We start from the raw sequence: 57056 nt of genomic DNA, 5'->3' as shown, positions 1-57056 counted from the left end.
GATAAAGTTGCTTACTTTTACCATTCTTGCAAGGCTGGATGTGTTTTTTGTCTCTATTCTTTTTTTTTTTTTTCTTTTTATAGTTGTGATGTTATTTTTTTTCTTTAAACCGATGTTTAATTTTTATATAATATGAATGTCATTCTCTACACACAAGTTTTGCATAAATAATAATTGTACTAACTGATTTATATATAAGTACGTTAATTAATGAGAATTGAAAGAAACAGAGAAAATTTCTTTTGACAAGATTATGTTTGAAAAAATGAGAACATGTTATCTAAATAATAAATTATCACTTTACTTATAGGTAATTTATCTATTTGGTATATATGTTTCAAAATCAATTAATGATAATTCTTATTTTCAAAATCTTTTATTTTGTTGTGATACAATTGTATGTACAAGATTTAAAATGTCATGTACTACATAATTTTCTAACTTCTTTTCATATGTTAATTACTTTATCAACCAAAATTAGTTTGAGTGGTAAGTGGTTTGATATTACTTAAATAAGATCTCATGTTTGAGTCTTTTTTATGTAAAAAACTATAATAATAGACTCACTAACTACATCCAAGTGCTTCACTCAATCAGATATGGATTAAAGCTGATGAAAAACAAAAAAAAAAATGTTAATTACTTCTTATACCTATATATGCTAATTTTTTATTTTAACATATTAAAACAAATATTTATCTATATATTATACTACTTTCCATAATTTGTATATATTTTATTTATATAAATTGATAAATAAATTTAAAAAATCTATTTTTATACTATTTTCTTAATTTTTTCATTATTAAACTTATAGTATAATTTTTGCAACGTAAGAGTATAAATACATATTATTAGAATATTCATTATTAAATAAGGTAAACTTAGAGAAGAGTATATTATTTTTAATTTTTCTTAAAAATATTTTTATTAAAATTAATAAATATATACAAGATTAATAAATTTATATTAAAAAAACTTGTGCATTACACAAAGTCTAAATTATAGTTATATTTATATTATGTTTTTATTATTTTTGAATCTTAAGACACAATAGTGATGATATTTAAACTTGTTAAATAATAAGGATATATATTATAAAACTTTTTATCATAAAATTGTTTATTAATAAAATATTAATCATTAATTTTAAATTTTATATAATAAATAAATAAATTTATTATCAAAAACAGTTAAACCAAACATATTTTTACTATTTTCTGTTTTTAAAAATAAAAAAAAATCAAACATATTTTTTAAATCTTAAAAATTTAAAAATGAGAACAGGAGATGGTTCCTAAAATCAAACAGGTGCTTAGAGTATAAAGATCTTTTATTTCATCTAGCATTTAGGAGGAATAAATTATAAGTTTCTTTTACAAATAAAGCATTTATATCCCTTCATTGTGACATTTATTTCAATACATTGCTAGCATTATTTAGCTTCCATATCTTTTCACATCCCTAGTAAATATTTTATTTTATAATAATACAAATATGTTACTTTATAATAATAACATTAACTTAATCAACACATAATAGTCATGGGAAATACTATGAACCTAGGTTTCATTCTCTAACTCATTAAGTTTCAATAAAAATGTCAACATCATTTCTTATAGTGGTAGGTAAAAAGTTCTCACTTTAATCTAGAAACCAATTCTAATATCAATTCCACGAGAATGTTGCAATTTCTAAACAAGCAACGATTTATCACTATATTTCTATTGAGGATTACTAGCTAACGAAGATACCTACTTTTCGGAAGAATTAGCTAATTGAGTTATTTCTTATGTCACCTTGTCTTGTATATATAAAAGTATTTATATTATTAAAACTTAGGACAAATTAACAGGCAAGAGATTAATATAAGTTTGATAAAAGTAATTGCTACCATTAAGAAAATCCAATGCAGTTCATGGATAGCTTACTTCAAGTAAATATTTCCTAATATATACTACACTATTATTAAAATGATGTAAAGTAATTGATATTAATGTACATGAAGTTTTTATTTTTCTTCTTTAATTCAATATCTAATCTAGCATAACTAAACTAGAATTTTGAGTGTGACTTACCCAATAAATTATGTGTCCTCGTTAACACAAGATCCACCTTTTTCTTTGTGAGTTGCCTTTTTCTTGTGAGTTGCAATATACAATTTACCTCGACTCACAACATGTTCAAGCTTAACTTTCTAATTAAATATACATATGTGACTCATAAGTTTAAGTGAATAATAAAAATAACAATGTATTAAGAGTTAACCTTAGAATAACGATGTTTGTTAGACAAAAGGTTAAATGTCATCAATATGTGGGATGCATGACTGCAAGTTAGAAAAAAACAAGTAAAATTAGTATTATTTAAATGGATAATTTTTTAATATAATTTTTAGAAATAAATCATAAACATATATATTATAATTTTAAAATTATTTTAGAGTGTATCGTCTTATAACTTTACATGTATATTTTACAATATTCACATATACAAAAGGACCTCTATGTCCATCCCCCAATAATCTTCAGTCATACAATTCTAACTTAGAAATGATAACTCTTTATTCTTATACATTATAAGATATCAACAAAATAAAAAAAATTAAATTAATTAAAAGTTAAAGTATAATATAAAAAAACAATAACGCAAACTATTTTTGAAATAGAGACTCCAATCAATGGTGATAGAAAAAAAATAGAATGTACTCGAGAGAGAGAAATGATAGAGAAAAACATAGAAATAAAAAAAAAGACATACTTTTGTTTATATTTTATGTATCATAAATGGTAAATTTGTTTGTAAATGCATCACATACGACTTTTAATGTTTATAAATTGTATCAAATATTTTATGCCTTAGATTCAAAGTACATACGGATAGATTTGTTTATAAATCTATAAGTAATTTAGTTATTTTAAAAAAATTGTTAATTTTCCGTCTATACATGTTATGCACCAAATGACAAGTGTTTAGTGTTCGTATTATAGAAAAATTTACCAAATATATATAAAACATCATAAGTTTAAGATATATTATATGTAAATCTGCCTTTTACATATTTTTAGTAGTGAATTGAATTAGGATTAGGAAGCACTTACTTAATTAAATAGAATTCAATAAATATTATGTGTTATTTATTAATTAATCATCTTAAATCAAATTATGAGGACAAATATAATTCAAATTTAATAATTAGTAGCTTATGATAGTTTTATTATTGAATTAAATTGAGAATCAATCTACTAGTTATTATTATTAATTTGTTTATTTTATTCTATACTTTTAATAATAATAATAATCAACCTTTAAATCTCTTTTAATTATTTTAATTTTTTTTTGTTTTTTATCCAGTTTAATTCAGATCTAACTCAAGTCACACACTTAGATTTGGTAGATAAGTTTATTATTAAAGATTTTTTACATACACAAAAATTTGAACATGAGAACTTAATTTAATTTTAATGTTGATATGATAGTTAATTTAATAACTCTAGAAACATGACTATTATATTTTCATAATTATTTTGACCGAAAGCAGCTTCAATCAGCCATCGGTCAGCATAATTTTTGTGCCAAACTTTTGAGTTCCGATTAGTAGAGAGTTTGGGCACTTAAAGCTGAATGTAAACGTGGACTCTCACAAGATAATCTCTATCACACGATATTATTCCAGAAAACCAATTAATGCCTATACAAAGAGAGGATACTAAAAGCTCGTGTACATTTAACTATTTAGTTTAAACCAGAATGTGTGAAGAAAAACGTTATTTTGCATTATGTAGTAGACACACACTGTGACACTCCCAGTCCAAAGCCCACCTTTGACCTCAACCTCTAAAGTGGAAAACTTCATCTTACTATTTTTTATTTTCACTTTATTTATTAATTTTTTTCATCATCTGTCCTTTTGAATAGCCAAATGTTGGTATGGCCCTTCGCTTCAATTATATAATCTTCGTTGTCATCCAAAGGTCGTTCGTTTACAAAATCTTTTTTTCGTGTGATATTTTGTTGGACGATACGTTTTTTTCTTTATGAAATGAGAATTATAAAAAGGACAGAGAATGGAATCCTGATTTATATGTTTAAAAATTGGCATAAATTAATGTAGAATGACGATTCTTTCATTCTTATATTTATAGCATGTTAAATTTGGTAAAATAACCTTTTCATGGATCGTTAATTATTAGGGTCCTGTTTATTAAACATTTATTTTATGCTGATTATTTGAAATAAATTAAAATGTTATTACAATCCTCATGAGTATCATAACACCTCTCCTTTTTTCTATGATTTTCATTTCCTTCAACCAAGTGGTGCAGGAATCAATGGTGTCGAACCGCAAATCTGCTCCACTTGTTTGTGGTAAAGACATCTTAGGAGAATCCTTTATATGTTCAGACATGTACATATGTTCAAAGATGAGATAGCATAACCTTTTTCATAAATGATTGAATTCACAAGCTTTCTTTATGTATTCTTTTATCCTTCTAACTAAAAATAACGACTGAATAAAAACAATATTAAGAGCGAATATTTCCACTTTTAAGTATTATTTCTTTTTTTTTATCAATATTTTTTTTTAATCACAGATATAAAGAATGATATATAAAAGATACACACATTGAGTGTGTTTAGTTAGACATTTCAGCTAGCTACAAATTTTACTTGTTTTTTTTCTTAATGTTACTCATGTTAGTATTTTTTATTTTTAATTACTTAGTTGAAAATCATTTTTTCATTTTTGTTTTTATTATTTTTAAACAATTCCTCATTTAGCTATTTAATTTCTAATTTTTTTTTTTACTTTTGTTCATTCAATTCTTCAACTGTACACTATTTTTAAATTATTTTAATATTATGTTTTTTACTTTAATTATTGAAACACTTATTTGCATCTTTAATAGATTTTTTTTTATCTTTATATCAATGAATATTAAATTATAAAGCAAAGATAATTTTTCATATAAATTTTATTTATACAAAAAGAAAAATGATGAAACAAAATTCTATTTAATTAAATCTAATTTATTTTTTATTGAGAAGAAAGAAAGTATGTCGCAAATAATAAAAAAAAAATAAACAAGCATCACAACATTCATTATCTTAAAAAATGTTAGTTTCATAATGTTAGTTTCAAATTTGTCTCAGTTTTATTACTTTTGTATTATTCTGTAAAAGTTAAATTGATTAAAAGAAAGTTACTTCATGAAAGAAGCTTGATTAATTTAATTTCAAACGTAATACAGTTTATCAATTTAAATATTTGATCGTTATCATCTTAATTTTTTTTTTAAACTCTCTCTTCCGCGCTCACTGCGGTAAAGTAGCGGTTCCAAGTTTCAAAGGTTGTTTTTAACCCTTTGTTTTTTGTTTTTTTTCTACAAATAGATATTGTTCACTATAAACAAATTACTTTTTTTTTACCTTTTGGTTAAACAATATTTTAATATTCTGTCTCAAATTTATTTTTATAAAAATACTCAAAAATAAAAAAATGAAACAGAAAATAAAATAAAGTAACCTGATAAGATGATTAATAGAATTATTATTATTATTATTATATGGATTAAACTAAACAAAAGCAAGTGACCTTATAAGATGACAAATTATTTAAATTACGTTTTGTCTTTTGTCTGGAAGGGAAGAGCGCCAAGACATGGCTTGGTGACGAGAAGTTAATGAAATTATTGTACTCTTTGTGGAACTATGACTTATCGATAATCTTAGCCAATCTGCAAACGGATAGTGTCCAAATTTTATCAACTTTTGCTCATAAATTTGAAAGTTGATCACTCTGTTTGTAAATCAGCGGAGATAATGAACATGTGGTGGTCTTAATTCATATTATTTCTGCTCCTTTTTATTTCATCAATTTTATTCATTTTAATATTTAAAGTTAAATTTAAACATATAATAATAATAATAATAATAATATATTTTTATTGATAGTAAATATATTTATCATCTTAAAAATATAAATTTTATAATATTTTTTGTTTAATAATTAAATTTTTTGATAATAAAAGGCAAAGATCTGAGAATTATTTATAAAATTATAATAAATAATTTTTTAATAATTTATTAGTTTTTATATTTTTAAATTCAAGATTAAAAGTTAATGTTAACATTTTTTTTTCTTTATTTAAAGTGACATAAAATATATAAATTTAGAAATTCAAGTATTTTATTAGAATTCCTCAGTAAAATTTTAAATTATGTTTTTAACATGTGTCTAAAAACTAAATAATAAGAATCTATATATTAAATTAAATATTTATTAAAATTATAAATTTAATACATTAATAAAATTAAATATTGAAACTTTCAATTAAAATTATTTATTTTTTATTTTATAGCTTTAGACATGCATTAATTTTATTTTAATATTTTATTAGCATATCTCTTTGATTGACTTTTAAACTATTCAACTAATATAAATATTTTATTTATTATACATAAATTTTTTGTGTTAAAAATACTAATAAAAATAATAATTAATGATATCCTAACTTTTATATAATAAATAAAAGTAAATTTCATATCCTTTATGAGGATTAACGTATTTTCATCGGTCTTAAATATAATAAAAAATATTAAATTATCATAGTAAGAAAGTTAATTAATCTTATTTAATATTTTTAATTTTATAAAAAATAACTGTATTTCTTATTTTTATTTTCAACATTATTTAGGACAAATTTGATATTTATGATAGTTTTTTTTATAACAAAATATGAAGTTGTCATATTATATTCTTATAGTTTAAATTTATAATTTAAGGAAGGTGATGAATTATAAAATATTAGGATATGGTAATTTCTTAATTAATATTATATGTACAAAGAAATAATTTTAATTTTAATATATACAAAAATATTTTTAATTTTAATATTTTTATTTTTTATAAAAGATAATTTTTTCATTTAAATATAATTTATATCTTATTTTATTATTTTTTATTTATATAAAATATTAACCAAGATGACATAATAATGTCATAATATACATTAAATCTAGAATAAGATAGTAATTTATCATTCCTTTATTATATTCTATCATTATTTAACTTTTTATCTTATCATTTTATATTCTATTAAGTTCATCAAATTGAATATTTAAGATAATTTAATATTTTTATTAACAGTAAATACATTACTTAATAGTTTAAGTTTCTTTGTTAAATGTCAAAATAAAAAAAAATTAAAAAGTCAATTAGCACAGAAGAGAACTAAATTTTAGTAACTAATTTTAAGATTTTTTTTTTAAAGTTACATAAATTATTAACTCATATCTCAATAGTAAAAAAAATTATTAAAAATAAAATTTGAATTAAATAAAATATTTTTTTGAAATATAAAATAATTAAAATTTATTTACAATTTTTTTTATTTACATTATAAGTATTTTTACAGGACACAATCCTATTCAAGTTGAATATGACTATTATGAGTAATAAACTTTTATTTTATTTTATACTATTAAATGAGGTTAAAAAAAAATCTAAAAGCAAGGAGAGACCTACACAACCCTTCTAGGTGAGCAAATGCTCAAAGCATCCAACCTTAAAAAAGGCCATACAAAAGAAAGAGCTCTATCAAAACAAGTAAATAGCAAATAATCTTCTACTCCAACTTTGTCTAACTTATCAACATTTTGGTTAGCCTCCAACCTTAGAAAAGGCCATACAAAAGAAAGAGCTCTATCAAAACAAGTAAACAGAAAATAATATTTTACTCCAACTTTGTCTAACTTATCAACATTTTGGTTAGTCTCCCTAAAGGAATGACTATCCTAATGAACTTGATGCTTTTCAACAATACTCTAACATCATTAATCAAGGAAAGAGGAGATCATTACAATCTTGAACAACCAATAACAAAGAAACAACTTCATTAGAATTACTCTCAATCCAAATTAGGTCAATATTTTTTTGCATAACTAGCTTGACTCGCAATAGATACTCTAAAATTCACCTACTAAAGGAGAACAAGGGTCCAGATTGCTTTGGAATACAGCAATAGAGTTGCCCCTGTCATCTTGGATCAAATCTCCACACTCAGTTGAAGGGTCTGAGAAGTTAAGTCGTCCACATTCAAGAGATTAGATACAACCTTTGATTCACTCCCTGCAATAAGATTGAAAGTATTTAAAATCATAAAGAATGTTATGTATTAAAGATCCAAGTTAGACAAAAGAAAATACCATAATTCCTATATTTCCACAAATACCAAATGACAATCTCAAATAACAAATTTCAGCAAGAAAATTTATTGAGGTCAGTTTTAGAAAGATTTTGATTTATCCAAACAAAGAACCCACTAAAAAAATAAGCCAAATTATTAGGTAGAATAAGTTGCTTCCATATTTGTTTATCATACTAGCAGTCCCTAAGGACATGAATGATAGTTTTTGGTGCATTCTCATACCTAGTACAAATAGGAGAAGTAGTGATACCTCTTCTACATCTTTCAACATTTGTTAGTAATATACCATGTGCAACTTTTCAAATGAACAAATTAATTCTAGGGGGACCTTCCCATTTCCAAATGAGTTTAAAAACATCATTACAAGTATCAGTAATATGATTAGTAACAGTAATTAAATTATAAGCAAATTTGATGAAAAAAATCTCATTATTTGTATAACTCCAAAAAAAAAGAGTCAAGACCACCCCTGAATTAATCATGGAGGTTTAATTTGAGCAATGGGAAGCATGACTCTAATCCTAAGCCAATCCCAATCATCCTAGGATGAAAATAAAATAACAAGATCATTCATATCATTCACAGGGATAGGTCCTAATGCATAACTAGATAAGGGTTGAAGAAGAGGAATCCACTTATCACCCCAAAATTTGATACACAAGTCATCACCTATGATTCAACCCAACCTTTTAGAGAAGATGTTCCAAATATACACTTAACTTTTTCAAAAATATGAAGAACTTTGAAAATTGCCTAAATAATGATTCTTTCCAAGGCTAAATTTGTATTTTTTTTACTAACAACTTGAGCCCCTAAGTCGTTTTTTAAAGGAAAAACTTTTTCCTAATCTTATCTATTATGAACCTAAAGTCTTGTTTAGAAGGCTTATGGTGACAAATGAGAATACCAAGGTATATTTCAAACTGATCATTATGTTTAATTCTCAAGTTATTACTAATCTCCTTAATTAATGGGGAATTAATATTTTTGGAGCAAAATAAAGACTTATTATTGTTAATTCTAAACCATAATGCAAGACATAACTCATTTAACACTAAGTTAATCACATGAACATGAGACATATCAACCTTGACCACTAAGATATCATAAGAAAAAAAATAAGTGAAAAATCTTAGGTCTTAAATTATTTAATGCAAAAGAAGACTATTCGTCACTCAAAATTTTGTTGTAAACTAAATGGGCTAACCTTTCAATGCATAAATAAAAATATAGAAAAAAATGAGATCCCTTGCATGAGTGATAAATCTTTCTTTTCAAATATTTAACCATTAAACAAAATTCAAAACTATATATTAAGCTAAAAAATTTATTTATATTTTGAAAAATCGTATCTTCATTTAAATTTATTTATCTTTAAAATTTATTAAATAAGAGCAGAATTACTACAATAATTTCTCACTGACCACACAAATTGGAGAATACAAATCAGACCCCGTTTCCCAATCGAGTAACAGCTCATGCTCTACGCTCAAGAAGGTAACTGCGTGCGGCAGTAGTTTTTTGTCAGAAGGGATTAAGACGTAAAATGAAAAACCCTCGTAACTTCAAAGAGATGAGAAAACTGTTCCACCGGTTAAGTAAATTAGAATCCCATACACAGCGGCACCAATGAATCTATGATATCAATGAAACTTATTTAGCTCTAAAACTGAAAATTCTTATTCTTCCACAATATTGCACTGCTGATAAATAATGCCTACCACAATTTGCATTTCTTTTTCCTGAAATTCACATGAAATTCTTATTTCAATTATTCCAATTTGGTTCATAATAACTAGCTTCAATGTCCCAAAGGTAGAGAGGTACCAATCACATCTAATTGACTATAAATATATTCCCCTTCCATTACATGCAAAATGATGTTAGAAATGAAATTTGGGAAGATCCTGAATGCTAAAATACCCTTATCTAGGAATTGATGCTCTCATACGGAAGTCGTGTATTTTAATCTCTACACAATCAACCAGTCACAACTTTTGACACAAGCCAATGAATGTGGTGTCACAACTATCCCTCTTGCAGAATAGGCTTCTATCAAGTTCTCTTTGCTACCCCTTTCAAGCAATCATCCAAACAAATTGACCACATGTCAAAAGGAGTGGTGTTGGCTGTATTTAACTGACAAGATTGTACACATTAAGTACAGCTTAGGTGACCAGAGTTCACCCAAACACTTCAAAAAACGATGCACTGAAAGAGCTTTTTCCATCATGGGAGAGCAAGGGGTCCTTCATCTTGAGGACACTGATCAAACACAGAGGTCCCAGTGGGTGCTTGATTCTCCCAACCCACCCCCTATTTGGAAGAAGCTATATAGTTCTCTCAAGGGAAACCTTTTGCCTCATGGGAACAAGTTCTGCTTTTCTTCATCTAAGAAGGACACTTTCCATGGACATGCTGTCTCATGCTTCCAGGGTTTGTTCCCAATACTTACTTGGTTGAGAGATTACAAGGCCTCCAAGTTCAAAGATGATCTCTTAGCTGGTTTAACTCTTGCAAGCCTTAGCATACCTCAGGTATCACTCACAAACTTTACTTCTAGTTTATGATGGAGAAATTGAAATGGAATGTTGCATTACATGACCCCCCCTTTTTTTTACCTTCGTTTTTTCTATCTTTTATTTAAATCTTGCAGAGCATTGGGTATGCTAATTTAGCAAAAGTTGATCCTGAATATGGCCTGTGTAAGTATAGTTACTCTACGCCGTTAATAATGTATCACACTAGAAACTGGTTTAGCACAGCATAGAAGAAAAAGAATAGAAGATTTTTATTTTTTATTTTTGGTATCAATATTTACTCTTTTGAATTTCACTATTGGTTTGGCTTCTTTTTTTTTTTTTTTTTTCCCTTTTGCATTTCAGATACCAGTGTTGTTCCTCCTCTTATTTATGCTATGATGGGAAGCTCAAGAGAAATTGCAATTGGACCTGTAGCTGTAGTGTCAATGTTGTTGTCCTCTCTGGTCCCTAAAGTGGAAGATCCTGTGGCTAATCCTCATGCCTATAGAAATCTTGTCTTCACTGTGACATTCTTCACTGGACTTTTTCAAACTGCATTCGGTGTTTTCAGGTGGTTTCCGCATTGGTTTGTGAAATTTCTTGTAAATTAGTAGTTTTCATTAACCTTCAAACCTTTCAGGTTGGGTTTTCTTGTGGATTTTCTTTCACATGCTGCACTAGTTGGGTTCATGGCCGGCGCAGCGATCGTTATTGGTCTTCAGCAACTCAAAGGGTTGTTGGGGATTAGTCACTTTACCACCAAAACAGATGTAATATCAGTGTTGGCATCTGTTTATAAGTCACTACATCATCAAATTACTTCTGAAGAAAAAGTGAGTTGGTTTTGCTATTTGATTTATGTTCGAATAAAGTTCATTTATTTTTGGAAAACATTACACAGTTTCTTATTCATAAATTTGATCCATTGAATTTATATTGGTCTTAGTGATAATTTAACCTTGTTCTTTGTTTATTAATTGACAGTGGAACCCTCTGAATTTTGTTCTGGGGTGTTCATTCCTGATTTTCCTTCTAATTACCCGTTTTATTGTAAGTGATGGAATTTCTGGTATTCATTTACCTTCTGCTATTTCAGTACCTCTTTGTTTAATTTGTCACATTTTATTATGAATCTCATTTCAGGGCAGAAGAAACAGAAAGTTTTTCTGGTTGCCTGCTATTTCTCCTCTTTTATCAGTTATACTTTCAACATTAATTGTGTATTTGTCAAGAGCTGATAACCATGGGGTTAATATAATAAAGCATGTCAAAGGAGGCTTGAATCCAAGTTCACTTCACCAGTTGCAATTGAATGGTCAACATGTTGGACAAGCAGCAAAAATTGGATTGGTTTGTGCAGTTATTGCACTCACTGTATGTTAATCCATATCCTGATTTTTCTCCAAATTATTGTTTCTTTTCCCAGTTCTAAGTCGTGAGACCCTAATATTAATCCAATCTTCTAATTCAGGAAGCAATAGCGGTTGGTAGATCTTTTGCTTCCATTAAGGGATACCATCTTGATGGGAACAAAGAAATGTTATCAATGGGAGTCATGAACATTGCAGGATCTTTAACTTCATGCTATGTGGCAACTGGTGATTTCTTTTGCTAATAAATTGTACAATTAATTTGTAATGTTTCTCTTATACATGGCTTCAGAAAACTAAAAACAGATGAAGAAATGCTTGAGATGTATCAAAGTTGTTTATAGTTTTTTGTTGAACACTTTGCAGGTTCTTTCTCAAGGACTGCAGTGAATTTCAGTGCAGGATGTCAAACAGCGGTGTCAAATATTGTGATGGCTATTACTGTGGTTTTGTCCCTGGAATTATTTACAAGGCTTTTATACTACACCCCTGTGGCTATCCTTGCTTCTATAATCCTCTCTGCTCTTCCTGGATTAATTGACATAAGTGAGGCTTGTTATATATGGAAGGTTGACAAATTAGACTTTCTTGCTTGTATTGGTGCTTTCGTTGGTGTGTTGTTCGCATCCGTAGAGATTGGTCTTCTTGTTGCAGTAAGCTATTCACCACTTCTAAACTTTTTTATGCCCGTTTGGTTTAAAGTTGAATAGAATTGATTTTGAACCATTGAATATGATCAAGATGTGTGCTCCAGTTAATCTGAATCACATACTTTCAATGAAAAGTATGTTTTTAATTCGAAAGTATGAGAATTGATTTTTTAATTGTAAAACAAACAAGGCCGAACTATTGCGCAAATTGAAATCACCTCTCTCCATTTCATGTCCTTTTCCCCACCCTCCAAATGAAAAATAGCATTCTCTTTTAGTTTATTTTTTGTTAAGATTTTAATTTTTTTATTGGAGAGATACAGAAGGAACTGAAAATGGGGCAAGTGATTTGTGTCCCTATTGCACACTAACTAGCATCCTAATAAGCAAAAAGTAACATAAAATTTCTTAACTTGTGAAAATGACAAGTGAGTTGAATAACTAGCATCCTTGTAAACAGGAAGTAACGTAAAATTCATTGACAACTTGCACATGACAATGGACCCAACTTGTTTTGAATTTGGTTGATTTATTGCTCCTTAAATGCCTTGCTTATTTTGCTTTCAAAGTAACTCTGGTGTGGTCAAATTTGGCTAGACATCCATGACTTGAATAATTAAATGTGGTACTTTATTTCTAAACAATTAATTATCATAGTATATTATGAACCCAAAAACTTCTCTTGATCCATACATACTGTTTGCTGGATTTTTTTGTAAAGAGAAGCCTTGTAATATAATCACAAGAAGAATTATGCATCCCGATTGTATCACTTTTAGAGGCTTCTAGTTATAGCCTATTTACTTGAACCATTGTTATCAATGTAAAGAACTAAAGACAAATTAATATATAGTAATTGACAGGTATACAACAAGTACTAGGATTTATGATTCAAAATTTCAAGTATTTTTTTGGATGTGCAGGTGATAATCTCGTTTGCAAAGATACTAATACAATCAATTCGACCTGGAATAGAAGTTCTAGGTAGAGTTCCAAGAACAGAAGCCTTTTGTGATGTTACTCAATATCCAATGGCCATAAGCACTCCAGGGATCATAGTTATTCGCATAAGTTCTGGCTCACTCTGCTTTGCAAATGCTAATTTTGTTAGAGAAAGGCAAGCAATTTACAAATCATTTAGAGGGGTTTAGCCCAAATTAAAACCATATGTGAATGTTTTTACTTGTTCCAGAATTCTCAAGTGGGTCACACAAGAAGAAGATGGCCTCAAAGAAACTACCAAGGGTCGAGTCCAAGCAGTAATCCTAGACATGACGAGTGAGTTGTTACATTTTGCATAAATTTTAAGAAAATGTTAATTTTGGCCCTTGAAGTTAAGGATAAGCAACTTATAAAAATGATATTTATTATTAGAAAATAAAAATACTGTTTATAAGTGCTTAAAGTCAGCCCATTGGGATGAAATTAGCAAAAGTGATAAATTTAATGCAATATTCATAAAATTTGATAATATGCAAATGATCCTTTGCAATTTTCTTTGATAGATCTGATGAATGTTGATACTTCCGGAATTCTAGCTCTGGAGGAACTTCACAAGAGGTTGCTTTCACGTGGGGTAGAAGTGAGGCCACCGTGAATTTTTGTTCTTTGGAATTAATGATGTTTGTTTTTATGTGTAGTTGCTTAAACCTATATACGCCCTAACACTAGCTGCAATGTAATTTTTTACAGCTAGCTATGGTCAACCCGAGGTGGCTAGTAATTCACAAGCTTAAGCTTGCACATTTTGTGGACAAAATTGGAAAAGAATGGGTTTTCCTCACAGTTGGAGAAGCCGTAGACGCATGTCTCTCTTCTAAAATTGCTAGAGACTGATTGATACCGTGTGTGTGTGTGTGTGTACTCACTCTAAACTTTATTGCATTGGGTATGGATTTGCATAAAAATTTGATGCATAATTGCATATATATTTAAGCGCATAAATTTGTGATATATCTTTGTATTACACAGGTTAAGCAATTATATCAAAAGGGAGGGATATCACAATTTTGGCAGGGAGAGATATTTATATGTATGCGCACTTAAATGTAATCCATGATTTTAAAATTTGAAATTAAAACAATGAAAATGATCTGAGATAATTTAGAGTGCATCTGATAGGTCATTTTACTAGCTTGTAACTTATTTGACTATTTTATAAGCTTGCAAAAATAAAAGTGTTTGATCAATGAGTTTGTTAGCTAGTTTATCGCATATTTCAAAAGTTCTTTCAACTGACTTTAAAATTATAGCATATAATTTATTATTGTATTTTTTCCCTTAATTTTTGCCCTTAATCTTTCAATAAAAATTCTCTTTTATCATTTTCTTTAATGTTACACTATTTATTTTAAGATAAAATATGTTTTTAATCCCTTAAAATATTTTTTTGTTTAGTTTTGATCTCATGAATTTTAAAACTTTTGAAAATGAACTATGTTATTAAGTTAATGAGATGATATATGTCGAGACATGTCATAATTTGTCATCGCAAAATTATTGTTAATCTGACATGTTTCAATGAATCTTCCGTTATCATAAAATAGTATAGAGTATAGAAATCACACACACACGATTGTTTCTTATATAATTTTTTAATATATATATATATATATATATATATATTAGTAATTAAAAGTAAAAACAAAATAAGAATTCATCTCATAAAAAGAAATAACTATTAAATTAAATATAGAATTTATTTAGATAATTAATACAAAATAAGACCAACTACATTAATTCATTTTGTACATACAAGGTTAAACGGGTGGAAATGAGTCCAATTTTTTGAGCTCACACATTTTCATCATTCTTCCTTACATTTTATTTTACACTCACTAATAAAAGTCGAACTTTTCTCTTTCTATGTGATATTTTCTATGGAATGTATGAAAACGTAAACTAAAAGTGATTGAAGAAATTTTTTTAAATTTTTATTGTTAAGTAGGAAAAGGAATTAAAACCCATATCGTGCAATATGACAACATTATAGAATATTCAAATAAATATTTTATTAACTCTTTAATCTCTAAAGTTAGTGTTAAAGTGAAAATTCCTGTTAATAATATATCTTTTATAAATCATACATTTAAACTACGCTTTTATGAAAGGTGAAAAAAAAAGGAATTATATTTAGATGGATTGAAATAAGAAAAAAAATTAATGAGTAAAAAATAATTAAATAATATTAAAAATAATTTAAACGGGTTTTTTATTAAAATATTTTTTAATAAAAAATATTTTTAATTTGTATATTATGTAATATTTAAAAAATATATTAAAAAAACTAAAATCCCACGTGACCCATTCTGATCGCTTTCCTTTCAAATTAAGATCATATGCAATAAAATTTTAATCAATCATTTTGATATCCAATGGTTAAAATAAATTAACTACAAATTAATAATCAAAATTTTATTGAAAAGAGATTGAAAAAAAATTCTACTATAAAAAGTTTAGATTTTTTTTCCTTCCCCCTCCCCCTTTGCTTTTCTTGTAACATTCCATTTTCCATTTGTGTGTAAGTATATGTAGGCTTTATGATATATACACTTAAACAACTAAATTTTTTTAAAATTCTTGTTCAAATCAGCTAAAAATATTTTTTATAAATCATTTTGAGCTACACATCAATGATAATATATTGAAGTATTTTATACAGATTATATTTTATATTTAAAGACTTTATGAATATTATAAATATTTATAAATTATCTTTTTGGTAGATGTGTAACATTGATTTAGTATACTCTATATATATTTTTTTAAAATTCTTGATGACGGGTGTCCAAAGCATAAAAGAATAAAATAAGTATTTTCTCTCTTCACTAAAGAGCACAATTTTAGTTTTGTAAGTTAAGCTTTTTTTCAACACTAAAATTACTTGCATTCTCTCATTCTTAGACAAATGCTAAAAAGAAAAACAAAAACTAACTTTTTCCCTCACTTTTTATGCAACAAGATGGAGAATAACACTTTCTCTTAATTTTAGCTAAGTGACATTACCCTAATTCTAATTTATCCCACTCTTTTAGTTTAGTCAAAGAGAACCCACTCACCACTCTTCTATTATCAGTTAAACAACCAATTACAAAATCTATTTTTCTTTTTTCTTTCGTTCTCGATCCAACATAGTAGAATTCAGTAAAGTAATAAAATTTCTAAGGCCACTATTTCTCCTAACTGTATCTCTAAATCTCAATTATGTGACTAATATGGCAGGTCACTCTTATTTCCTTACTTTCTCATTGCACCAAAATTTTTTCCTTATTTCCTTACTTCCTCAAATCCTCACCCTCTCTTCTCCTTTATTACACCGAAAATTGTTCCTTATTCTTGTCACTCACCTTACATGTTCATACTCCAAAGTTTAACACCCAATACTCAACATAAAAACAAAGAAATCACTTGTTATTCTCCTCCAACAACTTACTTTTCCTCTACTTAAGGCAGTCAAGATCTTGAACATTAATTTGGAAGAAGGAAAATTGAATCCAAAACTTATCCATTCCCTACTAAAATTGCATCCACAAGATAAAACAGTGAGTTCCATAAAATTTTGTAGAATGCTTGAAATTTTCCTACATGCACTTCTATTTCTAGTAATTTTGATCTCCCTTATTGATTGTATTTTTTACAAGTGATCACACTCTTGGATTGCTCTTGAACTTAGCTTTCTAGATTACTTTTCAAATCCAAAAACATAGTTTAAATCTCTAAGATATGCCTAAAACATGTAAGTGTTCTGAAATTCTATTTTCTATAGTAACAACAACCTAAATCATGTTTTTCTAACTTCTATGATGAATTCATATAACACGTAAATACCATTTCAGCATATCATCTTGCTTTTAACATATCATCTTGTGTTGTTTGAAGTTCATTTTATCCACCTTTTATCCAAACTACATAAGTATCAAAATTTTGAGTTTTGTAAGTATAAATAGTAGTTGTTTAGCATTTTTATAGTTATTACTTCTAGTGTAAGCTTCCCAACAATTTACAAGTGCAAATTAGATATGTGGCAACCATTTATGCTCATTTTTGTAAGTATTGTCGAATTCCATAAAATTTTTCTATGTAAAAATATGTTGCCTTGATCTTGCTTTTATACTCTCTTTTTTCATTTTAAAATTAGTAAATCTGTCTAAAACTGAATTTTAATGGACTCAATATCTTCATTTTTTTTTAAAAAGGAATGCATTGGCGCCTTATACACATCAATCAAAGTCTGAGCCATCAAGTACAACCCAAAACGAGAGTCTCACCCCATAAGGTAAGGGGAAAAATATATTTCAAGTAATAAGTAAGAAAAGAGATAAATGCAATAAGGTATCTCCTTAGCTCATGATCTAAAACACATATTAGGAGACATGTGCTATATATATTGATCATTCGCTATATTGAAAATATTATTTTATGACATTATGTTATAGTACGCGTAATAATATTAGCCATGGAGTGTAGCTGTCTAGGTAAGCGTGATCATAGTAGGACATCATGTAAGACATCGTAAGGAGTGTAGCGGTCAAGCCAAGTGCGACGGCTATACCTGAGTGCAAGAAGAGAATTGATAAAAGTGAGAATTTAATTGTTGTTGATATGGATAAAAGCCTAAGGCTTCAGTTTCATTTTATGATTACCTATATATTTCCTAATTTAATTTTATCTCATTGTTTTAAAGTAATAACCAATAATCTAATCAGTAGTTCCAACTATCTAATGATCACGCAATAGTGACATTCTTCTTATTTATATGTTATTCTAATGGCTATATTTGTTAAACTCAATTAATTGATTAGAAGTCTATGTGATAAATTAATTCTCTTAACTCTTAAACTCAAAATACCTCTTAGCTCTATTAACTTACTAATGGTAGTATCACTTATTAATTCATTAACTAGAATTTATCCTTAAGTGACCAATTCAATAATAATAATAATAATAATAATAATAATAATAATAATATCAATATCGTAAAATTAAACTAGGTTCAAAAGAGGTTATATCACAAGAATCTACCTCAACATCACGGTAAGAAATATTTAGTTACACATAGTTATAAAGATGAAAGTAAAGGTAATTAAACACAAAACAACTATAATAACAAAATAATATTTTCAAAAGCTTAAATATTTAGGATGCAAAATTGGTTCATTTTCTCAAACTTATATGCAAAGAAAATATAATCCTCACATAATTATTTGGTGATGTTAAAGACATAATTGACTAACTTGGTCTTCTAAGTACTTGATAGACTTCATGGTTTATAAATATTTTTTTTCCATATTAGTACACTATTTAATCTCATTTAAATGGTTTCATCCATCTAAATATCACATCTTACCACACAGCTAGACGTAAATTGTAACACCTTAAATTTAACTTCAAATATCTGATTTCACAAAATGGGAGAAAATAAAATTTCATTCAAAAATGATTCATCCCCATACATAGTTCATTAAAATATTCAAAATAAGGATGGGTTATAACTTGCATCACATCATTGCTACATGATTAATTCAATTACATCATAGTTTAAATAAATTTCTAATCCTATAGCAGTTTCATCCATCCCTTCATTGAGTCCAGTGCTGATCGTTTTGGTTACCTGAAAAATAAATATAAGGGTGAGTACTTTACCTATCTATCACACAAACAATCTAGAGACTCACCTTGCATACACATATGTACTCCTACATATCCTACTTAAAGATTAACAATTACAAGCAATACCTTCAAGCATTTCATTTCAATTCATAACTGATGCACCAAAACATTTCACACACGCGTGCACTTACTGCACATAGCCACGTTCACTGTGATCACAGTTTCACACCATGGATGGTCGCCGGTTACTCGCACATCACGATACCATGTGTGCAGTCATGGGTCGCTCTACAAAGTTAGTGGTCAGAGGTCTAGTAAGGAGGAAAGTGTGTGACATGTGGTGCACTCACGCTCATTGTTGGTGTCACCACCACTCTCTCTTCTCCAAGGTATTTCTATCATTCCCATCTTCCACACCTCCAGTGTATCGCTGAATCATTCATAGCATCATTACCACGACATTTAACATGCCTCATTCACACACATTTCAATTACACACAATACTCATATTTGCATACGGCACTCAGTCTCACATTCATTCACAATACACGGTACTCAAGCCCATACTCATTCACAATACATGACACACAGGTCCATATTCATTCACATCACACGGTACATAGGCTCATATTTATTTAGATTTATTAAATCATCAATCAATGGCATTTCATAATACCCAATCACCCACAATGGTTCAACTAACTCATCACACATCACTTTGCATTCAAACATACAATAATTCTCATTAAAACACACATTTCCTACCTTCTATCTCAGCCACATTACAATATTTAATAGAATAAATGGAAATCAAACACGAGGAGATAAGGTAGAGTTCTCCCTTACCTCAATTCGAAGACCCACAATGTGAATCAACACTAGAATCGTCCCCCATAGAGGTTCTGTCCTAAATACATGGAGAATTTCCATGAAAACTCAAAGAGAACCATGAAAACAAAGAATGAGGTTAAGAAACCAAAACTCTAACCATACAAACTTACCTCTAAACACCCCAAATGTAAATCCAACCTTCAATCTTGCTCTCAAACGGATTTAGAGGCAATTTAATCGATGAAATAGGACCTGAAATTTAGAGAATCGAAGACATTTTGAAGGGGGATATGAGAAATGAGATTCCCCAAACCTTAAACTTCTTTAAATCCCTTTATGGTCGCAACACTCTTGCTGCAGCAAGATTGCACTTAGAATTGCACCCCAAATTGTTTCTCTCGCTACAGCGAGAAGGCGACAATTTCTCGCCTTCCTCCCAAGCCATCTCGCTACAGCGAGACATCTCTTGCTGCAGCGAGAACACCTTGCACTAGACATTTAGCTAAAATTTTAGTCCAATTCCAATCATCTACAACAATTCTAGTTCCACCATAATCAGTACACATGCTCATACCAGCCTACATCATCGCATATATGTATATTCTCATTACAACACACACATACACACATATTATATATATATATATATATATATATATATATATATATATATATATATATATATCTAAGACAATATCAGGAGCAGAAGCTCTATTATAATAAATCTTTGAAGAATTTTTCCAGTTATTAACTAGATTAATGGCTAAAATGGAGTCTGTCTCAGAATATTATTCTGAATCAACTTTAGAAATGACATTGACGGTTTTAGCAAGGGATCTAGTCCTAGGTTTGGTGCTAGATTCTTCAAAAGTTTGGGGAGTATCTGAGACAGTAGTGAGCAGGCTAGTAATTTTACTAAGTAGCTCATTTTGATTATCGTCAATGGCTTTGGTTCTTTTTTGTCTAAGTACTAAGATTTTTTGTTTAGCTTTGGCACTAATTTTAAAAGACTTGAAAAGAGGTTTTTCCAATTGAGGTTGGGAAGAGGAAGAAGCTATTTCTTCTATCTTAGGTTTAACAGGATTCACAGAGATTTTTTCTCCTAAAACCTAGAGGTATATGTTAGTGTAATTAGCCTGTTCTATGAGGCCTTGGATATCATTGGGAGTGATAGACTCATCAGTATTTTTGGTTTTGAAAGGGGTAGCAATAACAGGGTTACCGCTTTTGTCTTTCAAGTTTGGTAACTGATAATGAGTTGTGGGTGGCAGTTCACTCTGAACAATTTGTCCATCTTTAATCTGCCAAGATATAACATATGCAGAGGAAGTACTAATGACATCCTCTTGCCAGGGATAATCAATATTGTTATGAATGATATAAGCATGATGTCAATCAAAGAATGAGATATTCTGTTTGACTTTCTCAAGAAATTGGTAAAATTCCTCTTGGATATCTGATCTATTTTTACTCTTGTAATTTTGGAAGAACCACTCTCTTTAAGGTTTCCATTCCTCAGAGTAGAAATCTTTCCTAAGGGTTTCTTTATCTATAATGAATTTGTGAGATAACATCATAAAACTCATTAAGGGAAGAGTAGGTTGGAGATTGGATACTCTTGTTTTATTCTTCTTTTTATGAGGTTTGGTAGACATTTCTAGGAATATTAGAAGAAGTATCTAAACCTTGTATGTTTATATTTGAAGGATCATGATGAACAGATCTATATATATATATCAAGTACACAATACATGAAAATCTCCATAGCCCTTATATTAATAATCAAATAATATTACAAAATTTAGGACGATACATAAATTACTATTCAAAGTAAAAATTTCATTCACAATCATCTTATATTATATAACAACATTCAATTTACTCTACCTAATTGATTGGCCATATCTAGTAGCACTCACCAATTCACTAGATTCAAATTGGTCCATTTGTGTGCCAAGAAAATCAAGTTATACTTTACCTCATTTCTCATCCATGAGTCTTATAAAAGCATAACTGATTTAAAGAAGTGCACAGATCCAGTTACAGTTATCCCAAAATAACTATTAAAGTCTAGATATCCACTGAAGCTAGAAATTAAATGACATATTAAAAAGTAGCATAGTATAATTCATTATAGTACTAACGTTTGCAAAGAACATAAAAGCCTAATTATTCCCACCATACTACTGGTAAAATCCTGCAGCAGTAGAGTATAAAGACTAAGAGTCATCCTCTAAAGGTCTTTTTCTAAGTCAGATGAGTTAACCTATCTAACAAGTTGAGGCTTGGTAAGTCTCTAAGGAGACAAAGTTAGTTCATAGATAGAGTAATCTTCTTAGGGGTGGTTACAAAATAGAGCCTTCGAGGTCTTTGTTTAACTACAACTTCAGACTTGGACATATGAGGGATAGATACATGGAAATTGACAATAGAAGAGGAAGGATTTGGTGGGAGTGGTCCACATCTATATGCTTCAACAGACACATGAGAGGTAAGGATAAGAAAAATTCTAAGGCTAACATGTTGGGGTACTAGTACAAAGTTCACTTCATATATGTGTAGAATCACTCAACCCTCATATATACTTTTATAGTCCAAATTGTGTTTAGTCCATAATCCTTCCTCATCTAGCTCATTTTTATTCCTAGAAGATGGACAAGGTAATGACATATGGTAAATCCATATTTTACTAGTATGTTAGTTCAATTTCTAGTATTTTTTCTAAAGTAAAGTTGATTGATAAACCAAAAAATCTCATAAAAATGCTAAAATGTTAAACTTCCTTTAAATAGTTAGTTATTTTAAATTTTATGCATTTTTTTGGTATAAATTACTGACTAGAATAAAATCTTATAGGAATTTCTAAGCTAAGAGTCATGAGGCTGAAATTTAAAAAAGAAAATACAAGAAAGTGGCAAATCTGGACTTAAAAGGTGAAGAATCCAAAGTTGTACACTAGGAGTGATCACTATTGGCACATAAAGTGACAACTATAAAGAGGATTCAGTAAAGTATAATGAAAGGGTCATGTAATTATATCCTTACTAAATGACCCTCTTTCCTTGTTCAATTATTTCTTTTTGATAAGTATTTTTTTTATAAAACTATTTGCTTGTAGAACCTCATTGTACTAACGTCTTTTAACAATTAAATTAGGAGTGAGGTGAAGGAAGAATACCTTTATTTTGTTGAACCAGTTCATGAGATTTTCCACTAAGTGTTTCTTTTATCTATACATGAATGCCCAATATAATAAAGTGATGCCCTCATCTCACTTTGTTTTTGCATGGCATGAATTAGAATGTCAAATTCATAGTACTGCATGTGTATTCCACCATCTCCTTCTCTCAGTCATGTCAATTAGCCAAACCATGCACCAGCACTATTATGTGTCAAAATAATAAACATAGTTACAGCTCAAAATCTTGGTGGAGAGAAGTGTAAATCTTGCCATAAATACTCCACCGATTTAAACATTGAACATGTCCTTCTCTTACCCCTATACCTGCCACCTAAACACCTTAATCTAGCTTTGATATGACCATTCCCTCAAACACTTACGACTGGGTAATCATAATTCAGCTACTCTTACATATACACACGTTGAGTGGCATTGGGAACCATAGTGAATTACTTGTAATCACATCAATATAAGACATTCTTGCACCTCTTTCTCGAGAACCATTCTCGTTTCAAGAAAGCCATTAGGAAAGGATCTAACTAAATATAATCTGCATGCAAAACAAGTAAGTAAAATGTGTGTGTAATGCCAAGGAAATAACTCTCTGTCCCTCACCTTTAGAGCTAATTAGTAAAAAAAAATAAAAAAATCTTAAGTCCTTTCTCCCTTCTCACACTTTTTCATCTCCCTATACCTTAATCTTCGCTCCATCACTTTGGAAAATTCCACTAAGGTTTGCACCGAGATGGACTGGGACCCTTCACGCTTAACAATTTTCCTTCCATCACAAGACTCTTATTAGCAAGTAAGGGAGAGTCCATGGTGTGTGTATTTGTGTTAAAGTTTCATGCATGTTGACTGAGAACTTGCTGCATGTTAGTTGAACTTCTATGATATATTTAGCGAATCCTTATATTGTGTGTGTGACCGGATTTTGTTGCATGCAATCCTTTCATTAAGGAGAAAGAGAAATGAAATAAAGATATACACATAATTAATACCAATTAACAATATGAACGGTCATAAAAATTTCAACTTGTATGAAAAAATCATGATATTGGGTGCTACACTAAATGGATTTGGGATAGACGAGTGAAGAGTGGAGAGATGAACGAGAGTGATGAGTGACTTAGTGGTGTACAAGTAGGTACTCTTTTTTTTTTTGCATGCATATGAAAGATTTACATTAAGTTCTATTAGTGACTGCGAGAACTTTCTTCATATTACTTTCGTAGTGTGTTCTGTATGAATATGTGTTTAACTTTGTACATAAAAAATTGCTAAATTGTGCATATTATTTAAGTTTTGATAAACTGAGGCTATTCTCCTAAATATATAGGAAGAATATCGCTTGATCGACTTTAATAATTATAAGATATTTCCCCGTACTATAACAAGGACAAGTATAGATAAATTAGAATAACAGGAGAACGTTCCTAACAATGTAAGAAAATGAGATTAAAATTTGAGCACATCCTCTAAAACTTACGTATAGGTAATTGCCATAAATTACCCCAATAGATAAATTAACTACATGGTAATAATTTCAGATACAGTAGGAATAATATAAGACTTGAGGAGGGAGAGGGAAGAATCGTGATAATAAATTTTGGTTTTAAAAAAAAAAATAATAATAATGGCATGATGGAATCCACGTGTGTGTGTGTATGTATGTATATATATATATATATACTTACTTACTTATTAACGAGACCCTAAGGAGTCCATTTAAGCACAACACGTGCGAAGAGGGTAAAATGTGAAATCTTAAGATATGGGAGATATAAAAACTGAGAAGGCTAAAAAGAATTAAGAGAGGAGTGAAAACATGACGAGTAATTTAACCATAAGTAATTATGACCCAATTGTTATTTGATCTAATAATGTACTAGGCATAATAGGAAAGGAGAGTGACTAAGACCCAAAGACTTTAGGAAGGGAAAGTATGCAGGCCCTAAATAAGAAATTCCCAACGTGGTACAACTATAAATCAATAAGCAAATAATTAGTAAGGGAACCATTAATCCGACTATATATACGATTAACAAGTACTCCCTAGTAAATTAAATACTCAAAGAGGATTAGACTCTAAGTTGATCCTTATTGAAGTTCATCTTAATGTATATTAGTGATGCTAATTAGGTAAGACTTAGGTAACAATAGATGAATTGGAAATGAAATAATCATGCATCATGCTCATGAAGGAAGAAATGTCCTAAGCTATAGTTGACACAGCTGTGGGACGCTTGTGTTAGGATCAATGATGAACCTTGGGGATGGTAAAGGGGGGATGACCCAATGGCGCAGAGTAGCTCACTGCGACTAGGTCACGTCGCCAGTAAACCCTTGCTAAGCCTGATGTGAACACCCGTTTCTAAGATTGCAGTAGGCCCATTCTTAAATGACACTCGCGAAGTGTAAGGTTGACAATTGTCATAAAATTTTGAATGTGTTGAATGTGATAGTAGGGATGGAGTCCTCCGATCGCCTTGAGATTTAAAGTGAATTGATTGGAAAATGGTACATGGGATCCCTATGCATTGCATGACAGCAAGAAATTATTATAAAAGAATAAGTAATCTCCATAATTGACTTGCATCATCTCATTTATAAACGCTAGTGACTCTGTTTTGTCTTATTTCACATGTAGCATTGATTCTTTGACATACTTACTTTTAATAAGATACTTCTTTTACATGTATTCTATGTATTCTGATTTGAAATTATGCACTCACCCTTTCTTTTCTCTTTTGTTTTCTTCTTCATGATGTGTGTTTGTTTGTTCGGTGCATTGTGTAAATTGTGTGCAGATGAGTTCTGATATGATAAAAGTGTTAGTGCTTCCGACCGAGGATAACTTGTGGATCTACAATGATACCAACCAGCAGATGATCTACCAAGGGCTCACCAGGATGACCCTTGGAGCAGTTACTGAGATGGGTTGGGAGACCCGTTGTATTACAGATATGCCCATCAAGATTGTTTTCCCTTTACCCTTATATGCTACCAGTATACCATTTCTTCTTATCCCACCTAGGGCTGCTCCTGCCCCCATGGACACTGATGTCCCTATTCCTCTACCTATCCCAAACAGTACCCCTGATTCTCATGTACCTCGACCCTTTTCCCCTCCTCCCATTAAGTCTGAGTGTGTAGACATTCAGGTGATTGAGTCATTTGTCAGACCCCACCCTCCTACTCCACTTGCCGACTGCCACCCATTGATGAGGTTGGACCCTCACACCATAGTCCCTCACCACCTCTGTCCTCTCCATACTCTCGCATACCCCCACCTACTCCTGGCTGGCTGAAAGATGTAGACGAGGACCTGCCTAATTTGCCTTCCGACCTGGATGCTACCCTCTCCACTTCGCTTGACTCTGATCACTCAGAGGAGTATACTCCTCTGGATTGACTTAGTGTTATGCATATTCATGTGTGTGTGCCCCTTTCTTTTTGCATGATGGGAATTTTGGGAGAATTGATATAAGGATTGGTAGTTACTTTTTGAATGCTTTGGATAATGTATAGTTATGTTCTCCCAAGGGTGTAACATGTGTCAAGATCTATTTTATTTTCCTTTAACCTCCAAATGAATTATGTTTGTGACAACGTATTGTGAATCAGTTAATTTCAAATTTCACTTAACGATTTAGTTTAGTCTTTAAATTATACTTAGATTGATTACATGAAAAATGGAATGAATATTACTGATAATGTACACTTAAAATATTTATACGAATAATTTTAAACGAATATTTGGTTATGCATGTTAACTCCTATATTTACGCAACTGTGTGTGACATTACGATCAAGTATCATGTCCTTAGATACACGTTTACTGTATTTGAAGCTTGTGACGTTTGGTTGTCATAACTAAAGGTGCTTATATCCAAAAGAAAAGTTGGTGATCACTTTGTGCACATATAGTGATCACATGCAAGTCTGATACCATGAAGAGTTGCGCGTAACTCCTTTCAGTGCCCAAAGTGAACACATGCACCTATTTAAGCTAGGCTTTATCACTTTTTGCATATAAAGTGAACACTACAAAGAGGTATGACATGAAGAGAGTTACGTGTGATCACTCTCTACACTTATAGTGAACAGTGCAAGCCAATTTCTAAAAAAATACTTGTGAGTGATTACTTTCTTCATTGATAGTGAATACTTTAACCTAGAGAACCCACAAAAGTTTTTTGCGTGGTTATTTTCTGCAGAAATAGGAACCGCCCCAAAAAGGCAGGAAAACTATAAATATGAACTCAGTTCAGAGATTTAGATTTTTTGTTATTTTTTTATTTTCATTTCATTTTCACTTCTTAGAAGAGTTAAAGAGAGATTGAGGACGACTTCCAAGTTTCAATTATTGAGGAATCAAATTAGGAATTGGATTTGAAAATGAACTTCTGTTGCTTTTCTTCCTCTCTTTCTTTCTATTTTTTTTATCTGTAATGTTGTTCTAAACTTCTTTGCTAAAGATCTATGGATCCGAATTTGAGATGTTAACTTGATTTGGATCTAATCCTTGAGTTTTTTGTTAGATTGAGCAATTAGTTCTCGTTTTACTGCACTTGTGTAATGGTAATTTAATTAGTTAAACTTAGAGAACTTTTATCAATGGAAATTGAACTAGTTTCTTATATCTGAGTTAATTGCCAAGATTAATGGTATTTTAGGCATAAGTGTTAATAATCTTGTAATCCTATGATTTCTAACTCTTAATACAATATTTAATTGAATTACGCCTAAGAAATTAGGGTGATTAAGTTGAACATTAGGATCACTGAGTCAAGGGATTAATCTTTGGTTAAAATTAAGTGAAATTAATTATCAACTTTCCAGAACACTTAGAAGTTCAGAGCCTATTTAAATTGTCATTGAGAATTTAGTGAAATTTTTTCTTAACTACATTCCATTAATACTTTTCTAATACAAAATTTGTAGTTCTGTTTTACTTCAAGTCTATATTTTCTGCACTTGCTATTTTTAATTTTTCACATAATGCAAACCTTCCAATCAATTATATGACTTAACTAGATGTTAATTTTTGAATTGATAATTGAAAAAACCAATCCCTAAAGACAATATTTGAGACTCAAAAGTGATTCTATATTTTAAAACTTGCTACAACCACACTAGTATACTTGCTAGTTGACTCTTTTTGAGTTGTATCTTGTAAAGTAACATCTTAAGAATTTGTAAAAACTTTGAATTTCAAACAACATATATAGTACCACAATCACAAAAAGAGGGGGAATATGATATGTTTTCAAATAACACAATTCAGGAAGAAATAAATAAAACATCAAACGCATACATATCTTACTTCCACACAAACTCTTGGTTTGGTCCAAAATTTATTTGTCATGCTCATGTGACTCTTGCATGCAAAATAGAATCATAGCCATCAAAATTTGTTAGGATTTTCACCAGTCAATCTTAGGTAGTGTAAATCTTACTAATACAATTAGTTCCACTAACAAAATAGACCTCAGGAAAAAGTTAGGTTAAAAGAGCACCACATGAAGACTCCTAGCTAGAGGCTTAGGCTATAACACACTCAAAGACTTTTGATAAGTCACCTGACTCCATTAAATTTCTCAAACGTTGAGGTCATTCTTATCTTTCACCATCAATTGTTATAACATAACAACTTGACTTCCTTTCACAGTCAGAAGGTATCCATACCTGTTGACTATCTAAATAGTTTATTTCTCATTTCCATACATTTTTCATGGTCCCATAGGCACTAACCCAACTAAGGACTAACAGTCCATACCCCACCATTCACACAATTTTTCATTACAATTGGCAAGTACACGTATTGCTTACTAGCAAGGCATTCAAATAATTCAAATCACATGTCTGTGCTTAGGTGTTAATATGCCATTCAATTTCTATTCACAAAATGTCCTAAGTTTAAGGCACTTAGGTCTCCATACAATTTTTCATTTAATCTAGCACTTGACATAGTAATCATACATATAAGCACATTTACACTAACACAGCAAGGCAATAAAAAATGAAGATATAAACACATTTGTATTTGGGGTCATAACTTCATTGTTCAGAGTTCGATTCATTCACATAAGATATGGATCACATTTATTTTTCAAAAATGAAGATACCAAGTCCATTAAAAAAAGTTTTTGTTAAGTTTACTAATTTTAGTGTGTCAAAAACATAAGCAAAATAAGGCAATTATTCATATAGCATAATTTTTAGAATTCAATAGCACTTACAAAAATGAGCGTAAATATTTTCACAAAGTCTAATTGATGCTCAAGATGATTTATTGAAAAGATTACGGTACAAGGAATAAATTTAGACACTCACAAATAAGTTTCGTACATAGGTTTGACAAAAAAAATGATAAGGCAACTACTACTAACACTAACAAAATGCATAGTTTGGACACTTATGTAGTTTGGGATAGAAAGCGAGTGTTCAAATTATATATTCGAAAGGTATTTCATTTGTAGACATGGAAAAAAAGTTGCATGTTAGATTAAATCACCACAAAAGTAAAATTTAAAATAAAAAGTGATTTAGCTCATTCTTTACTATAGAAAACAAAGTTTCAAACACTTATATATTTTAAACATATCTTGATGATTTGAACTTTATTTTTGGATTTAGAGTGTTTTGAAAAGGTGGATCAAGAGAAATCTAAAAGTGTATTCTTATGCAAGATATAAAATCTATAAGAGGTTTAAAATTATTAAAAATAGAAACGCTAACAAGGGAATTTTCTAGCTTTGCTAAGGCTCTCATGGAACTCTGATTGACTTACCTTGTGGATGCAATTTTAGCAAAGAACAAATGAATTTTTCTTATTATATTTTTTTCTTTAAGATGTTCAAAATTACAAGAAAACTACTTTTTTGCAGTTGTAGTGTTATATAACACATTGGTTTTTTAGTAATAATCAATGGTTAATTAGTTAATCACAATTAAGAAAGAATATCACTTGTATAGATAGAACAAAAGAGAGGAAAGAAAGGTAGATTGTCAATTGAAAAAAAGATTATACGCTTTTAAGAGTAGGGAAAGTTCAGGTTCTCTTAAATAACTTAAGAAATCCACTAAATTAATAATAAAATTATCTTTTTTTTTTATCTTTTATTAATTTGATTCCTATCAATTGTTATCAAATATCCATGTCTTAATAGCAGTTTTATAGTCTACACAAAGATGAGAACTTGATTAGATGCGTTGGAACTAAGCATATAGGTATGGAAGAATCATCAATAAGATGTGAGTCATGAATTAAGATGGGAGCAAGAAGATCTATAAAGAATAGGTGAATGATAAGTTTGAGGTAGTTATGCGAGAGATACAAAATCTTAGGAAAGGAAAGGGTCAAAGGCAAAAAATAAAGAAAAAAGGACTAAGAAGAAAATGATTCAAGGGGAGAAGATTCTTAGCTTGAATCTAAGCATTAGTTTATTCATCAAGACAAATGAGGAGGATTGACATTCTACTATTTAATGGAGATGATTTGTATGGGTGAATCCACACAATTGAAAAGTATTTCAAATTAAGAAGTGCTAAAGATAAAGAAAATATAAAGGTTGTTCTTGTAGCAATGGAGGGAAAACCCTTAATTGGTTTTAATGGTGGGATTTCTAAATAAACAAACTGACATAAAATGAGTTCAAAAAGGAATGATTGAGTGATTTCAGCCTGAATGTGACCCATGTGGCAATTTAGGTTGAGGTGAAGGTTCTGTAGAGCAAGAAAGTAAAAACAATAAAGATATAAAGAAAAAAGAGGAGGAAAACCATGGTAAATCAACACTAACAATAATTTTAGTGATGAAAAACTAGGATCAAGGTTGTGCAGATGACATTAATGGCACGGAAGCAAAAGAAACAAAAAATAAGAGTGGTCATTCACTAAAAGAGGTAACCTTTATATGAATATGAATCATGATGAAGATATGAAAGATATGAAATGTTGGGTTTCAAGAGTTTCAACTAACCCACCAACATTACACCTACTTAAATTAGATTTGATTTGAGACATGTTCATGTCATTAATGATTAAGGTGTTCAAGCTCATAAGCATGCAGGCCAACTTACCACAATAATCACAAGAGCTAACAAATTATGATCTTTCTATTTTAGTCAAGATAAAGGCACATATAGGTATTGTTATGCATATTTAGAACAATGACATATGAGCAACGGTTGATGTTACCACATAGATGAAGAAGATGGTGAACAAGGAAGTGGTTCTACAATCACAAAACATCAATGTAGTTCATAAGCCGACAAGGGTAAAGAATAAAATGAAGTCTAGCTTATTGACCATGCTTTTGTCGCCAAAACTTTTGAATAATAATAGGTTACACCGGTTATTACTACAATATTGATAGAAATGAAAAAAGGAATAATGACATGCAAAATTGTACTATTAGAATATATGTTGGAGTTGCTCAACCTAAGGTTAAGCATGAATAGGGTCTAATATATATACTTCAATTAATTTGAAACTTAATTGAACTTCAAAGGACTAGGTGAATGTTGGGGGGAGGGGAGGGAAGGAGGGAAGGCAAGGGAGTACTTTATTTAATCAATAATAAAATTTTTATTTTTTTTAATTCTCTTTTATTGATTTGGTTCTTATCACAATGTAGGTTAACTCCCGTGAATAAAGGAAATGTCAGATGTTAGTTGTTTGTGGAGGATAAAAGTTAATTTTCTTTTCTTTTTTTGTTGAGTTTTAGGTGCTGAACTTTAGAGAGTGAACACGTGAGGTGAGTAACAATAATGAGGGAGAATTTTTGTTGGAATAAAGGAGAAAAAAGAGTGAGAATTCAAAGATGTAAAGATGAGTTAACTTAGCATATTTTAATATTTTCCTTCCTACTACACTAAGAACGAGAAAGAGAAAGAGATAGAGAAAGAATTATGTATGATAGGTTTCGGGAGTATGTTCAATTAGAGGATGAAATAGAGTAGCCTACTACATTAGTCATATAACCGAAATTGAGAGAAAGAATTAGTGGCTTTAAATTTTTTATTACATTATTGAATTCTACTCTATTGGACTGAAAATTAGAAAAAAGAAAAATAAGCTTTTCTAATTGGTTACTTAATTGAGGTGGGGGAGTGGTGAGCGGGTTCTCTTAAGTTAAACTAAAATATAGTGAAATGAATTATCATTGGTACAATGTTACTTAACTAATATTAATAGAAAGTGTTATTCTCCATCTTGTTGCATCAAAAATGAAAGAAAAAGTGAGTAAAATTTTCGTTCTAACATTTGTTCCAAAATGAAAAGGGTAAGTAACTTTAGTGTATTCGAAAAAATATTCTATTGATAAATAAAAAACGTGCTCTTTAGTCAAAGGAGAGAGTATTTGTTTCAACTGGATACTACTCATCAAGAATTTTGAGAAAAAAAATTTATAAAAATTGAATGTGCTACACACATATACTAAGAGAAATTTATGAAATTTTTTAATATTGATAAAGTTCCTAAAAATAAAAATATAATCTTTATAAAATACTAAGACACATTATCCTTGACACGCATCTCAAAATAATTTATAAAAAAATATTTTTAGTTAATATGAACAAGAAATTCAAATAAATTTATTTGCTTATATGTACACATCATAGAACATACATGTTCTACATACATAGGAAGTGAAAAATGATATGTATAAAAAAATATAAAATAATTATATTTAAAATAATTATAAAAATATATTTTTTTTTATAAGATTGTTTTCTTAATAAAATATTTATTCTTAATTTGTATATTATATAAATATTTAAAATAAAATAAAAAAAACTTAAAATTTCATGTGATTTCCTTTTGTATGCTTTCTTTTTAAAATTGAATCGTTTGCAATAAATTTTCTCGAACAAAATCTTAATAATTAATTTTTATATTAAATTATTAAAATAATCAATTACAAGTTAATTTGTCCATTTTAATTTTTATTAATTAATTTTTTTATTGTCCATTAAAACAAAAATTAATAGTTAAAATTTTATTAAAAGAGATTGAAAAATATTTTATTAAAAAAATCTAAATTCATTTCCTCTTCTTTTTCCATTATCTTCCATTTAAGAACAATTTTTTTTTGTATAGAAAAAAAATTTCCTCCCTCATTCTCACCTTTCCTTCAAATATCAAATATTTTCTTTCCTTTTTTTTTTTTTCCGTTCTTCTCTTCTCTTTTAAGCAAAATTTAATTTTTTTTCAATATATTAAAATTAAGTCATTTTAATATTTTCATTATTTAGACTTTTAAAAGACTAAACCCTCACTTTAGTCCCTGAGAGAATTTGAGTCCAACATTTTAGTTCTTGAGACATTTAAAATATCATGTTAGTCCCCAACTTTTTTTTTCCGTCATTCATTTTAGTCCTTGATATCAGACCTCGTTAAGAAACTGTGATAGAAAACTGAGTTATTACATTAAGTGCTATATCAAAATTCTACTTGACAGAAATATTGTCATTTTTGAAAGTTGAAGTGTCACTTTTAACTGCAAAACAGTGTAGTTCTGATCTAAGGACCTATTTACCAACATTGACCATACATTTGGACAATTTCCACCACCACTGGAACTTCCCTGCTTCTTACTACCTCCTAAACTCTGAAGATTCATCACCATGTGAATCGCCACAGTGACCCTGACCGAGAAAAAAATTCTCAATCACAACAGAAATCTGAGATATTGAAACCACTTGCCTACCTAATGAACTCCTCCCAGTTCATACTTAGTCTTCACCTCAACACGAGAAGGTAGAACATGAATGCTCTCATCATTGATTGTTCTCCATGGGACAGACATACCATCAAAGGTCTAATACACAGATCATAACCAAAACGATCTGAAGTCCTCACAGTCCTACGGAACACCTAAAATAAAAAATGTAAAACATTACTAGGGGCTGATACATAGATCCATCAATTAAAAAACCCTCATCAAACTAATAGAAAACAAAAATCATGCACAATTAAAAGCCACGGATCTAATTTCCTTATCTTGTTCGTCCCCAAAACATTACTTAGGATTATTTGTCTCCAAAACAAAAAAATGACTCAATGAATTAAGAAATTTTTTACCAAATTTTTCATCTGTTGACCCTTCTTCCACTACAACAAATTTCAATCTTTAAATATTTCACCCCCAAACATAACTACGAACAAAAATTTGGGAGAGATTATGCGTGCACTTAGGGTAGGGTTTTTCTTCGACACAAATGAGGAAATATATCATTAAGTTTGGGCAAGAAAGGCTTCAATTAGAACAACATCGTTTTGCAATTAAAATTATCATGCCAACTTCCAAAAATGACTCATTTTCTATCAAGTGGGATTCTGATATAGCACTTAACGTGACAACTCAACCTTCTGTTAACTCAACCTTCTGTTACAATTTTTTAACGAGGTCTGACGTCAGGAACTAAGATAAATAATTGAGAAAGAAATTGAAAACTAACGTAATATTTTAAATGTCTCAAGGACTAAAATGCTGGACTCAAACTTTTTCCGGAACCAAAGTGAGAGTTTAGTCCTTTTAAAATTATCGCATAAAATAAATATATTTTTATTTTTATTTTTTTCTTTTCACTAAAATTAAGTCATTTTAATACATTCATTATTTAGTCTTTTAAAATTTATTGCATAAAATGAATAAATTTTTATTTTTATTTTTATCTTTTCATTAAGATTAAGTCATTTTAATGCATTCATTATTTAATCTTTTAAAATTTATTGCATAAAATGAATTAGTTCAAATGAATTTGATAATTTATTTTATAAGTTTTGATTAAATTAAAAGCAATAAATAAGAAAATTAGTATAAATAAAATCATAATAAAAAATATTATTTATAAAATTTATAATGTAAATTATTGTCTTAACTTCTGTGTAAAATGTTAATATTGAAAAAAGAAAAGTGAGGGAGTAAGGTACAATTCATACGAGACATCGTTGAGGGCCTTATTGCTAAGTATATCCTTTTGGGGTCGCCCTTGTGTTCAGTGTCTGGAGGTTTGGTCGTTAACGACACAATGGGAGCAGATATTGAATCACAGGCAAAGAACGCAGAAGAGAGGCCAAAGCCTACCCTCACACAACACCAATTCCTCTCTTGGAAGCGCCAGAAGGTCTCGCCTCTTCATCTCTCACTTTCCCAATTACTCACATTAGGGCTTTTCATTCTTTCTCTGTTTATTGCGTTTCGCATTCCATTTTCTTCTTAATTTTAACAATATGACTTCGAGACTTTTTTATCCAATAATTTAGTGAGTCGTGGTTATGTATTTCTTAGATAAAATATATTCAAAATTATGATTGTAATGAAGTTTAGATCAACAAAGAAGACCACTTCATCTTGGGATAGTTCTGAGTATCAAGACTTGATGGCATGATATATGGTGGTCCAATCACAAAATCGGATAACTAATTTAAATTGTTGTTTGAACACGAAATATGTTGGGGGTTTCCTAATTGCACGTTTTTACCAGCTTTTGGTTCAACTTTTCAAAAATAAGTGTTTGGTTCTTAAAAATTAATTGTCTCCAAACATGCCCTTAGATTGTTATCAGATTTGCTGGCACATGCTACTAATTTTAGTTCAATCAGCTCTTTGTCTCCCTTAAAAGTAGAAGGATGCAAATCAGATAATGTTTTTTAAACTAATTGGTTAGATTTTGATTATTACCAATGACAAGAAAATGGAAAAGCAAAGAACCAAGAATATAGATGTATTCAATACGATAATTTGACTAATTAAATGCCCTAGCCATTGGGGATAAAATTGCAAGCAATTTGTTAAACTTCCCTGCCGAAAGTCTCAAGTCAATCAGATTGAAGCACTTTTAAGCTGGTTGGTTGTGAGAAGCTTTGTTCTGTTGCAGGGAATCACCAATTTAATCCTTTGTTGTCTCCAAATTGATGGTATGTGTACTTCTTTTTCAGGATGCTGCTGCATCAGCCAGAAAAGCTGAAGTATCCAGGAAACGTGCGGAAGATATTGCTGCTGGAACAGTTCAAATGAATGGCCGTGAGCTGTTTTTGCATGAGCCATGGGTGTTTGATAACTCTCGCTATTGAGGTTTATTTGCATTGGTGCAAAAAGCTCTTTATGGTACTTTGAAGAGAAATATTGTAAACTAAATATTTTCATTCATGCTTCTCGAGAGAGTTTCATCTGTTAAAATTTTTTATGTTAGTGATATAAGAAATTTTCATTTTGTTGGGATCAAAATCTTTTTCTGGAGCAATATATTTTGGAATATTAAGTTTGTGCCTTTTGCAAAGGAAGATTGAAAAGATTGTTGCCAGGGTGGCTCAATTCACCTTAAAAACTTTGTGAATCATGAGCAGCTGGAACATTACAATTCATTGTCTTTCTAATGATGAGAGTCTTCTCCGATTTTAGCATTTCCGTATAGTTGGGCAATATAGTTATCTTCTCTGATTTTATAACATTGCTATTTTTCAATTGCCACAGCTCTTTAACTACGCTTGAGAAAGTTTCAGCTGCGTTCATTAGCATAGGGGCACCCAAGTTCCTTCTATTTACCTACCTATGAAAATTTTCCATTTCATCATTACTGATTGACTTTGCAAGTAGAAACTGTTTGAGATATCATAGACATTCTTGAGCTCTACCTGGAGAGTTTAGGAGAATCTGTCTCTGGCATGGTATTAGAGTTTTTATTACCAAATAAACAATACTTCAAGAGAGTCAATGTGTGCATGTCTGTGCATCAAGGACTATTGTGTGAGGTGATATTGTTGGTTGAATTATCATAGTTGTGCAACCAAGATTCCTTACGCTTTTTATGTAACTCACAATTTCACTACTTCTTTACAGAAAGTGTGAATATTATTTACAAATCTTACAAATGATGAAACCTGAGTTAAGGTGGTGGTGGATAATTTAGCTGTATTCTTTCATTTTCCTTTCAACATTCCTTTTCACTTGTTTAAATTTTAAAATATGATTGAACACTGTGAGCAAGATAGAGTGAATAAAGCATGAAAGAACCGAATCTTGAAAACATTCTTTCCTAGTGATGAGACCGTGGAGAAAATAAGCACCATCGAAACAAGATGCTATTATTCATTCTCCACTGGTCTGCTATACAGATATGATTCACTGAACATGATTAATGTGCTAAAACCTTTCATGCAAGAAAATAATATCATTAACAAGTTTGTTTTTTAAATCAAAAAGGAACAAAGAAAGAAGCAAATTGGCACTATTTATGCCAGAGGGATGTCGATAATGCCCAAAAAAAGTGTTCAGCAGGAAAGTATTAGGAACGAACCAAAGCAAAAAGATAATCGTTTGTTTCAAATCTTTTCTTAAAATGTTATAAAAAGTAAATATTAATATTTTTTTTAAAAATTAGGCTAAATATAACCTCGCACTAAATAAAGTCCAATATACTTAAAGCAGCCCAAGTCCAGGTACATGGGCGTGGCCATTTTCTCCAACCCACGTTTTTAGACAACAGGCTTGGAGCAGAAAAAGAAGGAAAAAATGGATAGAACTGATAAAAGTAACCTAGCGGTAACGTTAGATACATGGAATGTAAGTTCAAACTATATTGTATATGAAAATTACAATCTTATTCCTCTCCTCTTGAAAAAAAAAAAAACAGGAAAAAAAAGACCTCAAATGACTAAAAAACAAGAAAGATTGGTCTCAAGTCTCTTGTTGATATTAAGCTCTAGAGACATGCTATATGAATTGGGAAAAGGGTTGAAAATTTGTTATATGTAAAAGAAAAATATTTATTTAACGCTCTATTGAGTATTTATAATTTGAGAGAAATAGGAATAGAAAAAGAGATGTAATAAATAAAGTAATTGATAAAAAGAGAGAAATAGAGAGACAAAAAATTTTGAATAAATTTTAAAACTTAAAATATTTATAAATCAAAGCTGTATAAGAAATCACACTCCTATCGTCTATCTTCAATTCTCAAACCCCCGCTTGAGGGCGAGAGAGAGTTTTAAATAAAAAAAGGTTCCACCCATACTCTATGGTTCAAAAGAGATAACTCCTACTTGATGGTCCATTCCACTAAGAATATATCAATATTTTGCAATTAGATAAATCTTTTTCTAAATTTGCAAATAGTTATTTATTTTTACACTAAACAATTAAATATTAACAATTAAATAATATTTAATGATGATTTATAAGAAGTTATTCATATATGTAATCATTCAACGTGTTTCTTTCATTTTCTACAAAATATGTGCAGAACAAGTTATAATATAGCCATTATTAACAGAGGCATGAATAAAAAGAGGGGGTACTACTATAAACTAAACCCATGAAAAATAATAAAAAGTTGTATATAGATACTACACCAAATTTAGCTTATGCAAGTCACAGTACTGAAATGAAAAAGACATGCACCACACGGGTACTAGACAGAAATAAGTAAGATGGGTCTCAACTGGTTAAACTCTTGATGACAACAAAATATATAGAGTGACATTATCCCATGTTTCGGAATTGATTGGAAAACAATAAAAACTCTTAAGACAGTTGAGTTGACCCCATTTCACCGATCGGATATTGAGAATTGCCACACATTTTTCATGACAACAGGTAGTACCCATATTTTTCTGGATCTGCATTAAGAACAAAATCATTCTTATAAGAAAAAACTGGAAGATTTTTTGGATACATATGTAATGCTCGATTGTACTGTAAATTTTCCTTGATTTAGTTACAGAGACTAATTAAAATATAAACCAAGTGTGCATGTAGAAGAATAAAATTAATATGTGTGAGTGTGTTTTATAAATTTTTATTGATAAATTCATTCAAATTGTATCTATATATCACTGGATAAAAAGTCAATGAACTGCTATGAACAGGGAAAGAAAATGAGGATAGTTCAAAAAAGTAATTAATTAATTAATTGTAATTACCTTGCAATGCTTTCCACACCCTAAGATGGGGGTCAATTGGAAGGCCAAGACTCTCAAATATAGGATCATAGAGAGAATTCCTGAAATATCAAAAAAACGTGACATGGCAGTTAAAATCTCAAAGAGATAAGGTGAGAAACAACAGTTGAGAATTACGAGTAGATTGAAGCTTTGGAGGAAGACAACATTGAATATGGCACCAAGGAAGAGTTTGTAGCGTTGTGGTTCTGATTTTTCATCACTTCATTCTTAGTTGTCAGGTCTGCTTCTGGGGTTTTACCCTTTGCGTCAGCTTTTTCTTCTATAGGTGGATCCTTCTACAACCAGTCAAAACAAGCCAAGTAGAATAACCTCAAACAGAAAATTTATTTGTACAATACTTTTAATTTTCATTTTACAATTAAGAGAGAAATAGCTATAAAAGTATGAGATGAGATAACATAAGTAATGTAATAAAAAGAGATAAATACTTTTTTATATAAAAAACCATTATAGATAGTGTGTATAAAAATAATATAATTCAATCTTGAAATTTCATCCTGGGTTAATAAATCACACACTAGCTAATCCTAATCTTTACAGCAAGAAAATGAAAGAACAAAAAGTGAAAAATATTGAAGGACCGAATTAGAATATATTTATCAATGTAACCCAACAAAAAGTTTACTGAAAATTCAAAAGAGGTTACATGATATTTTGAGATAATCAACTATATCTATTGGTTATCCACAAAAAAGGGAAAAAAAATTAAAAAATTGTGATTGCTATGGGTACTCCCAATTATAATGTGGCTCCACATCTCATACACGAAAAATAAAACTGGGTACCTTTTGACGTTTAGAAGATGAACTCTCTCCTATTTCAACTTGGTTTAGGGGATGACCACCATATGGGTATGGCAGTTCTTCTCGTTCCTGCTATGCAAGTTAACCGAAGTAATATTTGAAAACAAAATCACTTTTCTTATGACTAACAAATTTTTTAATACGAGGCTTACCTTTCTGACTCTCAACTCCCATTCTTCTGCGTCTGGTTCTTCATTTGCCGGTTCCTTTTCAAGATCCATAATAATGTTTTATGTGTTAGAGAATCTCAGACTTAGATATTTTAATAATGACTGTATGACATCATATTTGGCTTAAAAAGATAGACAACGAATTTGAGACTTTTACCTTCCCATTTTGTATGCTCAATCTTTGATTTTGCTGAGGAGTTATAAAAGTAGGACCATCAGTATAAACAATTGCCGTAGGATTCCAGTTCAAACTGTTGGGAGGAATTGAATTTGAAGGAAGTGCCCTGTGAACATTCAACCATATAAATAAATAAGAACATGAAGTCTCAAAGCCTAGCTATTTGTTAATTTCAACCCAAGTTGTTATTTTTATCACAAACTATGTAAAAGCTTAAGCAATAGAATAAAAGGAATGAATTTACAGTATGAACAATGGAAAAGGAATACACAGCTAGAGAACTAATATTATATTATGAACTTATTATCTCAAAGGTTTAAGTAATGGACAGAATTTAAGTACAAAATTTAGTAAATGAAGCTACATTCACTTTTTCAAATAATCAAATCATCGTAATTAGGTTAGGTTAAGTGTAGCTATTCTCATAGCTACCAACTTAAAGACAGATAAATACTAAACATATATGTCTACCTAGAAATATTTTAAATTAAATATAAGACAAAACTTGGATATAATATCTAAATTATTTTTTAATTAAAATTAGAGTTACTATTCAATAAAAATATAATAAAGATCAATATTAAAGATTAAAATTATTTTTTAGGTAAAATTCTGATTTTATTATTTAAAATATTGTACAAAAAAAATACATATAATATTGCATATAACTCTTGTATTTATACAAAAGCATAAAAAGCTTCAAATAAATAATTACCTATAATATGAAGGTTCAAGACCTGGTGCTTCCTTACGTTGTGTAGTGACCCGATTTGCATAAATAGGGGCTATTTGATGAATTGGCATACCCATTGTTTGTTCAGGCCTAGTTAAATCAAAGAATGATCAACATAATTATTGATGGAAGCAACTGTAACAAAACTGAAGTCTTAGATTGGCAACACAAACATAAAGCATAATCATATATTACACTATTGCCCCTTATTCTAAAAACATAGAAAATGTTGTATCATTAGAAATATCAGTTTCCTACTTCTATTATCTTAATTAGGAAAATGAATATTTGGAAGTTAAAAACACTTCGGAATTTCTCTACTAGTTGGTAAAATATGTGGCCATAGATTAGCTTCAAGGAAGTGTTTAAGTTGGTAAAGGAAAAGGTTTGAAGTATCTAAGGTGAAGAAATCTTTGAAAGCATGAAGAGATGTCTACCTAAGTGTTATTATAAATTAAATGAAAATGAGGAATGATAATAGAAAGGATGCTTTGCAGAAGAGTGTTTTTTTTTTTCCATCTAATTATAGGTTGACAGTGAAAATTTTCACTAACTAACTAGTTGGATTGTATTTAAACAACTATCTATTTATTGAAACGATTTATGAAAAATTGAACTTAACTAATTTTCTTAAATTCAATGGTTGAAGTCATGTGTGAAAATAGTGACTAGAGAATGAAGGAAACTAAGTAAACACAATGAAAAATCGGTAAAAGATACTTTTCAATCTAAAATAAATATGTTCCCAGAAAGTTAGCAATACTAAAAAGAGATTAAAAGAAAACTTCGGTGGGGGATAACATTCTAGAAAAGAAGAAAAAAGTTCTTCCTAAAAGGCCAAACTAATTTTTCTAAAGAGCATGAAGAGATGTCTACCTAAGTGTTATTATAAATTAAAATATCATTCCAATTCTAAGGTATGACAAGCTACGGGTAGTAAAATAGTGGACTGTCGAGGCAACCTAAAACAAACGATTAATTTAAACATTTACTTGTTTATTTAATAATTAATTGATCCCGAATATAATGTATTTCGTGTAAAAAGAGGAGGAATTGTACTGCAAGCAATGAGAGGTATATTTTGAATCATAAATATCAACGGCAGAAAATTTAGTTGTGATAGAGCCTACAATCATATATATATATAGTTGACGACCTGGGACTTCAACAGTTATCAATGTAAAGTGCATGGAAAAAATTAAATGATGATAAAAGGGATGAGTAAAAATACTGAAGTACATATGTATATACCTGAAGTTCCATGCCATCTGAGAGCTGATGATAGGCTCATTATGAAGAGGTAATGTTATTTGGTTAGTCATGATTTGTCCATTTGGTAATCCTGTGCCAATTTCTGTTGCCTCTACCTGCTATTGAGTTACGATGATCAATAGTATCATCAACAGGACTTACAAAGAATAGTGCGTCAATGGCACCATTAGTTATGGAACAATATTTTTTAAAATAATTGTACTCACTGGGTATTGCTGAAATAAAGGTCGATAAATGGATGAATGGTGATTGATTTCACCAAAATTATTGTTTTCGACCATGTTTGGCACCATTAGCTCGTTGTTTGTGTTGTTGTACTCATTAGATCCATCCAAACCTTGAAACCTATGTACAAAAAAGAAATTTAAAACATATATCTTGCACAAGCATAATAATAAAAGAGAAAGGACAAGACATGCGTAGTATATACACAAAAATTTGTTGTGAAATGTATAGAATGATACAAGAAGGCCTACATAAGCAAATTCTCGTTTACAGGTTGATCAAATGGATTATATTGCTCCTGATTCTGTGAAGGTATTCCTTCCGATGGCAATCCCACCTAATCAAATGATCAAATTGCTACATTAAATGAAGTGTCAAAAAAAATAGTCAAAGATTTTATTTCATAAAAGTGATATTGACCGTCCATGTATATATATTCAGGTATATATATATATGTATGACCAAGATCAATTCTTCATTTATACACACTCAAGCGTGCATGTACATTCATATCCAATTAGAATTTAGATTTTCTTATCAGAAAAAATTTAAGGAATGGTAGCATGTCCTACTCCAAGGCCGAAAACTTTCTGGAGTCTAAACAAGTTTAAAAGATACTAATCACTAATAGTTTTTCCATAGAAATTAAATTCAAAACCCTTTTATTCAAACTTTCATCAACGTGCATATATGTCATATAAATGGAAGACATCTTCATATGTCTCTATTCACCTTATGCATAGAAGACAAATGCACAACAAAGACACATTATCATGATATATATATACATTTGATGATGATGAGTTTACCATAGATGGAAAGTGATAGGCAGGCAGTGTTTCATTCAGCATTAGGGATGAAGAATTCGGTAACTGAGGCAGAGGCAGTGGGTTAGGATAATCCAAAGCAAGAAATGGAACCGTTGGGATTTGATGGTTAGAAGACTCATCAATCCTTTGAGCTTCATTGTTGCCTATGACAACTGATCCTGATAAATCTTGAACCTGCAAAATACTTATAAATGAGACGACATGTACATAACATTCTTTTAACAATGAGGGATCACAGCACTAATAAACAACTAGATTTTGTATCCCATACGATGTATGGGACTATAATATATTTAATATATTTATAGTTATAATATAAATTTTTATATTTGTATTATTGATAATATTAAATAGTTATTTTTTATGTTAAGTATATTTAATAAATATTAAAATTTACATAAAAATAGTAAAATATTTAATTTAGTATCTAAAAAATTATTTCATATTAATTTAATTGTTAAAAGTAATATAAAATAATTAATTGTGAAAAAATTAAAAATATAAAAGGTTAAAAACATATAGATGAAATAAATGAAAAGATAATAAATAGACTATTAAAATAATAAATTTTAAAAAAATATCATGTGACACTGTTAGTTAAAGATTTTTAATAATATATAAAAATTATTTTATATTGTTAATCATATATATTGCATTATTAGTAATATAAAAGTAGTTTTTATTTTGTATTATTAGTAATATAAAACATCAGTCAAAAAATATTTTTCAAACTACTTGTATAATTTAAACAAAATGAGACCAAAAGTTAATTTCAAATGCTCAAAATATGAAAGTCACACAGCTTTTCTTCTATAATAATCTATTTTTTAAATTAGGGGGAAACTGTTGTGAATATATATTAATAAATATGAATCTCAAACAAAATTTAAATTTTCATATATAACACAAATTCATTCAAAAAAAATATATAGTAAATATAATAACTCAAAATTAATAATTTAATTCTTTAAATTGAAAAAATAAATAAATAAGTAAAAATGTGATAATTTATCTATCGTTAAATTAAATTAATTCTACATATAATGTACTTTAACATAAATTCTTAAATTAATAAAAACTATATTTTCATTTTCTATTTTATATATTTTTTATTTTAAAATGTTCAAGGAAAAACCTTAATTTTTGTATTGCCCTTATACTTACTGTACTTGATGAAATTTGCATTAACAGCACCCTAAATATACTACCAATTTTGACCAAAGAAAAAAAAATGGTACAAATGCATAGATAGATTTAAATAGTAGAAAGAATGAACAAACGCTGACCTGGTTTTCCATAGGGGTTGGAACAGCTACCAACTTAGTTACAGGTGCCTCTGAGGGTAACTGGAATTGAAGAATAGCATAAGACTGTGGAGTTGTTTCATATAAAATAATTAAAAAAAAGAGTACAATGCAACCATGAGAAGGGGAGGGGATGGGAATGGACTAAAATTTCAATGATAGAAATTCAAAAGTATTAAATGCACTTTCCTTTTGAGTCTTTTATTTTTTCCTAAGATAATTTTGAAAAAAAAAATTATCAGACCACTAATTTAGCACATCCTCTAGGAAAAAAAAACTACTGAATTGTTTCATAGGTATCTGCCAAACAAGTTTCCTACTTGCCTAAATACAAAACAAAAGTGACATTAAAATTATATATATATATATATATATATATATATATATATATATCTCAAAATATTAAATGCGCATATTTTTTTTTTGTTTATTCATTATGAAAGATGCCAAAACAGTTATTCACCTTATTTTAATAAAAAAAAATAATAGTATACCTCTATATATGAGAATTGAAGATATTTCTAATTGATCTCAACTAATATAAAAATAAAAAAAAATATTAAAATTGACTAGATATTACAAACTATATTCATTTAGATAAATAAAAATATTTATTAATTTAGACTGGGTTCATATGATTCAATTATTTAATTAAAAGTGAACCACTGGATTTCTAATTAAGGAAGAAATTAATTATATTGATTTGTGTATGGAAAATCTTTTTCCGGTGCATACTTGCGTCTTGAATTCAACCAAAAGCAAATTTTATATGTCCTGTATGCATGTTACTTGTGCACTGTTACCAATAATTTCTTGCGGCCTCAACCCCAAAGCAAGTTTTAAATTGACAAGAATTTATGTACTCTTGAATAAATATTTTTATTTAGATTATACAATATTTAATATAATTGACTCAATGTTGATTGTAGCTATGGTGCTTAAATTTTATAACTATGATTAAATTAATCATATTAGATGTCACATTATCGAGAACATTAATAATATCTGTAGATATTTTAGTTTTTTTTTTCAAGATAACATTTTACTAACTAAAAAGTTAGGATTTATTTTACTTAAGAATTTATTTTATTTTCTCTTTATATTTTTAATTATAATAATGTTATTGTGTATTTAGTTTTGTTTTCGTTTATAAATATTGTATAGAACCTAAAAATATCTTTCTCTTAATTTTACTATTTTTAAATAAATTTTTAAAATTAAAAATTAAAAAATAATATTGTAATCATAAAAAATAAAAAGATATAAAATAAAAAAAACTATATGTTTTTTAAAATACGATCACAATTTCCCCCCCAAAAAAATACACAAAAATACACAGGAGTTTGAACAAAGTCCATCCCATTAGTTATTTTTGAATACTCATAAATATTGAGATCACCAAAACCCCCTCTCAGGTCAGACGCGTGTAATGCATAATAAATTAGTCAAATTATATTAATAATTCAGAAAAAGTAATAAATTACAATTAAAAAATAATAGTATTAATACTAATATTTTATATGAATTTTAAATATTTAAAACTATTAATATTTTAAAAGAATATATTATTAAAATTTTAATATAATAAATGATTATTTTTAATAAAATATTATTATTATTATTATTTTATTATTAATCACATTAGTATTGACCACATTTGTATTTACAACAGAGTTGTCAAATTAGACTTAGCTTAACAGGCCAACCTATCTAACCCACCAAAATTAACATGTTGTTTTATCATGAACTTGTCCAGCACATAGCATTTTAACTTATCAACATGTGGGCCAATAGTGGGTTAGGGTAGGCTGGCATTTTGGGCTTAATTTTTATTTTATAAATATTAAAAAATAAATATTTATTAATTAAATTTTTATATAAAATTATCTTTTATTATTTATTATAATTTTTTATTAATATTTTATGGACTACCCATTGACTAACCAACTTTTTTTTTTTTAGTGAATTAGTCTATCAATTTAATCTTAAATAAATTGGGTTAAAAAATCTAACTCATTTTCTAAATAGATTGGGCTTAAACTAATCCATTTTGAACAGAATTCTGGCAAACCAGATCCATTTTGTCACTCCTATTCTAGAGTGACAAAATAAATACAAATATATATACACAAGCACGCATGTGTGCATGTACAAGTGTATTAAAAAATACTGTAAAACTTTTTATATAAATTTATAAAAAATTAATATAGTTATAATTAAAGACTAAGCTATGTTTATTTTTTTAAAAAAATTAACTCTGTATTTTTAATTAATTTTATAATAAATTAAATATGTATTTCTTAATTTTTTATGTTATTATTTTTCATACCATCCTTAAAAAGTTTTGATGTTTTGAAGAAAATCATATCATATTCATTGCATGTCATTATTATTAATTTTTTGTTTTATTTAAGTAATTTTTTATGATAAAATATTATCTCATGTTTTAGTTGGTATGACTACTCTTTCTACACATATATGTGCGCAAAAAAATATGAAAGAGGAAAATTGATGATACAGAGAAATGAAAAGAGAGAAGAAACTAGAGATTTACAAATTAAAGATATGTTAACGTTATCATTAAAAATGAACACAAATAGTTTTATTATACAAATGAATCAAAACAGAAATTCGGCTATTAGAGTAAAAATTGATAAAGGAAAAGGGGGAAACAATTGATATAAAATTAAAATGAAAAACTATAATTTAAGTGTGAAAATAATACCTGATGAGTGATGACTGGAATATGGCAATGTAACTTCAAAGTAGCAGAGTAAGGAGAAGCTGCAAAATGCTGAATTGGTGAACAGATTTGACAAAAGAAATAAGAAAAATGACCAAAAGTGGTAAGGCTGCAAGGTTACCAACACCAGGCCATGTCCTAAATCCTGTCATGACACCTATTATTTATAAGTAAGAAATTACACAAAAAAACAAAAATCATAACTTAATTCACCTATTTTTAATTTCTAAAAATTTAATTTTTTAGTGAAATAGGGAAAATTAATATTTAGACATTATCAGTGTTCATTGTATCCTATTTTTAATTATTTACTCACTATTCTGCCAATCATGAATACAAACAAAATAATTAATAATAAAATAAGAGATAAATAATTAAAAAATAAGTTATTTAAAAATTGTTACAAAAATTACATATAAATAATCTTTGTTGTATGTCAGTTGCACAAATAATCTATTTATTTAAAATATATATATATATATATATATATCAATATTTTTAATTAAATAATGATATAAAATATTTATATTAACAATATTTAAAATTGAACTCTTAAATTTTTTTCACTTTGAATGAATTCATTTATGGATTGTCTTATCAAGAAAGGGTAGTTCTAATTAATACTTAAAAGACCTGAGTTAAGGAGTTATTAAACAAATATTATTATATTTAAATAAAAAATTACACATTGCTCTAAAGAAATTAGTAAAAAAGTTAAAAATTAATTTTTTTTATTAAAATATAAAAATAAATTTATTTTTATATATTTTAATTCATTTTAATAAAAATATTATTTATTAATCCTTAATTAGTGCTCTCAACTCCATATTTAAAATATTAATTATAATTTAATATAATTTTTTAACCTTATGTGATTTTTTCTTGAAAACATTTAACACAAAGAAGTATACTCAAAAGTCAAAATATAAAAAATGACAATGGAGTTTATGTTATAATTTATTGATATTTATTCTAGTGAAAATGTAAAATTAGAAGGGCCACAGAGAACATGCTGGCACAACAATCTATATGGAGGTCAATAAGAATTAGTTGTAGTTTTTAGTATCGTGCATGCATTGGTCAATATGTCATGTGGGGATCACCCTGTATTTAATGTCGAAGTCTTCTGAACGTAAATAAATGAAATGAATTGAATTGAAGTACGAAGATAAAGATAAAAATAAAAATGCATTAAACAAAACGTGTTTTTAGTAAAAGGGTAGGTTAGTAATGTATTTATTTTTAATATATTTTAATTATTAATTAAAATTTATTTAAAATTAAAAATATAAAAAATATTAATTTAAAATTAAAAATTGTGATGGTCACCTTTTTGTAAAGAAATTAAACTTTCCACTATAAATTATATTTGACTAAGAATAAATGTATTTTTTGCATTAACATTATATTAATATTAATTTGTTTAATAAATTTATCATAAAGATATTATTAAGTCATTTATTAAGTTAATTCTAACATTCATTTCATTTTAAAAGTTAGTATCATCATCATTAGTCTTCAACTTATATTCACTCTTTTTTAGGGGTCAAATTCTCATTCCAAAAAAATAACTTATACATGAGATTAATCTAGAAACTTTAGCTTCTTTTACAAGATCACTCCTATTTTTAATTAAAGATTTTTGTATAATAAAAGTGAGATAATTATTATTTGTATGAATTTAATTCTTACCATCAACTTCATTTATTTTTAAGGACTAAATTTTCATCTCGAGCAAACAACCTATAAAGATATTAATAAATCATTTATTAAGTTATTTCTAACGTTCATTTTATTTTAAAAGTTAGTATTTATCATCATTAGTCTTTAACTTACATTCATTCTTTTTTAGGGACCAAATTCTCATCTCAAAGTAGAGATGGTAATGAGTAAAGTACTCGATGGGCACCCACAAAATTTACCCACAATGGATAGGGTATTTACCCGCTATACGGGTACGGGTATAGGTGTGGGTAAAAACCCCCAAATTTTAATGGGGATGGGTGCGGGTATGGGTATCTAAGTACCCACCCCGCCCCATACCCATATATATATATATATACTTGAACTTTATTCTACAATTATGCATTGAATTTTTGTATTATTATATTACTTATGTGAAGTTATATAAGATTAATATAAAAATATATTTAATAATAAAGTAAACCAAAAAATTTATTTTAGTTTATATTTTTAATAGAAAAATTTATTTACTTTTATATCATTTAATTAGGCTAACACAATTTAATTATTACATAGTTAATATGAGATTGACTTTTTTTAAAATATTATTTATATATGACACACATAAAATATTTTTTACACAAATATTTTTGTTAATAAAATCATATTGATGTTTAAATCATAAAGTGAATGATAAATAATAAATATATTATAAATATTTTATAAATTTTACAATCACCTACTATTACCGTAAACTTATTATTTATTAATAATATTTAAATTTTATTTTTATATTTTAATTTAAAATAATATTTTTCTATGTAACATATGTATTATAAGTACAACTATAATCTATTGAATCTAAATAATATTATTCTTACTATTTATTCACATTCAAAGAAGTTTTTGAAAAGATATAAATATAAAAAATTATTGTTAATTTTTATTTGTTAATTTTTTTAGATAAAAACGTATAATTTTTTTAATATACATGTATATTTCTTTATTATAAAATTTTATTGTAACTATTTATCTTTTATTCAAATTCTTTTTTTTAAAATTTATATACATTATAAATATTTAATTCATTAAAATAATTTTTCAAAAATTTATATTTTTGATAAAATACTTTCGTATAGTATATGAGTTAAAAAATACTAGTATTAATATATATATATATATATATATTAATTATATTATATTATTTTAATTAAATCTATTATTTTTCTTACAATTTCAAATTTAAAAGTTAAAAAAAATATTTTATGTATCAACTTTCTGTTGTTAGTATTGAACTTCTCTACTCTAACTTTATTCTCATTCTCAATGTCTGTCTCACTAAAACTTAATAACTATGAAATGTTATTCATTAGAGTTAGTTGTTAATGCCGTCACAAGAGGTTACTAAGTGATCCCACACGAAGGGACAACCATTGTGCAAATCTATTTCGTTGTCATTCTGACATTACCAATCAATCAAATCTCACACAAGATAGAATTATCACTGACAAATAACTTGTGTGTTTAGTTTTGCTTATTATTTCTAAGAATTTTAGTTTAGAAAATTATTATATTAAGATACATTTAACACTTATGATCTTTGAATATTTATTTTTTATCTATATTTGTACCTTGTTCGGCAACTACATATTGAATTTTTGTATTATTATGCTACTTATGTGAAGTTAGATAAACATATTTTTCTTTATAAATATTTTTTTCTCAAACAAGCGCGGGTAATGGGTACAAGACGGGTATACGGGTACCCAAAGGGTACGAGTACGGGGATTAATGTTCATATACACGCGGGTATGGGGATGGATACTGTAGTACCCTACCCATACCCTACCCATTGTCATCCCTATCTCAAAGAAACAACCTAGAGATCAATTTAGAGACTTTATCCTCTTTTACAAGGTCACTTCTATTTTTAATTAAGGATTCTTGAATAATTAAAGTGAGATAATTATTATTTGTAAGAATTTAGTTCTTTCCATCAACTTCATTCTTTTTTAAGGACCAAATTCTCATATCGAAGAAACAACTTATAAAAATATCATTAAGTAATTTATTAAGTTATTTCTAATATTTATTTCATTTTAGAAGTTAGTCTCTATCATTAGTCTCTATCATCATGAGTCTTTTCCTTACATTCATTCTTCTTTAAGAATCAAATTCTCATCACAAAAAAATAACCTAGAGATCACTCTAAAAAGTTTATCCTCTTTTACAAGGTCATTTCTATTTTTTTTTAAGGATTTTTGTATAATTAAGGTGAAATAATTATTATTTGTAAAAATTTAGTTCTTATCATCAACTTCATTCTTCTTTAGCGATTAAATTTTCATCTGGAGGAAACAACCTATAAAAATATCATTATATCATTTCTAACATCTCTAGCCCGTTTTCACTCACTCATTGAATTTCATTATATATCTATCTTCTACCATTTTCAGTCCAGCCCATTTCTTCATTTTCTCACCATGGCAAAGGTGCAAACCCTAAACACAACCTCATCTCACTACTACTCCAAACACAACTCTAAGGTCCCCCATCCTCCAAACACTCAAAATGTTGTGTGGTACTCTCCCCCTCTGTCACTGATTGGTGGCATACAAACCAGATCGACGCCAACATCTCCCGCTCTGTCTTGATTAGTGGTGAGTACTTCGACCTCCACTACTCTTACAGCTACCACCATAATAAACACCCTGATTGTTGTTCTTCCAGCAATTTTTAGGTATCAAAATTGTGATTATGACGGTCCCACCAAGCAAATCTGGATAGGTTGCAATACTTGAGTTTCAAATCTGATTGTTTCTTAGTCATTTTTGTCCTTGACTGAAGCTGTTGGGACAACATGGACATTCATGATATTTGGGTTTATTTCTTTTATTGCAATTTTCTTAGTGATTATTGTTGTAGTTGAAACCCAGGGTGTTCTTACAGAGGAAGCTGAGAATATGCTAGATGAAAGAACTGTGCATAATAAGTTGAGAAAATGCACAAGATGGGTTACAAGACCTCAAACTCGGGTTCATATCAAGCCTTCGCGATTCATCGAACATGTGAAGCGTGTTTCTGCGTATGTTGTGGATTGGACAAATCCTAGCTTGGGGTTCCAAGCACTAGAACCCAAAGATTGAATGCATGCAGGCACGTTTCTCCCTATTCATGTTGCCTTTGAATCATTTCTAATCGTTTCACACGCTTCAACCTTCCCAAACTCAGGAGCTATGTTGTCGTAGTTAAAGCAGCTCAGAACATGGACTTTGTAATCCATAAGGAGCACAATACTCACAATAATCACTAAGAATACATACCAATATGTATTCATAAGAATATTGAGTTGGACATCAAAATCTTTTGGAAAATATGAGTATTTGAAGTAACACAATATTCTTATGAATACATATTGGTATGCACAGTTAATTGAAACACGTACTAAGTTACTACGTGATGAAGCTAATGTCATAGTATGTTATAGTTAATTAGAGCTATCAACCAATCACTCTGCAATATAATGATACTCATTAATTTGGTTTTACATATTAGTACAACAAAGTAGTTTTAGTGGCACAATCACAAGTTTATAACTTATTAATCTAAAGTTAAATAGTAGATTTTACGAACACGAAAAATTTTCATAGAAAAACTGAGTCACATCCAATTTAAAGACATATTTAACTTGATTAAAATCCTTGATGACAACAGACTTACTTTATGAGACACTTGCATCCATATAGATAAAAAGTACAGAAAAACATGTGCCAGTTACTTTGGCAACAACATATTATCTATATACTCTTGTGTAAAATCATATATGATTAGGAAAGAGATTTGTATACCACTTGTTATTTACTTGCTTTATTTCATATAGGATATAGACTTAAAAAACTTGCACACTTGATGAGGCTTTGGTCAAGTTACTTCTTCAAGCATGATTATGTTAACATCTTTTTTTTTAATTGATGGTAAATAAATGCATCACTCACATCCAATTATCAATTATATCAATAACCAATTTATATAAGTGCGAAGATTAACTTAACAATCTAAATCTTGATAACTAATAAAAAAAAGTATCAAATAATTTGACTTCTTGATATGATTACATCCTTTTAAAATAAGTGAATGTTACATCTTAATTAACTTGTATGCACAGCTTTTAATTTTTTTACACCCTTACTTGCCATTGAACTAAAAGTAAAATATTATATAATTTTCCATTAACAAGTAAACTCACAATCTTTTACCTAAGAAGTAAATTAAGTGATAAAAGATAGATACATGGTAGAATTATGACCAAATGAAGAAATAGTGAAAGAATTGATAAAGGAAGATAATAAATATAGATTATTATGTAATTATAATCGTCACAATTTAATCTAATAATGAGTTGTATCTTTTTATTTTTCATTTAAGTGAGTTAGCTTCTATTTGACAGAGATATCTTTATGATTTTAGATTATTAATAAATAAAAATAATGAGTATCATTATGGGTGAGTCTATAAGGAAAATATTAGGTTTTAAAGAACAAGTAGGAAGCTTAATATTTAAACAAAATAAAATCTATATCAAAAATTATAAAATAATAAAATATCTAAACTTCTTGTGTGCACTATGTTTAAATCACAAAGGAACACTTCTATAATTAGGAATTAAATTTGCTTCGAAGTGCAAATAAGGTAAAGTAGCATGTGCTAGTAACATTTTAACAGTGTTAAGATTAGAAGTAGATATTCTACTTATTCTTAAAGAAAAATATTTATTAGAAAACTTGTTATCCATGATAAAAGTGGGTGTCTTATTAACATATTACATATAACATTGTATACAATAAATAAAAAAATCACTAAAACTCATGACCAAAATAATAAGTTTAACTAACATTGTGGCAACATTCAACTCTACCGTTTCGTTGTGATGTCTCCACATTGCTCATTTTATGAATAATTTAGTTAGAAGCATAGAGAGAGGTGCCAATCCAAGGCAATTTGACATATTTGAACCTTTGAATGTCTTTTAGTATACACATGAGTAACGAGAATAGGTTTAGAAATTGTGTCTACACATTGCTAAATTTCTCTTTTCATGCTATTAGTATCTTATAATACAGATTTATTAGTAAATATGTCTATTATGCGAGTTTATTTTATTTTTATTAAATAAATTTATTTTAAAATAAAAATATATATAAATATAGTAAAAAATTATTATATTAAATATAATTACATTAAAAAAATTATGAAATATTTTTTTATGTATAACATTTTTTTTATATTCTATATATTTATTAACATTTTTAATAATAAGAATTTTTATTTCTTTTACTAACGTTACTTTAGACGATACAATATATAACTGATAATAATTAAATATAGCTTTTAACAAATATAGTCTAATATAATTTAATGATTGTCCTATACTTCTCAAAAATTTGTTTAAGTAAATCTTCCATTGGCTTGCATAGATATTAACTTAGAATTTTTATCAATATGAGAATATTTTCTCTTTCTTTATTAATTGTTGGTATGTATTCATCTCAACTCTATATTTAGTTTATAATTTATAATAAAAAAATTATAATATAATATATTTAATTTATAATTTGTATGATATAATATTAATTATAAGAGTGGTTATGATAAAATTAATACGTGTATAATTAAATTATATTTAATAAATAAACAATGCAAATATTATCACACTTTACAATATTAATACCAATATATGCATGAATAAAATTTTATAATCATTCTCTAATTGAAATAGAGAAGTAAATTAATTTTAAAATATGATATAATTTTAAATAATTGTTTGCCAATTTAATAATAATAGAATTAATAAAATAATTTTAGAAATAATAAATTAAGATAATAGTAGAACTAATAATAGGGATGGCAATGGGTAAAGTACCTGATGGGCACCCGCAAAATTTACCCACAATAGGTAAGGTATTTACCCGCTATACGGGTACGGGTATGGGTAAAAAACTCACAAATTTTAATGGGAATGGGTGCGGGTATGGGTATCTAAGTACCCACCCCGCCCCATACCCACATATATATATATATATATATATATATATATATATATATGCTTGAACTTTATTCTAAAATTATGCATTGAATTTTTGTATTATTATATTACTTATGTGAAGTTATATAAGATTAATATAAAAATATATTTAATAATAAAGTAAACTAAAAAATTTATTTTGATTTATATTTTTAATAGAAAAATTTATTTACTATTTTATATCATTTAATTAGGCTAACACAATTTAATTATTACATAGTTAATATGAGATTGACTTTTTTTAAAATATTATTTATATATGACACACATAAAATATTTTTTACACAAATATTTTTGTTAATAAAATCATATTGATGTTTAAATTATAAAGTGAATGATAAATAATAAATATTTTATAAATTTTACAATCACCTACTATTACTGTAAACTTATTATTTATTAATAATATTTAAATCTTACTTTTTATATTTTAATTAAAAATAATATTTTTCTATGCAACATATGTATTACAAGCACAATTATAATCTATTGAATCTAAATAATATTATTCTTACTATTTATTCACATTCAAAGAAATTTTTGAAAAGATATAAATATAAAAAATTATTGTTAATTTTTATTTGATAATTTTTTCAGATAAAAAAGTATAATTTTTTTAATATACACGTATATTTCTTTATTATAAAATTTTATTGTAACTATTTATCTTTTATTCAAATTCTTTCTTTTAAAATTTATACACATTATAAATATTTAATTCACTAAAATAATTTTTCAAAAATTTATATTTTTGATAAAATACTTTCGTATAATATATGAGTTAAAAAATATTAGTATTAATATATATATATATATATATATATATATAATTTTAATTAAATCTATTATTTTTCTTACAATTTCAAATTTAAAAGTTAAAAAAATATTTTCTGTATCCACTTTCTGTTATTAGTATTGAACTTCTCTACTCTAACTCTATTTTCATTCTCAATGTCTGTCTCACTAAAACTTAACAACTATGAAATGTTATTCATTAGAATTAGTTGTCAATGCCGTCACAAGAAGTTACTAAGTAATACCACACGAAGGGACAACCATTGTACAGATCTATTTCGTTGTCGCTCTGACATTACCAATCAATCAAATATCACACAAGATAGGATTATCACTGACAAATAACTTGTGTGTTTAGTTTTGTTTATTGTTTCTAAGAATTTTAGTTTAGAAAATTTTTATATTAAGATACATTTAGCATTTATAATCTTTGAATATTTGTTTGTTATCTATGTTTGTACCTTGTTCGGCAACTACATATTAAATTTTTGTATTATTATGCTACTTATGTGAAGTTATATAAACATATTTTTCTTTATAAATATTTTTTTATCAAACAAGCGCGGGTAATGGGTACAAGACGAGTATGCGGGTACCCAGAGAGTACGGGTACGGGGATTAATGTTCATACCCACGCGGGTATGGGGATGGGTACTGTAGTACCCTACCCATACCCTACCCATTGTCATCCCTAATTAATAGTATGTTAAATTTTAAGAAAAATATTAATAAATAAATAAGTGAATTTTTAATATATATATATATATATATATATATATATATATAATGATACATAGTATTAGTTAATTTAAAATAAAATATAATAAATAAATTTCATACGGTATTAATTATAATAAATTTTAAAAAAATATCAACATACTTAAAAA

General features: G+C 28.1%; 2 protein-coding genes across 5 annotated transcripts; both read left to right on the top strand.

Annotated features, from left to right (window-relative positions):
• Positions 1–10167: 10167 nt before the first annotated feature.
• LOC113846211 (low affinity sulfate transporter 3-like) lies at positions 10168–14936 on the top strand. 4 transcript variants are annotated; one of them, XM_027474218.1, is made up of 13 exons: positions 10168–10747; positions 10867–10915; positions 11096–11303; positions 11373–11565; positions 11717–11782; positions 11876–12106; positions 12204–12330; positions 12469–12755; positions 13676–13869; positions 13945–14030; positions 14258–14334; positions 14445–14598; positions 14724–14783. In XM_027474218.1, exons 1-12 carry the CDS (start codon positions 10442–10444, stop codon positions 14586–14588), a joined length of 1968 nt encoding a protein of 655 aa, XP_027330019.1. In that variant the 5' UTR covers positions 10168–10441; the 3' UTR covers positions 14589–14598; positions 14724–14783. The 4 variants fall into 4 exon arrangements, with proteins under 4 accessions (XP_027330019.1, XP_027330018.1, XP_027330020.1 ...); XM_027474217.1 differs by having other exon boundaries at positions 14445–14936; XM_027474219.1 differs by having other exon boundaries at positions 14258–14312; positions 14445–14752.
• A 20383-nt stretch (positions 14937–35319) lies between these two features.
• LOC113848095 (zinc finger CCCH domain-containing protein 15 homolog) lies at positions 35320–37262 on the top strand. Its single transcript, XM_027477479.1, has 2 exons — positions 35320–35513; positions 36328–37262. Exons 1-2 carry the CDS (start codon positions 35418–35420, stop codon positions 36460–36462), a joined length of 231 nt encoding a protein of 76 aa, XP_027333280.1. The 5' UTR covers positions 35320–35417; the 3' UTR covers positions 36463–37262.
• Positions 37263–57056: the final 19794 nt, after the last annotated feature.

This window comes from Abrus precatorius, unplaced genomic scaffold (genome assembly GCF_003935025.1).
Source record: "Abrus precatorius isolate BTA unplaced genomic scaffold, Abrus_2018 Scaffold8, whole genome shotgun sequence".
Taxonomy (NCBI): Eukaryota; Viridiplantae; Streptophyta; class Magnoliopsida; order Fabales; family Fabaceae; genus Abrus; species Abrus precatorius.
Note: the sequence above shows the minus strand (reverse complement) of the source record. Positions and strands in the feature narration are given on the sequence as shown.

Bases quoted from the DNA above. Each gene is read 5' to 3' on its own strand.
- LOC113846211 (XM_027474217.1), top strand. From the start codon at position 10,442: ATGGGAGAGCAAGGGGTCCTTCATCTTGAGGACACTGATCAAACACAG. The intron at 13,870-13,944 runs GCAAGCAATTTA...TACTTGTTCCAG, and splicing joins GCTAATTTTGTTAGAGAAAG to AATTCTCAAGTGGGTCACAC. The intron at 14,031-14,257 runs GTGAGTTGTTAC...TTTCTTTGATAG, and splicing joins AGTAATCCTAGACATGACGA to ATCTGATGAATGTTGATACT.
- LOC113848095 (XM_027477479.1), top strand. From the start codon at position 35,418: ATGGGAGCAGATATTGAATCACAGGCAAAGAACGCAGAAGAGAGGCCA. The intron at 35,514-36,327 runs GTCTCGCCTCTT...CTTCTTTTTCAG, and splicing joins TCTCTTGGAAGCGCCAGAAG to GATGCTGCTGCATCAGCCAG.